This window comes from Petaurus breviceps, unplaced genomic scaffold (assembly GCF_028583685.1).
Source record: "Petaurus breviceps papuanus isolate PSGF00001 unplaced genomic scaffold, PetGlider_PUasm1.0 207, whole genome shotgun sequence".
NCBI classification, from domain to species: Eukaryota; Metazoa; Chordata; class Mammalia; order Diprotodontia; family Petauridae; genus Petaurus; species Petaurus breviceps.
This window is the reverse complement of record NW_027185850.1, coordinates 12,217,404-12,288,585: the sequence shown is the minus strand read 5'-3', so window position 1 is coordinate 12,288,585 and position 71,182 is coordinate 12,217,404. Positions and strand designations below refer to the sequence as shown.

At 45.0% G+C, this 71,182-nt stretch overlaps 1 protein-coding gene across 1 annotated transcript; it reads left to right on the top strand.

Moving 5' to 3' along the window:
• The first annotated feature begins 18,193 nt into the window (after window positions 1–18,193).
• On the top strand, window positions 18,194–67,641 carry LOC138164904 (dolichyl pyrophosphate Man9GlcNAc2 alpha-1,3-glucosyltransferase-like). Its single transcript, XM_069092854.1, has 15 exons — window positions 18,194–18,296; window positions 18,943–19,108; window positions 34,073–34,157; window positions 38,640–38,729; window positions 40,241–40,329; window positions 49,398–49,480; window positions 50,047–50,111; window positions 53,359–53,544; window positions 57,230–57,365; window positions 59,116–59,201; window positions 60,110–60,194; window positions 61,873–61,943; window positions 63,947–64,015; window positions 64,144–64,342; window positions 66,336–67,641. Exons 2-15 carry the CDS (start codon window positions 19,027–19,029, stop codon window positions 66,531–66,533), a joined length of 1,524 nt encoding a protein of 507 aa, XP_068948955.1. The 5' UTR covers window positions 18,194–18,296; window positions 18,943–19,026; the 3' UTR covers window positions 66,534–67,641.
• The last annotated feature ends 3,541 nt before the right edge of the window (window positions 67,642–71,182 follow it).

Sequence of the window (71,182 nt, the reverse complement as noted above, 5' to 3'; positions counted from 1 at the left end):
AGACTTTTATTGACTTACATTTTACTAGTCCTAAAACATTTAGCATTATGTACTTAAAAGATACAGAGCATAGGTATTACATCCACAGAAAGTATTTTAGTCAGTGAATGTTCAATGTAGCAGGTAGAGATGAACTTAGCACGTCTCCTAGACTGAACTGGGAACAGACTCTTCAGCCATAAAATGCACTTAACAGTCTATTTAATAGTGGTGAGGTCCTTGAAAATGCAATATCCATGCTAATCTCGCCTTTTTCTAAATCACAGATGAAAAATAGGTCAGTAAGGTAGTGCCTTCCCTTTCTATTGAAAGTGCAACATTTAATCTAGTTAAACAACTATCAAAACTTTATTAATTCAATGTGAAGAATGAACTTTGAGTGAGTGGGGAACTTTATTAAGAACACAAACCTTTCCAAAATCCAAGCTGGACATCTTGAATCACACTACTCAGTAAAAGTTCTTGGGATTTCAGCCAAATGGAGAAAAAAGGCCAGAGTAAAGCAGTCCAGAAAGCAATTAAGTCCCACAATACAGAAGGGCTAAAGGAAATCAGCTTTGTACTGAAGGGATGAGGCACTGGGAACTAGAGCTCTACTTCAAGATGCCTTCAGGGAGCATTCAGGTGAGCATCGGGCAAGCCGGCCCTTCCCTGTTTTGTCTAGAACATCCTACTGAGAACAAAACCCCAAGAAGGGCTGAAGTCTCTTTCCAGGTCTTAGGGCATTTTGACCAAATCATAATAAAAAGGACCTACTTGAAAGAAATGTCGGCAGGCTTTCAAGTGAATAAATACAATTAAAGGAAAAAAATTGCTTTAGCATTTTCTCTTTCTCTTATTTTAAAAGAACTTAATGTTTCCTGATTCTGTCTTTCTTTTGAGTTGTTCCTAACTCGGGGTCTCTGAGGGTCTGTGAACTTGAATGGGATAAAATTCTATCTATATTTTTACTCTAACTGAAATTTGGCATTTTCTTCAGTAATTTAAAAACATGATTCTGAGAAGGCGTCCAGAGGCTTCACCAGACTGCCCAAGAGATCCAGGACACTAAAAAGGTTAAGTCCCTCTGGCATAATGTATAATTAGGTTAGCACAGGGGTGTTTTCTCTTGCCTCAAAGGAGACACTGTGGTATAGAGTAAAAAGGGGCCAGGTCTTGCTAGAAGTAGAGGACCCCAGTTCTTACTTTGCTCTGCCTCTCACTACCTGTGTGACCTTGAATCAAGCATTTACTCTTTCTAGACCTCAGTTTCCTTATCAATGAAGAAATCCATGATTTTAAAGAATAGAATGCCACGTGACAATTGATAAGCAAATACAACCTATTGGTTTTCTTTTTATTCAGTCCCTTTTCACCTGTGTCCAACTTCATTTGGGGTTTTCTTGGCAAAGATACTGGAGGGGTTTGTCATTTCCTTCTCTGGCTCATTTTACAGATGAGGAAACTGAAGCACACAGGGTTAAAATGACTTGCCCGGGTCACACAGCTACGAAGTGTCTGAAGCTAGATTTGAACTCAGGAGGAGGAGTCTTCCTGACTCCAGGCTTAGCACTCCATCCACTGTGCCACCCAGCTGCCCAATCTATTGGCCCTATGGCTAAAAAGATGTTTTGAACATTTCACTCATTTTCTATTCTTTATGTCCCCCTTCTCATTCTCAGCACTTTTGCTGGTTTCAGTAACTCATCCTTCTGATTATTTTGAAAAGACAGAATTAAAACAATGCTTCCCCACTCCCTCTCCCCTTCCCCCAAAAGGGAAGGATCTCTCCTTGAAGGAAATCAGCCACCTTCAGGCTATCACCTTGCTTACCTGCGCCTACTGCTAAAAATCTGACCTAGCAATGAGCACCTTCTTCACCCCACACTCTACTCTGATGTTCTTTTTTCATTTCATGAGATGTTTTTGCTGTAGCGAGATGTTTTGTATCATTGGGTATATATTAGTTTCGGATTTCTAATGGTTAACTCAATTAATATGTAAAAAAAAAGATTTGTGAGACTATACTTTATTCCCCTTCATTATCTGGTCTGCTCCTTCATAGTTAAAACTAAAAGAAAATCACATCTCTCCAGTTTGTGCCCCACTGCTTTCCTTAATCAAAGCCCTTTACAATGGGCTGGAAAAAAGAATTCTCACTCTAGGTAACATAATCAGGTATTCAAAGTGATTTCCTTGTGAGTAAGGATTCTGAAATCTACCTATGCGAATTCTGGGAAGTATAGTCCCAGATAGACAGGCTTGTTTCCTCCTTAGCATCTCATGAAGGGAGAGAAATTCTTGTGGGAGACTGTCTACAGATAGACTATAATAAAAATCTAATTGAATTAGATTGCAAGCTCCTTGTGGGTAGGGACTATCTTTTGCCATGTTTTATATTCCCAGAGCTTTTAATCTGGTGCTTTGTGCTTAATAAATGTTTGCTGATTGATTTAAATATATTAGGTTACAGAGCGGCTAGGTGGCGCAGTGAATAGAGCACCAGCCCTGAAGTCAGGAGGACCTGAGTTCAAATCCCTGACCTCAGATACAGACCCCAATTGCCCTGTAAAAAAAAAAAAAAGAAATATATCAGTTAGAAGGAGGAAGAGTCAGATAGAATCAGGAGCATGAAGGGCACTTTGAGTTTGAGCTTAGAGTACAGGGAGAAGCAGTAATCGTGGCTAGTGAGAGAAAAAGAAGGTTCTGCAGTCATGTGCTGTGAATTCAGAAACTGGAGTTTGGGCATTGCAGGCTTTGCTCCAGAGACCCAAACTTCCACTCCTTAGAAAACCAGCCCTATTGGGCTTGGGCAGAATGGCGGCAATGAAAGGACAGTCAGAGTGTAAGTCCCCTCGCTCCTTTCTTTCTTGAATCAAGCAGACACTTTTGAAACATTTTTTCTCTTTAGGTTGTTTTTAATGTATAATTTGACTCATAGAAAACTATGATTGATCATAACTGCTTTGTGGTTCGTGTCTATTAATTGTGCACAGGGAGATTACAATGGAAGAAGTCAGGGAATAGTTTGTATAGAAATAAAGAGGTATAGAGGACAGACTTTCTCTGTCTTACTGTGGAGGTGACTAGAAAAGAAATCCCCTCCCATCCTCTTCATCAGAGACTAGGCCAAATGAAAATTTGTTAATTTGTTGATTTTTGGTCAATAAACCAAATTTATTAAGTTCATGTGAAGTATGAACTCTGAATGAGTGGGGAACTTTATTAAGAACATAAATCTCTGATAGACACCTTGGAACTCCTGACTCAGTAAAACTTCTACTTGGGATTTTGGTCAAATGGAGTAAAAAGGGTCAGATCAAAGCAGTCCATAAAGCAATTAAGTCCCACAATATGAAAAGATTGGTTCCACAGGCGAGCCTTTTGGTTCTATCTGCCACACTTAAAATCTCTCCAATAGTACAGAGAAGACATAGCACATGATTAGAACCATTAACCTGGATTTAATGTTTTAGTCAGGGATTATTTCAGTGAAGCTTTCAGCCTTCAAAATGAAGGGCAGAGTATAAGCTTTGGAACAAGACAAAGACTCCTCTTTGGGAGAAGGAAGGTGTGGTCTGGGAAGAGTGGTCTCTAGGTAGAATCTGGGACAAGCCTGAAACATATCAAGGGAACTGGGGGGTGGGGGGTGGAGGGGAGGAGATCCCTAAACTGAAGTCCAAACCTTGCTAGATAGTGCCACCTGCTGGTTACTGTACAAAACAAGAGGGAAAGAACAGGTCTTTTATGTGGTTTTGTCCAGTGGTCTCTAAATCCGATTTTAGTCCTTAGCTATAAATAACATGGATCTTGAACACTCAGATGGGTTTGTGACATTAGTGACTCAGGAGTTCCCTCAAATAATACACATTACAACCTCTCCATTCCTGCAAGCCTTGTGTGACTCTTGTCCAGGAGGATGCTGAAGTTAGTTTGCCTGAGCGATTGTGAAATTTTCAGTGTGGACATTTACAACTCAGAAATCAGCAAACAAATTAAGGCTGCAGGGCTTGACTGATTGCTTTGTTGATTGTCTAGACTTAAGAAAGCAGTGGAAAAAATGTTAATGTAGTGAGGGTTATCCCCCTTATGTAGCCTGGGAGTGTCTGTGTGGCTCTGTGGGAGGCAGAATAAGTATCTCCAACTCCTTCCCTTCTCCCCGCCCCCCACCACGGAAGACTTTATGTCCTGCTGAAAGGGGAAGCTGGAGATTGGGGCCAGAAGCTTGAAGTTGATGGCTCTTCTAAACTCAAGGGAGAAAGGTGGGGGGATGTGCTAGAATTATATCTACTTGATCCCTTAAATATTTTTAGTCTGGGGGATGTGATTGTTCAAGTTCAAACTAAACTCTTGATTACTGTTCATTAATGGGAAAAGGAGGACTCCACGCTTTATATCTAAGGCTTGGCTCCCTTCCCATGAAATATCATTTTCACAATGAATACACATATAGCAGGGAGTCAAGAAACCTATTTATCCAAGTTAGTAGCAAAACAGAAATCAGAGGAAACATACATAGGAGAATGTATACCAGACAATACAGAGTGAAGGAGCTTTTCTGTTGGGAGTGAGATAATTTAGCTCAACAGAGAGAGTCCCAGATCTCTCACTCAATGGAAAGCTTCTAAGTGTCTCTAGAGTAGCAAGCTGGAGACAGCGACATGACAAAGACTGTTGACTCCTCTCATGTTGGCTTCTTCCCAGTCTTATTTTCCCTTTGGCAACCTGAAGAGAGGTTGGCATCATCCATCTTCCTTCTCAAAGCCAGAAGCAGAAGCACTCAAAGTGTAGACACTTGAAGGGTCTCCCAAGACAGAAAGGAGCTCTCATCAACTCCCTCTCCTGCAGATGCAGGGCAATGATCTCTACCAATGAAGAGAGAGTCCCTTACCGTGGACTTTGGGAGTTGGGTTACATTAATAATGCCGACTAAATTAAAAAGTGTTGGGTGCTTCCGAGAGTCAGTTATTAGATATTTACCAGAACATCCCTGCTCTTGACCATGTTTTCTCAAAAATTCACTCTAGGGAGACCACCCAGTATTCTGGAGGCTTCCTTACTTCTTCCCAACATGGGGATGGTAAAAGAGTGAAGCACTGTGGGTATTCACCTGGCATCTTGTCTTGTGCCTTGTCCATCTTTTCTTCCTGTTATATAATTCCCTGATAACATCCCAGTGATGAAAAGCATGTCATCAATATAGTTAATGGTAAATTACAATCTATATAATCCATAACCTAACAAAAGTCCATTTTTATAAAATTAAACAGCAAGGAAGGTAATTGCCTAGGACAGAAATTGTACATTGATATAACAATTCCATAAATATTATAGGGGCCTTTTATATGCCAGAAGACAAGCCACAGAGTATATCAGATGGTGTGGCAGCCTTTGAGGAAGGAATACAGTCGTTCAAGTCCTGATAATGATCCTTACTCTTTAGGTGACTATGGGAAAGCCACAGTCTTTCAGAAACTTTTTGGACTCTCTAAGAAAAATAACAAATGAGTTGCCAACCTGAATCAGAGGAGGGATTTTACACATCGGGAGATCCCCACAAAGGTCAAATCAAAACTGAAATGTATAAGGCCCAGAGAAAACTGATGCCTCACCTTCAGTTCTGATTTTTTACATACAACAGTGATATTAAATATGGAGCCTTTTTCTGGATGCTGTGTATGTATGCATGTGTGCACGTGTGTGTGTGTGTGTGTGTGTGTGTATGTGTGTTAAATGGAGTTTTGGTCAATTCCTTTGGGAAAAGATTTTGACCACAGAATTGCTCTCATTAGCAGGGTGCTTCCTTTATATTTAAACCAAATGCTCATTTTCAAAGACCATTTTCGACAAGTACAGTAATATTGCTAAGCCAAAGGATCTGCCTGGCACATAATGGAGTGTGACAATCCACTCGATTGTGAAAAACACAGGAGATAAAGTAGGGAAGGCAGCATGTGTGGGATCACATTGGCTTTAAGGCTCTTCAGGAGGAAAAACTGACCTGAGGATGCAAACTCTTTGTAAATTACACATGTTTAGAAAGGTCCCAAACATGCTGTATTTAGCCTACAGTAGAAATGACCTATTTAACTCAAAACTCAAAACCTTAACTGGGAGAACTATGGATCCATGGCACTCCCTGAAGGTTTTTAGGTCCATGAACCTATGAAGAGATTATATTGCCACATTAAAGTAGTCTTTTTTCCTCTCTAAAAATATAACCACCACTCTATATTTTAAATAACTGAAAAATATAACATTTAAGTCTTAGAATTTTACAGGGAACTTGATTCCTATATCTCACTCAATCTAATGGGTCTTATTAGCACAACTTTTTGCCTTGTTTATATCTTTCTGAAAATCATTAAAAAGAAATGTGAATTTCTTTTTATGAATATGAACCATATTGCAGACTGGGGATTGAATATAGATGTTGCTAAAATAATAGTATTGTAGCTTTTCATGGCAGGAACATGTAGTAGGTGGTTTATGGTCCACACCAATGCAATCATTTATGTATATAGGTATAGATAGCTAGACAGACAGACAGACAGATAGATAGGGACTAGACCTGTGATGTGGTTGGTATAGAGAACTCTTAGAAGAGGAAAGTCCTTCTACTGATGAAGATCAAGACTTTTTTTCTTACAATTTAAAGTCTTAGACAATTTCACAAAGAGGTTAAAGGTCTCTCAGACAGAATATGGAGGAAGTGTGATTTGAAACTAGGTCTTTCTGGTTTCACATTCTGTCTCTCACTGAATTGTTTTAAAATTTACATTTGGATAAGCAAATATTCTTAGAAGAGACAGCAACATATAATATTAAAAACACTTAACATATCCCATGTAAGATTATTATTCTAGGATCTCAAAATGCTGCATAAACAAACTTGGATTAATTGTATTTGATTTAATCAAAACTAAAGAAAAATTAAAATACCCTGGTACGTTCCTATAACACTATGGATGGTAGAGAGAAATCAGTATAAGGTGGATTTAACTTGTCTCTCATGGGGTGGGAGGTAGTTATTGTAGTTGCAAAAGGGACTTCTAATATCCATAAGGCAAGATCAGAGACCCCAAGCATAGTCATAGAGAGAAACTCCAGGGAACAAAGGAATGATTTTATTGCAAGAGAGAGAATAAGCTTTAATTCAGGACCCCTTGCTTCAAGTCTTCTGATCTGAATGCCTAGATCACTTCTTAAGCTCTTAGCAAAAAGATTGCATGTTTAATATTTAGTGAAATGAACTAAGTTCAGTTAACTTTTTTTTTTCGCTTTTTTGGAGGGCAGTTGGGGTTAAGTAACTTGCCCAAGGTCACACGGCTAGTTTTGTTGTGTGTGTGTGTGTTGCGTCTGAGGCTGGATCTGAACTCAGTTCCTCCTGACTCCAGGGCCAGCGCTCTACTAACTGCACCACCTTGCCGCCCCTCAGCTAACTTTTGAAAATGAGTTTGAAGACAGGTCCTTCACTTACTAGCTGTGAACCTGGACATGTCCAACCCTCTCTGTTAGTTTTATCTTTTGCATATGAAGATGATTTTAGACCTAGTTACTCTACCTTCCTTAAAGGCTGCTGTGGGGAACCAAGGTTATTATCGCTCTACTTCATGGGCTCTTAACCAGAAATCCTCAAAGAGCTCTGTGGATGGGTTTCTTTGGGTCTATGAGTTTGGATGGCAATAATTACATTTTTATTTTCTCTAACATCTAACCAAAATTGAGCATTTTTCAGTTATCTAAAATATGATTCCAAGAAGGTTTCACCAGGTTTTCACCTATCACATACAAAAAGGTTAAGAATTTTCAGTTTCATAACTTTTATCACTTAGATTCTCCTGGACTGTAAGCTCTTTGAGGACAGGAATGTGTCTTATACTATTCCCATCGTTCTTTCCTCCTCTATACCTCTGCCTAGCTCTGAGTACAGTACATTGCCTGGCTTAGGAGCTCAAAAAATAAATGGTTGAGTGACAGGAGAATGTAACACCAACTTCCAACGAATGCATGCAGAAACATGCTCTGAGCCACCTCTGAATGTGCCACCATGGATTAAAGCAGTCCTAAGCTTCTGAGCCTGGATTCTCCTGATGTTCAGTTACAGGACTCATTCTGTTCTGAGAGTGGGTAGAAGGCAGTGGCATGCTGATAAATGTTTAACAACTGGCTCTCTGAGGAAAAGTGTTCTCCAGGACACAAATTTGGCTTTGAATCTGCATCAGTAACATTATCTCCATTCCTTTCTTAAATCCAGACAGTGGACAAAACAATCAATTGAGCCCCGATTTGTAATATTTGCCAATTTCAGAGGTGTAAATGCTCCCACTAAAAAAACTAGCAATTGGCTTGGTTTGAGTTAGCTTCAGCATACCCCTGAGGCTCTGAGAGACAGGGGTTCCTGGCTCACTACTGACCCCCTTCCACCATCTGTTTATTCTTGTCCTTCATGGGGCCTTTGCTATCTCACTCCACACAGATGTATACGTTCCCCTCATCCTAGCATCACTATCCCGTTCTCTAATGCGCTCTTAATATGTCTCCAGAGGTAGCACTTCTGGAAGCTGGAAGGCACCCCAGAGGTCAATCAGTCTTAAGCACCCCCTCCCCATTTTATTGATATTTTTGATAGAGTGGAAAGAACATCAGCTTGGGAGTAAGGAGTGAGTAGCTTTGCCACTGTCTGGTATGATCTCAGGTAATTTATGTTTTCTCTCTTGGTGATCTTACCAGCTCCCATTGGCTCAACTGGCATCTCTATCTAGATGACTCCAGCCCAGTCTCCCTCACGAGCTTTAGTCACATAGCAGCATCTGCTTCTTGGACATCTCCACCTCGATATCCCATAGGCAGCCCAAGCTTAGCATGCTGGAAAGAGAATCTGTTGTCCTTTCTGCCAAACCTTCCCCTCTTCCAAGCTTTCTTCTTTCTCTGGATGGCATCATAATCCTTCCAGTCACCCACATTTACAATCTCCATGCTTTCTTCTTCTCCATATCTCACAGCCAATCAGTTGCCAGGTCTTGACGATTCTACTTCCATAACATGACTCTGATCCACATTGCCTTTTCTCTATTCACACGGCTGCCAGACAAATGCAGGCACTCTCATCATCTCTCACTTGGGCTATTTATTGTAATAGCCCACTCCACTGGTCTCCCTGCATCCAGCTTCTCCTGTCTCCAATCCATCTCCTCTGAGCTGTCAAACTGGTATTTCTCAAGCATAGTCTGACTCTGTCTCCTCCCTGCACAAGGAGATACAGTGACTCTTCTTGCCTCAAGAATAAAACACACACACACTCTGCTTGTCTTTCAAAGCCCTTCAGTGAGGAGCAGGATTTCAAAGGGTTTGGTCAGAAATAATAATAACAACAACTAGAATTTGTAGGGTATTAAGTTTTGCAAAGCATTTACAAACATTATCTTTTTTTATTCTGAAAACAATCCTACAAGGTAGGTGCAATTATTATCTCCTTTTTACAGATCAGGAAACTTAGGTAGACTGAGGGTAAGTGACTTGCCAAGGCCACACAGCAGATAAGTGTCTGAGTCAGGATCCAAGGCTTCCTGAGTGCGCCAGGAGCTCCCTGGTTCTATGAAAGTGGAAAGGAGAGACTTGGGGTCAAGGCTCCTGTGTGGTGACCACTAAAAGAAAAAGGGCACAATTTCCCCTTCATTAGAAGGCTCTCATAATTTGATACCTTTCTTTAACTTACAAAATCCAATATTAACAGAATCTCCAAAGCCCAACATTTGAAAAAAAAAATGACAAACACAATCAGTTCATAATGATTCTACAACATAATTCTGATTTGTTAGTGAAGGTCATTAAGAGATTAGTGGCCATGTGCTTATATAATTTGAAAGAAGTATCAAGTATAAACTGCTGATCTAGAAGTCTGTATTCAAGTAGAAATTTAGTGACTATTAATTCCATATCATGTGCTAGCTTGGATGTGGGAGAACAGAAGCAGAACATGTGGAACATGGCAGATGTCTAAGCAAACCTATGAGAAGACATCCTAATGGATATTTTCAGGCACTTAAGGATAAAACAATCTTTGGGGGAAAGATTTGCATATATGAAACAATCAGGAAACAGTCAGTCCCATAATATCAGCTATTGGTAACATGTAGCATGTGAGAAGTAAGGACAACCGGGGAGAAATGAATGAATATGAAAATTTGTGGCAGCTAAAGTCATCAGGCAAAGTTTTACAGAGGTCTTTATAGACAGCCTGACTTGGAGTCAGGAAGACCTGAGTTCAAATCTGGTACTACAAATTCACTAGCTGTGTGACCCTGGGCAAGTCACTTAACCCATTTGCCTCAGTCTCCTCATCTGTAAAATGGGGGTACCTACCTCTCAGGGTTGTTATGAGGGTCAAATGAGACCATAATTCTAAAGTGCTTAGCACAGTGTCTAGCACATAAAAGGCTCTTAGTAAATGCTGATTCCCTTCCTTCCTATAGAGGACATGGGCCTTGGGAGTTGGGTAGGAATTGGATAGGCATTTTCTGATTTATGAAAGACACCAAGAGTGGGAAGGAATAGGATGAGCATAGGCTTGGAGGTGGACTTGTAGGTAAGGTATTCATAGAGCAGATAGGAAGGAGATCAACTTATTTGGAACTGAATGTTATAGGTGGGGAGTGTGGAATGATTTTATCTTAGATAAGATGCTAGGAACCATTAAAAGTCAGTCTGAAGTCAGGATTTTATCTTATAGCCATTTGTGGACCATTTGTAGACAGGGGCATGAAATGATTTGGCATAATGCATAAAAAAACAAAGTTCTGGGACCTAGGATTTACATGTTCATATCCTGATTCCTTCTCTGCATAATTTACCAAGTCATCTCGTTCCTGTAGGCCTTGGTTCAAGTTCCAATAATTTAGAAGAAGGAATTATGAAATGACATTTCAGGAAAGATAATCTGCCAGGAACATGGACAATGGCTTAGAATCAGAGAAATCACTTGGATGAAATTGTATTACTTCCTTCCATATGAAAGAATGCTCCAAATAAGAGAAATCAAAGTCAAAATTACTGTGAAGTTTCAGTTCCCATCCAGAGAATTGGCAAAACAATGGAAGAGTCGATCAATGTTGGAGGGGCTGTGGAACAGTTGGCACACTAGTTTAGTTGGTGGCTCTGTGAATGAATACGGCCATTCTGGAAGTTGTTCAAATAAAGTGACCAAAGCATACTTTTGTCCCAGAGATTCCACACTTAGGCATTTATACTGGACTATGCTGCAGTCAGCTCAAGCCAGTTCTGCAGAAGTGATTATAAAATGATCGATGTGAATATCGACACTTCAGAAATCAAGACACCCCACAGATGAGGGCATTATTTGTTTTGTTGATTATCTAGGCTTAAGAAAATGATGGAGAAAATGTTTGAAAGGAACTTAATGTTCTTAAAACTTAAAAGAATGTTATGTGCCCAATTTTAGTTGCTGTAGTTGTTGTTCAGAGACTAATTAATTAATTAAGCATTCATCAGCACTTTTCTTGTTCAGTCATTTTCACTCTAGTCCAATTCTCTGTGATTCATCTGGGGTTTTCTTGGCAAAGATACCGGAGTGGTTTGCCATTTCCTTCTCTAACATTCGCCAGCATACCTCAGCATATATCCCAAGAGGGTTATTAACAAAAAGAAAGGTTCTATATACACCAAAATATTGATAGCAACATTTTATAGGGCAGCAAGGACTAGAAACAAAGTAGATGCCCATGAGGAAGGACTAAACAATGTGTGGTACGTGAATGTGACTGTAATATAAGAAACAAATATAAAGAGTCCAGAGACACAGGGGAAAATTTACATGAAGTGATTCAAAGGGAAGTAAAAAGAGCCAGGAAAACAATATGGCACAATGATTACAACGTAAACGGAAAACATAAACACAAAACAACAGAAAATGAATGTTGCAAAATTATCAAGAACAAGCATGTCCCCTAAGACAAAAACATCTCCGTCCACTTCTTGTTAGCAGAGGTGTGTGCCTGCTGGTGGGAGAGGTGGAGTGTTGAGGGGGCCACAAGTATTAAACATTGCATATAATGTCAGCATTTCTTAAATGTATTGATCAGTTTTGCTCATGTTTTCCTCTTTTTCTTTTAAAAATTATTTGTTATAAGGGGTGATTCTTTGTAAAGGGAACAGGAAAGGATACTGGAGGAAAAAATAAGCAATTAAAAAAAATCAATACAAATCTATTTTAGATAAAATAAGTGTAACAACCTTGACCCATTAGGGTTTGGTGGTTCCCTGAAGAACAGCTCTGTGACCTTGTGTGCATGAAGGGGGGAAATGACTCCTGATTGGCTGAGATACTGCTGAGTCTATGGCTTTCCCTATGGTGTTTGGGGGAGGGTGATTTGGGGGGAAGCATAGTCGACATCGTGAGAGCAGATTTCAAGAGAGACAGGACAAGAGAGAGGGTATGAACTTCCAAATGTCTCATGGGAATCTTCAGAGCCACAGGCATGTGGAGAAAGTAGGTCCCCTGATACATCCATTGATGTCCAATGATTTCACTCCAGAGATTGCTAGAGCAGTATAAGGGCAGACTTTTCTTTCTTTTTTTTTTTTTGGAGGAGGGAAGGTAGGGAAATTGGAGTTAAGTGAATTGCCCAAGGTCACATGGCTAGTAAGTATTAAGTGTCTAAGTCTGGATTTGAACTCAGATCTTCCTGACTCCAGGGCCAGTGCTCTATTCACTGTGCCACCTAACTGCCCCAGAGTAGGCTTTTTGAGACTGATGAGATCAATCTCTCTCTCTCCCTCTCCTTGCTTAAGCTGAGCTGGGTGGTACAGTGGATACAGTGACAGATTTGTAGTCGGGGAAGACTTATCTTCCTGAATTCAAATCTGACCTCATTTACTAGTTGTGTGACCCTGGGCAAGTCACAAACCTGTTTGCCTCAGTTTCCTCATCTGTAAAATGAGCTGAAGGAATGGCAAACCACTGCAGGATCTCTGCCAAGAAAACCCCAAGTGGGGTCATGAAGAGTCAGACACAGCTGTACAACAACTCTATCTTCCACCCTAAACTATATAACTTCCCTAGTTTCTGTTTTCTGCTTATTTGTATAAATATATTTGCTCATTATCTTCAATTGTCTTTGGTCAAACAAGCGTTTATTCGGTGGGAGGGAGCTAAGTTTGCTGACAGCAAAATATTACCCTCCCCTTTAAAGTGACTAGGAAAGTCAGTTTTTATTTTGAACCCCTAAAATAGTATCATATTCTATATTTTACAAGTATCTAACATGTAATGTATATGTATATATTGTATGTATGTAGTATACGTGCAGATTACAAATATTTCATGTTATATATACATGTATGTGATATATACACACATATAACATACACATACATCAATGTGTACATGCACATGTACAGACATATGTGATTCTATCTCGTTGCCTCTTTTGAAGATGTTGTTGCTTGTGCTTCATTCTCAGAGAGGACCTTGACTCAGGAAGGCGATGCCATGACATGCAAGTGAACTGGATAAAAGCGAGGGAGGGCTGGGCAGTCACCAGCCTCACTTTCTCCTCCAGAGCCGTCTGGGTGACTGAGGGGAGGAACACCCAGCACAAGCCTCCTCCCATTCTACTCTAAAGTGGAAATAGTAGCCTCCTTTGGAGTCAGAGAATGGGGATGTTCTAGATCTTATCTGTCTAAATCTAGCCCTACACCATGGGCCACCTGGGGACCCCGAGGCATGCTAGAATCTAATGCAAAGCTATTCATGAATCTGGAAGCCCTCGTTAGCAGTCTTCTTACTTCCTCTCTTTACATTATTTCCAAATTAAAATCATAGAATGTCCAAGTGGGAAGGAGTCTGAGAAATTGCCTAAGTGCAATCCCTTGAGTATTTTCTTGGCAAACATTGTGCATAGGCCAGGGAGGGGATTCTGTGTTCTTCAATTCTCAGACAGAGAAGTGACAGCTTTGGCAGGTCCTGCCTACTGTAAAGGCTCCAAGGCCTGGACTGAGCATGTGTCTGCCCAAGGAGTAGCCTGGCAAAGCTTGCAGGGGTCTGTCATCAAAAGGCTGGCCACAGGATGATATTTTTTCTTTTAGGCTCAGCCTAAAAAAGTGACTACAAGAAAACCAAGTGACTACACTTGGCATTTATGAAGAGGATTCTTGCCTTGGGAAAATCACAGATCTTTTAAAGAAGTACAGATGGTTCTCTTCTGTAACTTCGCATTACGCAAATTCAACTTTATGTACAGAATTCTGAAAGAAATCCACATTCCAAAAAACCACCTATATTAACTTTGCTGTACAGTCTATGCTCTCTTTCCCCCCTGCCCAGGCTGCCCCCTAAAAAAAAACTAAATAAAATCCCCCTAAAACACCTGGTCCTCCCTCACCATGCCCTTGAAACCATGTGCCAGCCAGCCTCCTTCCTCTATGGGCATGGCCCACTTCCTGCCCCTCTCCCTTCCTTCCTTCCCTCCAGCTGCTGGCAAATTCTCATTACATAACTATAGACTTCACTCAGAGGTCTGCAGAATGGACCACTTCATAAAGTGAGAGGCATTTGCAGGAGTATTTATGAAGCCAGATCAGCCAGGGCACACACCATTTCTTTTCAGTTTTCATTCAGGACTTGAAATCTGTAAAATGGAGCCCAAGCTTCAAACATAGCATCAAATAGAATTTGAAACTGGAGACATTTCCCAGGCTCATTTAGCATGTTCACACCCCCTTGTTTTGTAAAATGTTCCCTAGTTTTGTCATTCTTCCCAAGGCCTGTTGACTTTCCCTTGGCAATGTCCATCCCCTTGGTCCTTCTCTCCTGGCTCTCATCACCAGTACCAAGGCCTTGATCAGCCCAAACCTAGATTAGGATGAAAAGCCAACCATGGCTCCCTACTGCTCCTGAGTGATGTCTAACACCCTTAGCCTGGCCTTCTCCAGTCTGGCCCAAAGTAGCCTTTTATCTTCCACCACTTCTCCATATGAAACCCACACCATTGCCAACTTGGTTAAATGCTCTTCCATATATAAAGCTTGTACTTTACTATTTAGTGTTTTTATAAAACCACATCCCATCTATGAATATTTGAACACCTAGGTGATACAGTGGGTAGAGCCCCAGATCTGGATTCAGGAAGACCTGAGTTCAAATCCAGCCTCAGATACTTCCTAGCTGTGTGGCCCTGGGCAAGTCACTTCACCCTGCCCCATTTTCCTTATCTGTAAAATAAACTGGAAAAGGAAATGGCAAACTTTGTGACCCCTCCCCCCCAAATGGGGTCACAAAGAAGAGCTGGACACAACTGAATGACCCCACAAGAACAAAAACAATCCTAGAGAGGAAAGGGAATTGTTCTAGGGTATTTGCTCAGGTGAGAGTGGTGAACCTAGAACATACCTAGAACCTACCCACTAGGTCACGGGTAGGGAACGTGGGCCTTGAGACCATATGGGGCCCTCTAGACCCTAGATCCCAGGTTCCCCACCCCTGCTCTAGGTTCTACTTACTGAACTTTCCATTCTATGCAGCCTGGCCTTGAAATTCACCACCTCACCCCTCAAAATGACCCTTTCCCCCCCTAGAGCCCCTCCCTCTGCCTGGAGGGTGGAGGGCTCCTCCCAAAACCTCCCTTTAAGGAGGCTACCCAGGCCAGCCATCTCTTAACTTCCCACAAAGCGGTGCTCCTCCTGACTTCTCCATCATGCCCCCAGGACCTCTCCCTCCCCCAAAGAAGGCTCCTACTTCTTGAAGGTTTTTCCTGTTCCTCAGCCCCTATAGAAAATGTAATCTATGCCACAGCTCACTTGGCACCTACAACGAGCTTATCACCTACATATGCCCTGTATTCCTATGAACCAGCATAGTGGTTTGCAAACAGCAGAATCATAGAATGTTACATTGAAATTTGACCTTTTCATTTTATAGATGAGGAAACTGAAATTCAGAAAAACTGATTTTGTCCACAGTTAGAGGGGCTAGCTTATAGGAGCATAGCTTTAGGGCTAAAAAGGATCTTGTTCACTTGTGTCAGACCCTTCGTGACCCCACTGGAGCTTTTCTTGGCAAAGATATTGGAATGATTTGCCCTATCCTTCTCCAACTCATTTTACAGATGAGGAAACTGAGGCAAACTGGGTTAAGTGACTTGCCTAGGTTCACACTGGTAGGAAATATCTGAGGCCAGATTTGAATTCAGGTCCTCTTGACTCCACTGAGCCACTTAGCTGTTCCAAGAAAGGCCCTTAGAGATCATCTATTCCAAGCTTCTCATGTCATGGAAGAGGAACTGAGGCCCAGAAAGGAAATAATTTGCTCCCACCAGACTATAAACTCCTTGACAGCAGGGACTGTGTTTATGTCTCTTTGTATCTCTAAGGCTTAGCACTGGGCTTTGATCAATGTTGATTGACTGACTGACTGACTTTCCCAAGGTTGCTATGATTCAAACCCAAGACCTCTGACTTCAAATCTATGGCTACTGGCTCTTTATTATAGTAAGTTCTGACAGTATTTGTTAGCATTGACCATGAAAGACAAGGGTCAGAGTTTTAGAGCTGGGAAGCACTTAGAAATCACCTTGTCTGATCCCATCATTTTACAGGCAGAAGGTGAGGGTGGCTTTTCTGAAGGCCACAGAGACAGTGAGTGGCAGAGGCAGGATCTGAACCTAGGTCTCTGGACTCCTGATTCAGTGTTCTTTTCAGTCTGCCACAGGAGGCTGACCTGGAAGGAGAAATGGAGTCTCCCAGCTAGGACTGTGGTGTCAAGGGGGTGGGTCAAGGAAAAGCTGGGAGATTTCTCTTGGCCACAGTCTCAGGGACCTTGGAGATCATGCTAGAAATTCAGCTCAAGTGCTATCACCCCTCCCCCCATGAAGCTTCATTAATTTTGTGTCCATCTTAAATGTATGAATGAATAAGATTATTAAGCACTTGTTAAGTTCAAAGCACCCTGCTAAGTGCTGGGTGAACAGAACTGAACCTTTTGTGTTCTCAGGGGCTCCCGGTCTAATGGTGAGATAAGGGAGAAGACATTGGAGGCACTTTATGGGAGGGAGGCCGCTTGGGAAGATCCCGAAGGCTTTATTTACGGAAAGGAACTTTGAACAAAGAACAGGGGTCTCTCTCTGAGTGGAATGAAGCTCCTCTGTGCCAGGCACTGCGCTCCAGAGAGGGATGGAAGGCAAGAGGGAAACGCCCCTGCTCTCAAGGAGCTCCCTGGCATTGGGGGGAAGGGGGGGAAGACAGCATCTCCCTTTCATAGCCACTCACCTACAGCATTGCCTACAGCTACCATCCATCATGGATATGGTATCTATGCATGTGCAGATACATACACATATAGCATATATGCACATGCATGCATCTGCATGTGTAAATAGACTAGAATATAAGCACCGCAGGAACAACTATCATCCATCCACCCATCGTCTATCAATCTCCATCTCTGTTATCTCCGTTATCTAGCCTTCTCCCTCCCTCTCCCCCTCCACTCTCTCCCCGTCCCCCCTATCTCTCTCTCTAATTGGTCAGTGCACAGACCTTTGGGCCTGGAGTCAAAAAGACTCAGGGCAAATGCGGCTTGCAGATTCTTCTTAGCTGTGTGATTCTGAGCAAGTCTCTGAACCCTTGCCTGCCTCAGTTTCCCCATCTGTAAAACTGGCATAGTGATAGCCTCGAGCCCCTAGAGTGTTTTGCGTTAAAAGGAGACGCCGTTCTAAGTCTGTGTATGATACAGTGTCTATAAGATGCTTGTAGATACAAAGTAACTTGGCTGCGCGCCTTAAGGCCGGGGACGCTTGGTGTCCTACCTGGTGTCCGCTGCAGCAGCACCTGCCCTCCAGAGGCGGACTGTTTCGCCCTGGGAGGGAACATGCACAGAGGCCACTCTCTGGGCATTGAATGCCGCGCCCAGGGGCGGGTTCCAGGCCGGCGGTCCGGCATCGGCTGCCCTCTGGGCCAGGGGAATTCCCGAATCGCCGCAGGAATGCTAAGCCGCTCCTCAGGCCCTGGCGGGACTCCCAGGAAAACCGAGCCGGGGGATTTCCACCTGCCCCTGGGCTCACCCCTTGGCCTCCTCTAGACTCCGCCCCTCACGTTTAGGTCCCGCCCCCGATGCAGGCCGCGCCCCGCGCTCGTTTTCTCTCCTCGCCCCCCTCCCGCTCCGAACTGACGTCCGGCGTGCTCGTTCCTGCGCGTGCGCGCTGGAGGCGGGGCCGAGTTCTCGGCCGGGCCCGCGCGCAAGCGCATTTGCGGAAGGCGGTGGCGGGCGAAAAGCCCCATGGCCGGCGGGGATTGTGAACAGGGTAAGAGTGCGAACTGGGCAGGAGGGAGGCCGCCTCGCCCCGTAGCGTCTAAGAAGGGGGAGAAGAGCGGGGGCAGCCGGCCCCTTCGTGTGTCCAGGGGCGGAGAGGATGCCGTGGCCTCCAGCCTGGCAGGGGCGGCAGAGGGCGGTGCCGCCCAGAGCGCATGCGCGGTGTGTTTCTTCCCACCTCCACGCCTCTGCCGCGAGCGCCCTCCGGACCTTCTATCCCCAGCAGCCCCCCTTCCCTCCCCCCCCCCCCCCCCCGTGCCACCTTCCAGATTAAGTGTCTTGTTCACGCGTGACCCGGTCACGCCTTCCACTCCTTAAACACTTATTCAGAGCCTACTGTGGCTAGAGGCCGCCCAGGAAGGGTCAGGAGCAGGATTTGAACCCCGGTCTTCCCCCCTCCATCCTTGTGAGTGGCAGCAGGGAGCTGCGCCGCTGGGGGCAGTCCTCGAGCGTTGGGGGGGGTGTGGTGGGCGATGTACAAAGGGCCTTGTGCTTCTCAGTCACGTTCAGGCGGCTGGGTTCAGAGCAGAAAGAGGTCTCCCGAGCCTCAGTTAGGTGACTTGGCCAAGGTCACCTGGACAGCCGCGGCTTCGCTGCCTCCCCCCCTTGCTCAAATCACTCCCTTTTCTCCCCCTCAGCCTTCTCCTCGCACTGATCGCAGGGCCGCGCTGGCCGCGTCCGCCTCGGGAGCCTCCTCCCGGACCGGCCCAGAAGTGACTGCCATGAGAGAGTGGCCCTCGGTGGCCATCGCGGCCCTCCTTGGGCTGGCCGTGCGCTGGGCCGTCTCTCTGAACCCGTACTCAGGTAAGTGACGGTGACGCTTAGCAGTGCTCTGTGCGGTTCAGAGAAGCCGGCGAGAAAGCAACAAAGTAACTTTGCCTTTGCTGTGGATACAGTGTTGCTGGAGCCTTGCTTGATTCTGCTCAATTGAGTGCCTGCAGAGGGATGCCCGGGGAGCTGGGGGACGAGGACACTTCACTGCTCGGGACTCTGTTGCCTCGTCTGTAAAATGGGAGGGTGGAGGAGAGGCTCCCGTGCTCCCATCCAGCTTGTGAAATAGCAGGAGCCAAGCAGCCCATGGAGGGCAGAGGGTAGAATCGGTTATTGGCAGCATGGACCTCAGGTGTAGCCGGACCTTAGAACTGGAGGCAGGGGGCGCCCAGAGGCTCCCTGGTCAAGCCTGTCCCTTCAAGGTAGTCTCTGCTACCTGTGTGTGCCTTTGCTGTCTGCAGTGATGGAGAGACTGCCACCTCTCAAGGCAACCTGCATCCCCCCTGGGTGCACACCCTGCTCCCTGCTTCTCGCCCCTCTCAAGGCACAGACTGAGCGGTGCCCCTTCTTTGGAACACTTGTGTCCCCCAGCCTTGGGCTCTGCAGCCAGGCCTCATTGGGCCTGAGTGGGAGCCTGTGGCCAGCCTGGCTGCCCTCACCATGAAAGCCCACTCTGGAGCTGAGCAAGAGACCCTATGACTTCCCTGCTTAGGCTCTGAACGTCCCACTCAGCTAAAGACATCTTTCTTCTTTTCCTTCCCCATCCGTCTGCCCCTCTCTGGTGTCTCATCCTTTGTATATGGTTTCCACTTAAACTTCTTTTACCAAATGCAGGTATTCATGTAGTCCAGAACTTAAAATGAGCTTAGTGCCTGGAACCTAACGGCCACTTGATCTGTTATGAGAAAGGAAGAAAGATGAACAAAGCAGAGGACGTTGCACATGGCAGCCTCTGAACTGCCATTGAATGGTTTGCTGACCCTAAAGGCAGAGATTTATCACGTGGAAGTTTGCTGAGCTGATGGCTTCACACAAAGTGTTGTTCATTGGAATGCCAGAGACACTCATGGCAGTTCACCAGCTAGAGGGCAGTGAGGTGGTACTGCCTGGAGTCTGGAGGAGCTGAGTTCAAATCCAGCCTCAGATACTTCCTAGCTGTGTGTTCCTGGGCAAGTCACTTAGTCCTGTTTGCCTCAGTTTCCACATCTGTAAAATGAGCTGGAGAAAGACGTGGCAAACTGCACAGGTGTCTGTGCTGAGAAAACCCTAAGCAGGGTCACAAAGCATCGGACGTGACTGAAAGTGCTGCACAACAGCCACATTCATAGGCTGTGTTGAATGTGTCTTTTGCTAGATTTCACTGTGGCCCACAGAATGAGGAGGAGGGAGCTGGCTGGCTGTGAGGGAGGCGCACTGCGGAGCTTTCCCCGTGTTCTGCATGTGTTGCTTTCATAGGACGGATCCTTTCTCTCTGATCATTCATGTTCTCGTGGCGGTTCCTTAGTTACCTCGGGATGCAGGGCTTTCTCTGATCTTTTGCCCATCCCTGCCCCATAAGGAAACGGCTGCTGTTCATCTTTGCTCTTGGAGAACTATCACAGCGAGCTGCGCATTTTAATCGGTCCGCGTAGTGGCATCTCACTGTATGGGGCCCTGCGGCACATTCTGATTCTTGCTTCCCAGACGGAATCACTGAGAACCCAGAGCAATGAGGCAGTGGTCTGGTGCTCCATAGTGGCCTTCACCATCATCATCTGGCGCCTTTTTAACTTCAGAATCTCTGGGAAGTGGGGGCGTCTGCTCCTCTTGGTCCTTGCTCTTATTTCATGTGTCTTTTTCATTATATTGGCATGAACCTGCGTGTTTGGCCCCCAAACAGCCATTATTTCATGCTACCAGTTTGCTTATGAGCAGTTAGAAGATCTGTGATCTTTTTGTTGTGGGTGCTTATGACATCTAGAGTGGGAAGATGACTCTTCTCCCTCTATGAATTAAAACACACTTTTTTTCCCGTAGTTTCGATTTTTATTTATTTTTTCAAGCCAGACTATCTTCTCACATGCAGCCAGTAACAGCGATAGCAAGAAAAGAAACGAAATTCACATTCCTTCCTTCATCTTTCCTAAGCAAACAAGTAAAGCACACTTTTTTTAAGTTACTATATATAACGTATTTCCTCAATGCATACTTTGGTTTATCCTTTGTCATGTTTTCAAGTGATGATTAGGAAGTGCTGAGTATGATGCACAAAAAAGAAAACCTTTTATTTACATTGTTTGTTTGTTTGTTTTGATTTTTGGAGGGCAGTTGGGGCTAAGTGACTTGCCCAAGGTCACACGGCTAGTTTTTGTTAAGTGTCCGAGGATGGATTTGAACTCAGGTCCTCCTGACTCCAGGGCCAGTGCTCTATTCACTGCACCACCTAGCCGCCTCATTGTCTCATTTTTTACATTTTTTCTCATAATTTACTCTCTCTCCATTTCTGATGTCAATAAACCATTTGCACACTTAACCTTATATTTTCCGTGAATTTTTCCAGTTACTGCCCATTGTCTGATCATTTGTTTTGACCCTCAGCACAAATAGCCAGCAGACAAAAGTTCTGAAAGGAGCAGCCGGACGGTTCCCCAAATCTGTTAGGGTCATGGAGCCTCATGGCAGGGTCACAAGCCCCACCCAGGGCTTGTTGGTCATTGGCACCATTACTGCTGCCTTTGGAGCTGACCCCGTAGGTGCATATTGAAAAGATGGTATAACCTCTGCTGGTTGTTTTAGTTCCTGTGAGAAGAAAGGTACATAATGACTGCTGCTCAGTGTTCACTACTGAAAAAGTGTTAGGAAGGAAGGAAAGACGCATAGATTAAGCCACTGCTGTATACTAAGCACTTTATACACTTTATCTCATTTCATCCATACAAAACTTTGTGAGGTGTAATTATCCTTGTTTCACAGATGAGTAAACTGAGGCTAACAGGTCAAGTGACTTGGCCAGGGTCACACAGCTAGTAAGTGTCTGAGACTGGATTTGAACAGGTCTTCTGGACTCCAGGCCTTGTGCTCTGTCTACTGCACCTTTAAAACAGTATTAAAGGTACTATTAATTTCCCTCCATTTACATGTACTTTGTTGTATTCCTACTCTCCCTAAAAATGTTAAGACAGATTTTTTCGTAGACAGTATAAAGGTTTTCCATTTTAAGGCATAATCATATGTAGTATATATAACCAAAGGAAGTATTTGCCTCTGAAGTTTCAGCATAATTCTACATAATATAATAATTAAAATATAAAACTAATATTGAAGTTGTTTTCTTAGGAAAAAGACCAACCACAAAGTGAAGCCGTCTAAATAGACAATACTATATTTTCTTTGTCTAATTCTGAATTGAGTGTCAATGAATTTGTGGAATTCCTCAGAGTGGTGGGAATCCTTTTTGCCCTTCCCAAGTGAAGCTCCCTTAGGCACACTTGGCTTGTCCTTCTGGGTTGGTTTAAGGGCACTTTAGCAGTTTAAAAAAACTTAAGTACTAATTTCATAGCCAGTGTCAGCTGAATTTATTGAACTAGGTCAGGCTCTGGATAGAAACTTGTTTCTCAACCCTAAGGAGAGTCATTATCCATTCTTCTGTTTGGTAGGGAATGGTGATAAATTCCTCCACATCGGCCACAAGTCTAGGGCAATTTGGGAAAATCTGGATACTTGGATTTTTCGGTGTAGGAAATTGTGTGAGATCCATTTTGACCTTAGGTCCTCAGCAAGCTAAGAACTATGGAAAACGGGTATGTCCTTTTTAAATGGCAGAAAGATTATAGAGAAATCGGGCTAATAGTGGGTAGTTGTATTTATTGTACGATGTCCACTATAAAATCATCGCCTGTCAGCTATTTGAGGGATAACGTAATTTGTGAATCATCTGTCTTCTGCTTCTCCTTCATATTCCGTTTGGTTTTGAAAATACGTTTCCAGTGTATGAGTCCATAGCACTGTATTTGTGAGTGATGGGAAATGCAAAGCTTGAGGAACTTTTTATTTTGTTTGGGTGACAAAACTCATGTGAAATCTCTCAGAGAGAATAGAAAAGAACCTAGGGGCCAACGTGTGTGTTAAAGACAGACAACGCTGTGAGTGGTGAGAAGAGGGGAGAAGTTAGTGTTGGTCACAGTCACCAGGGGTGGTGGAATCAGGCTGGTGTATTTTAGGGAGACCATAGAGAGACCAGAAACAATGGTGCATTTCCCACTTACTTGACAAGGAGGGCTTGACTCAAAACTCTTACCTCCAGTGAGTACGTGACCCATTTCCCCTTCCTTTGGGGGAAGCCTGAGCTCAGGAGATGAAGCTGCTTTTTTAGCTTCTCCCTCCCTTGGAGCCCTCCAGAACAATCTCTCAGAAATAAAAGTTCCCATTTTTAGGGAGAAAGCAACAGCTTTGGTCTTTTGTCTCCACCACAGCCCTGGAAACAGGTTCCTGGTAGGAGCTGAGCCATTGGGTGCTGTTCACATCCCTCTCATCACCCGGGTCCGTTGTGTCCTGCCACTTCTGTTCCAGACCAGAACACCAGAGTCCATGCATGGGAGGAACTACGCCACTTGGCCCTGTACTCCAGGGGACCAGGCCTCCTCCTTTTCTTTGCACCCCTTGCTCTGAGAATTGTAGACAAATAAAGGATCAGGCTGCCATCTTCCCTGTGACTTTCCAGACCAGAACATCCTTCTGGAGTAGCTACCCCTCCCCCACTATGTCTTGTTTTCTCCATTGGAATGGAAGCTCCTTGAGGGCAGGAACTGTTTCCTTTTTGTACTTGTGTACCTGGTGCTTAGCATAAGCTTGGCATATTTTGTTGTTGAGTCATTATTCAATTGTGTTTGACTCTCTGTGATGCCATTTTGGAGTTTTCTTGGCAAAGATACTGGAGTGATTGGCCATTTCCTTCTCCAGCACATTTGACAGAAGAGGAAACTGAGGCAAACAGGGTTAAGTGACTTATTTAGGGTCATATAGCTACTAAGTGTCTGAAGCCAGATTTGAACTCAGGAAGATGAGTCTTCCTGACCCCAGGCCTTTGCTCTGTTCTGTGGCACCATCCAGCTGCCCAGGCTTGGCACATAGTAAATGCTTAATGCTTGAAAGAAGAAGCCTTTAGTAAGGGCTGTGTGCCAGCCATTGTGCTGCCCTTGAGCTACCCTTATGGAGGAGATGGCACCTCTCGGAGGGAGTGGCAGCCAAGGGCGATGGTGAACTGAGGTCCGGGCAGTAGCTTGACATGCTCTTTCTAGAAGCAGTGGCACTGGTGACGTGATTACTATAGTCAGGACAAGATGGGGAGAGGCAGACTACAGGGTGGCCCCAGTGGACAGTTGGGTGACTGGACGGGACATGAAGAGGAAACATGGTCTGGTATATGGGGCCTGCTCATGTATATAGTGGGCTCACTGTGAGCATTTGCATTCCAAGTCACCAGTCAGCTGGGCTGGTTCCAAATCCCCAAGAACCAGGGACATTGATTCTGGAGGTATAGGGTGCTCCAGGTCCAGCTGGCCCTGTGGGGCCAATGGGGGGCTTCCATAGGGACTCAGGATGTCAGGCATTAGTCAAGAAGGACCTCTTGAGCTGAAGATGGACTTCCTGACCTGCTAATGAGGACTTGGTGGCAAAAGTGGCCAGAGAGGAGGGTGTCGGGAGCAGCAGGGTTGGCCCACCAAGTGCGGCAGTTCACGGCCCCAGTTTTCTCTCCCACTGTGAGGCTGTGGCTGTTGATGTGAGTACCACATCCGCATGGCCGCCGGATGCCTGTTTGCTGCTCACGTGGCCAGGAACACTGAGTTAGCACCCAGACCTCACTCTGCTTCTACTCAGCAACCGCAATTTTTGAAGCGCTTGCTACCTACCAGCATGACGTCCTGGGCAAGAAACAAGACCTCGAGGGGAGGGAAGGATTGAGATGAGTGTAGGGGCTTGAATAAAGTGAGCCACATTGGAGGATTCAGCAGCAGATCAGGAAGATGGTTTGGATTTCTGGAGCATGAATTAAAATATGGGATGGTGTACTTGTGGCCAGGGACAGAGCATCCGTAAAGACGAGGAAGAGCGGATTTTTCTGAGAGTCGGGCAAATCTAATAAGATTTTGAATTAAAATGGAAAAACGAGGGTGAAATCTTACCTCTATATGTCACCAAGCTCATGTAAGATTTTGTAAGAAAAAAAGAGAGCTGTACTTTAGGCAGTAAGGCCTTGGAAACCCCCAGAAGATCATAGGAGACAAATATGAGAAGGGCCTCAGACATCTATAAACAGCCACATAAAGTATGCATAACAAGCAAGTTGAACTAGAGACCCTAGTGCAAGGAGGCCTGCCTGACCTCACTGGGCTTCTCTAAAGCCTAGGCTGTGACTGTGGCTCTGAAGAACATGGCCCAGATTCCCAAGGAGCAGAGTTCGTAGAGAGGGGAGAGTGCAGGAGTATGTATCATCAGCCTCACCCCGCAGCTGAAATGGCTTTTTCCAGTTACCCCTTCTATGTTAATTGCCCCATAAGTGAGGGGATCCCCTCTCAGTGGGATCCTGCTTCCTGTCCTCCTTCAGCACTTAATGCAGCCTGCAGCCTTGGGGCTCATGAGGGCAAGCGTGAGGGGATGGTGGGAAAAATGGAAGGGAATGTTTGTAGGCAGCTGGCAGGACTCGACTACATAGAGAAAGAATGAAGAGGAGAGGAGAGGAAGTAATTGTAGGGGCAGTCTGCTGGAAGAGAGGGAGGAGATGGGGTCAAGGGCATAAGAGGAAGTGGATTACAAAGTAAAACAGTTATATCGAATTACCGTTGTCAAGATATATTTTAAAATATTTTTTCAATTTCATGTAAAAACAATTTTAATATTTGTTTTTTCAAATTTTGAGTATACAGACTCCAGTTTTTTCTCTGGAGGGGGATAGCATTTTTCATCATGGGTCCTTCAGAATTGTCTTAGATCCCTATATTGCTGAGAATAGCCAAGTTGTTCGCAGTTGATCATCATATCGTATTGCTGTTGTTGTGTACGGTGTTCTCCTGGTTCTGCTCATTTCACTTTGCATCAGTTCATGTAAGTCTTTCCAGGTTTTTCTGAAAGCATCCTGCTTCCCATTTTTTACAGCAGAATAGTATTACATCACAGTTGTGTACCACAGCTTGTCCAGCCATTCCTCAGGTGATGGGCATTTCCTCAACTTGCACTTATTTGCCACCACAAGAAGAGCCTCTATAAATATTTTTGTACATATAGGTCCCTTTTCTTTTTCCTTTTTAAAAATCTTTTTGGGATACAGACCTAGCAGTGGTATTGCTGAATCAAAGAGTATGTATAGTTTTATAGCCCTTTCAGATTGTTCTCCAGAATGATTGGAACAATTCAAAACCTACCGACAGTGCTTTAGTGTCCCAATTTTCCCACATCCTCTCTAACATTTGTCATTTTCCTTTTCTGTCATATTAACCAATCTGATAGATGTGAGATACTACCTCAGAGTTGTTCTAATTTGCATTTCTTTTAATGGTGATATAGAGCATCTTTTCATATGACTATAGATAGTCTTGATTTTTATCTGAAAACTATCCATATCCTTTGACCATTTATTAGGTGGAGAATGACTTTATTCTTATAAATTTGACTCAGTTCTCTATATATTTGAGAAATGAGGTAAGTTACTGTAAAAAATTTTTCAGTTATGATTACTATCTGTGTATTTCCTTCCATCCTGTTTTCCCCCACTTATTCTTTGCTCTCCTTTTACCCTGTTCCTCCTCAAAAGAGTTCTCTTCAGTGAATTTTTGTACATCTTTTTCCATTTGGTAAATTCTTTTTTTTTTTAAGTGTTCTTCTGTTGAGTCGATTTTTGTGTCTCTTTTACCACTTATTTTTAAGGTCTTATTTTCTTCAGTTATTTTTTTGCGCCAAACTGTTGACTCTTTTTTCATGATTTTCTTGAATCACTCTCATTTCTTTCCCCAGTTTTACTTCCACCTCTCTTACTTAATTTTTAAAATCCTTTTTGAGCTCTTCCGGGAATTCTCTTGGGACCTTTGACCAATTCACATTTTTCTTTGAATATAGCTCTTTTGATTTTGGAGTCTTTCCTGTCACCACAGTAACTTTTTATGGTCACGTTCTTTTTATTTGCTCATTTTTCCAGCCTGTTTCTTGACTTTTAACTCCTTATTAAAGTTGGACTCTGCTTCCAGGATGGAGGGGATAACTTTCCCAAGCCTCAGGTTTCTAAATGCTGCTGTTTTCAGAGCTAGTTTTGGGGTTTGTAGGTTTTCAGTTCTTACAAAATGGTATGATCTAAGGAGAAGTATGGTCACTGTTCTCCTGCCTGTGCTCTAGTCTGCGAGTGACCACAAACACTCTTCCTCCCTAGAACTATGACCAAGGTCCCTGCTCCCCTTCTGTTGCATGTTCTAGTGTATGAATGCTCCTTCTTGCCCTGGGACTGTGATCAGAACCAGAGATGAGCAATGCAACAGAGTCCTTTTTCCAGTGCCTGCAAAGGGTCCCCTGTAAATTCCTTCTGACCAGTTATCCGACCCACTTACATTTGTGATCTGAAAGTTCAGAAAGCCTCCCAGATTCAATTGGTCTCAAAGCTTTGCAGCTAATTTGCTGGGGCATGGCCTGTACTGGGCTGTGTTCTGCTCTCACAGTGAGGCAGACCTTCCCTGTTGACCTTCTAAGTTGTCTTAAGATGGAAAATTTCTTTCACCCCCTCTTTTTGTTGGTTCTTCCCCTCCAGAATTCATTTGGGGCATTATTTTAAAGTTCATTTACCCTAGATTAAGAACCTCTGATCTAGAAGAAGAAATTTCTTAGACTTTTGAGTAGATCATTTCTGAAGAATTTATAGAGGACATGAAAACGTATTGTACCATTTGAGAGTGGTGGTCATCACCTATGGGGGTAGTATTCATATAGGTGAGATCTTAGAGCCATGAAAATACCAAGGCAATTGTCTTGGTGGTCCCAAAAATAATTCTTTATTGTTCACACATTTTTAAAATTAAAAACTTAATAATTATCAACAAAAAACAATCATAAAAGGTGAAAAATGTTATCTAAAAAATCCTGTCTTTAATGGGGCAGAGTCAAAAGATTTAACAAGCATCAAACAAGATACTTTTGCTCTTCATCTTTGGGACTTGCTAGAAATTCTGCTCCCTTTGGCTCTGTTTTCCTTCTGTTAGGAAAAGTTGTTTTCTGGTTTAGGGGAGAGAGGTTCCTTAGACTAGTGTTTATTGATAATCTACCAGCTTTTAGTCATTGGCTGGATGTTCTGAGATAAAACATCCAAATGATAACATAGATCAACAACATCACTGGCAGTTTGTAAGATCAGTTTACCAAAACAGATGAATGCTCCTGAATCAGCCATCATATCTGCCAAGGTACCATCTCTTATGTTAAGGGTTGAGAATTCTGTCTGTCAGAAATCATTAAAACTTAAAAAGCAAATTAGTAAATTTAAATGAGCAATTTCTAACTAGAAAAGTTGAAAAGTGAATGTTTTTTCATGGGGAAAAGACTTTCTTTAGCTTTCTCCTGGGATTAAATTTACCTTTTCCTTTGGTGAGATGTGAAGAATTTCGTGAGCTGTGTTCTAAGAGTGAAACTTTCTTAGATTACTAAAGAAGTGAATATCTCTTTCAAGGATTTGAAAGGAACCAAAGTTCGGAATTTCCTAATTATGATGTATATGTAACTTATGCCTAAACATAAATTTTTTTCAATCTGATATTAATATACAAGTCTATATGCAAAACTATAAAAATTTAATTTCTGTCCCACATCCTATATTTACACAGCTGATTTTTTAAAAACCCTTGTGCAGGATTCTATGTTTCTCCTTTTGAGATTTTATCTACTTAGATTTGGCCCATTGTTTTAGCTTGTTAAGATCTTTTTGGATGATGACTCCATCATTCAGAGCTATGCTTCTCTCTGCTCTATGTTATCTAGAAATTTGGCCTGCCGAACATCTGGGTCTTTTGTCCAAGTCATTGAGTTGATTGTAGGCAGTAGTGCCAAAGGCATAGTCCGTGGTTACTTCTCTCCAAGGTGTCATCAATATATTAATGACAGCTTTTTGATATGATCTTTCAGCCCACATCTTTCCATCTTGTCTACAAGACTAGCATGAGAATGGGGGATGTTATTGTACCATACATAATACATGGTGAAAGAAAAGATTTCAGAAAATCCTGGGTGGTATGAACTGATGCTAAAGGGAAGTCAGCAGAATTAAGGCATCAGTTTAGTCAAAGACAACAGCATCATAAAGAAAAACAACTTTGAAAACCTTAAGAGCTCTAGTCGGTGCAGTGACCGACCATGTCTCTAAGGATCGGAGATGAAGCATGGAGCCCACCTCCTGATCAAGAGGGGGCGGCCTTGAGGAGCGGAAAGAGAACGACAGCTTTGGATATGGCCACTGTGTGCCTTTGCTTGACAATGCTTATGTATTCACTTTCCCCCTTTCTTTCTCTTGGTTTTTAATGGCAGGAGGAGGTATTAATAGTCAATAGTGAAGCCAAGAAAAAAGACCATTGAAACAATCTTTAATAAGCACAGAAAAAGTCCCAGCAAGCGGGGCAGTTATGAAAGTAAAGTGAAGACTTTATTACATTTGTTTTTAAAAGTAAGTGGTATGAAATGAAGCTCCACATTTTCATTTACAATTCTCTTTTTAGACATGTTGTTTTTGGTGTTTAAGATCAGAATGAAATATAAATATTTTTTAAAAGGATGGCATTAGAGATTTTGTCTAATACCTCACTGAAATCCAGATATGCTAAATTTGCAATATTTCTTTGAACTACTTGTTAAAAAAAAAAGGACACGGTAGTTTTTGCTGTCCAGCTTGTTTTTTAATCAACAAAAATTCTTTTCCTTCCTCCCCTCAGTTGAAAACAAAAGAAAAATAAACTCCCTGCTATAACATTGGATAGTCAGGCAAAACAAATTTCTGCATTGGCCATGTGAAAGGGACAAAATTCACACACATACATGTGTTTGTGTTTTGACATGCATAAAACAAAATACTACACAGATGTGCATATACATGTTTGTGTAGGTATATAAGTATATGTATAAACCCACAGTATGCAGTATGCATACATATGTATATGTATATACATTTGTGTTCATGTGTTATTTGTGTAATGTGTGTGTGTGTCCATACACATACACATAGTATTGAGCCTGGAGTCAGGAATACCTGAGTTCAAATCTAGCCCTAGAGACATGCTAGCTATGTAACCTGGAAAATCATTTAACCTCTTTTGCTTCAGTTTTTTCTGCTGTAAAATGGGAATAATAATAATAGCAGCTGCCTCCCAGGATTGTTGTGAAGCACTTAGCACAGGACTTGGCGAGGAGCAGAACAGTATGAATGTCAGCAATTATCAGTGTCGTTCCTTCTCGTTGTGTTGTGGAGTCATTGGCCTCTCTTTGTCCATTCTGATTTTCAGGTAGTTTGTGTCTTTGGCAAGATTTAGTACTTCTTGAACCAAGCTGTTAATTTCTTTTCTAGTTATTTCTTCTATATCATTTCAGTTTTTTCCCTTTAGTGCTTTCATTTCATTCACACACACACACACACACACAAAACTGTTCAAAACCAAACACTCTTGCTTTATCTTTTCCAGGAATTCTAGTTGAATTTGTGCCCAACTTTGATTTTTATTGATGTTTTGCTTGTAGACATTTTGGACTCATTGTCTTCTTGGTTTGTGTCTCGATCATCCCTGTAACCATAATAGTAGGTAGGATTCTTTTTTGTTTTCTCATTCTTCCAGCCTACATCCTCACTTGATACTGGGTTTAGGACCAGGCTCTGTATGCTTCTGAAAGGAAGGTCAGGGCTGGTCCTATTGCTGCTTTCTTGGGATATCAAGTTACTACAGTTCTGAGGGACAGCACAGACTGGGGACCTGCAAGCTATCAGTGTTCCCAGAGTGGTCTGATACAGGGAAGAGTCTGATTCCCCTCACCCTAGTCTGAGCTCTGCAAGTGAGTGACCTGGATTTAGGTCTAAGCAGCAGGAGACTGTCAGCCAGATGGGAAGCTCTAGTAAGGTGCAGTCACCTTTACATCAAGCTGGGTGACCTCATGGTTAGACACCAGTTCCTAGGAACATAATGGTTGTGAGTGGGCCCGAGTGAGTGGTGTGAGGTGGCAGCAGAGCCCTAGGAGTGTCGGGGCTGTTCCATTCAGCCCTGTGGCTTGACATTTCTCTCTCTGTTTTGTATTACCATGTAGAGCAACTGGTTTATTTTAGCTTCAGGGAGATCAGGAGAAGACTAAGCATAAAGTTGCTTCCTGGTGACTGAGACGAAGTGAATTATAAATGTGTGTTTGGTGTATGTTGGAGATGTTACGAAGGTAAAGTTGATAGGACTTAGCAACAGATAGGGGGGATGAGAGATAGTGGAAAACCGAGGCTGACACCTAGTTCGTAAGCCCGGGGGACTGGGCGGGCAGTTTGGGAGGGGGGATCATTTAGGAAAAAGAGAACGACTTCGGTTTTGGACATGGTGAGTGTAAGATCTCTACTGGCCATCCGTGTCAAAATGTCTGAAAGGCATTTGGAGGTCCACAGAGAAATTAGGGCTGGATCTAAAGATTTGGGAATCATTAGCATGGGGATGATCATTGAATTGATGGGAAATGATGAGATCACCAAGTGAAATTATGTAGAGGGGAAGAGAAGAGTCCTGTTCCGACAGCCACAGTTATTGGAAGTGACCTTGATGGCGATACAGCGGAGGAGACAGGGACAGGCTGGTCAGAGAAGTGGGAGGAGAACCAGGAGAGAGAGAGAGAAGAGTGGACAACAGTGCCAGAGGCCAGGGAGAACGAGGAGGGGGAAAGGCCATTGGATCTGGCAGTTTGGAGATCTTTGGTAGCTTAGGAGAAAGCAGCTTAAACTCTTGAAAGGATGAGGTCAGAAGCCAGATAATGGAGAGCTTAGAGGTTGAGAGAAGGAGTGGAGGCAACTGTTGCAATTTCACTAGAGAGTAAAACTGCTACTATGTGGAAGCTTAGCATGGTACCTGGCACATAGTAGGTGCTTTTTGGATATGGCCTGAGTGGTTTGTGGTGCCCCAGAAGGATGCCTCTCAGGGCAGGGACTCTGTAGATCCCCCTCCCCCCCCCGCCTGTGTGCCTGAGGTTTGGAAACCACTTCTTAGCATTAATTGTCTTCAGTGGCAAAAGCTACATTTTCTACACGGTGTTTCCCACTGGTGCTACAGTAGAGAAATCAGAGTAGGTTGAAATGGTGATTAGAGCTGGCATAAGAAGGTCCTGTATGTTCCTTCTAAGTCAGAGGAATGATGAGGACGATAGAGGTTTTATCGAGATCCAGAAAAAGCAACATCTTTCATATTAGATAATTAATTTTGTAGAAATGAAGTCATAACCCTCAGGGTGTCATGAAAACAAGCGCTCTCCACTTCGGATTTGTTCTCTTTGGGTCCAGACGGAAGAACTCAAATAGTGGGTTGCAGTGACAAAGAGACATTCAGGATTGTGCTCTCCCCAGATGGCATGGGCTCCCCCAAGAGGCCTGAGCCCCCACAACTAGAGGCCTCCAAGCCCAGGCTCTGTGATCATCAAGGCAGGTTGGTGGCTTAGATAGCCCCGAGGACACTTCCAGCTCAGAAATCCTGGGAGTCTCGAGTTTTAGGAGAAAGAGGCAAATGAGAAGAAATGAATCTGTTAGTGTTTTGTTTGGAGAGGGGAGAGGCAAGGCAATTGGGGCTAAGTCTCTTGCCTAAGGTCACACAACCTAGTAAATGTGTCAGGTGTCTGAGGCCAGATTTGAACTCAGGTCCTCCTGACTCCAGGGCCTGTCTCTATTCACTGCGCCTGGCTGCCCCTGTTAGTTTTTTTTTTTTTTTAAGCAGTTGGGGTAGTAACTTGCTCAAGCTTACATAGGCAGTTATTTCTGGGTGTGGTGCTAAGTATCTGAGCCCGGATTTGATCCAAGGTCATCCCGACACTAGGGCTGGTGCTTTTACTCACTGAGCCACCTGGCTGCCCCTAAGCAATTGGGGTTAAGTAACTTGCTCAAGGTTACACGGCCAGGTGTTTCTGGGTGGGTGCTAAGTGTCTGAGCCCGGATTCGATCCCCAGGTCATCCTAACACTGGAGCCGGTGCTCTTACTGTGCTACCTGGCTGCCCCCCCTGTTAATTTTTTAATGAAGAAAGGGGAAAAGGGTGGTAGAGGGCCCTAAGGTAGGTATCTGTGGGCAGTTTCCCCTTTCAAAGTTTGTGTTCTAGTTTATAAACTCTTGGTAAAAGATGTCATCAAAGAAATATATGAGTAAAGAAGATGATGGGTGAATCCCATGGTGAGAATGAGGTCTAACAGGATGGCAGCCTGTGTGCCCCGTCATGGGAGGCTCAGTGGGCAGAGCACTGGGCCTGGAGGCACGAGGACCTGAGTTCATATTTGGTCTCAGGTACTTGCTACTTATGTGACCCTCTTTGACTCAGTTTCTTTAACTGTAAAATGGGGGTGATAATAGTACATACCCCAGCAGAGTTGCTGTGAGGCTCAGATGGGATGCTGTTTGCAGAGTGCTCAGTGTGGTGCCTGGCACACAGTAGGAGTTCAGTAAATGCTTGTTCCTTCCTTTTTTCCTTCAAGAGAAATGAAAGAAGGCCCCTAATGCGTGTTGGGTGAAATGGTGGTCTTGGATCTGGGGGCTGACATGGGCAGGAGCCCTCGGGGTCTGCAGGCATGGCTGACCTCCCTGCACATTGATGGTCACAGATCCAGCTCATGTTTGAGGCGAGGAATCGCCTGTGAGCCTTCTCCGCACAGGGCCTGAGCGTGGGAGAGGAGCTAGAAAAAGCAGGCTCCTTAAGGCAGCTGATTAAAGACAAGGCCGTGCACATAAAACTGAATTACTGAGATGCTAAAATGCCATTTCCCTGCTTTCTCTCCCTTTTCTCTCCAGGTGCTGGAAAGCCCCCCATGTTTGGAGATTATGAAGCCCAGAGACACTGGCAAGAAATTACTTTTAATTTACCAGTCAAGCAGTGGTATGGATGATTTACCTTAATCCTACTGTTTATATTCTTTAAACTTGTAAGCATTTTAAAAATGTGAAACTATAATCAAATAAATGAAAAATCTCTGCACCATTGGAAAAGCTTGTCTTCCATGCACCTGAATGGTGAACGGTGCTGCCTTGGTCCTGCTTTCTACACCATTGTTCCATTTGTGTTGCTGGTCATGGGGGCTTCTCATGAGGGAAGCGCATCCCAGTGATGGGGAAAGCTCCTCGGGCATGTTTGAATGCACAGAGAAGGAGCCTCGAAATAAGAAGAGACTGCAGATTAGAACTGAGCGGAGGTGATTGATAGGACCATCTGCTCAGGAATCCGGGTGGGGTTGGTATCAAGGGCACATGAAGAGGGATGGGCTTGGCAAGGACGAGGGCCACCTCCTCATCAGAGCTTGGAGGGTCAGGGAGGAAATTGCCGCTGATGCTGTTGAGGGGGTTGGAGGCGAGGTCCTCAGCCAAGCAGGTGGGGGAAGGGTGCTGGGGGAGACTTGAGGAGAGAAGAGAAGGTTTGGAACAGCTGCCATGGTGAGTGACTGGGATAGCAAATTGGTTAGGGCAGAGGAAAGGGCCTGTTTGGTGCAGCGAGGGCCAAGGGGAGAGGAGAGGAGAGAACATAAATTTGGGGGAGACCCATTTAGCACAGCTGTGAGACTTGGCCTGCTTGGGTCAGCTGCCGAGTAGGCCCAGAGGGAATGGACAGCAGGAGGAAATCCCGGGTTAAAGCACAGGGCTCAGGAGCCTAGGATGGTGTGGAGATGAACCAGTGACTAAGTGGTGGAGACTAGCCAGGGAGGAGGGCTTGGTAATGGCGTGAGGAATTATGGAGGGGTGGTGTCAAGGATGAGGATGAGGTGTCGGTTTAGGGACAGGAAGGCATGGGAAGTCAGTGTAGGCTGTCATGGTCTGGTAGAGGAGCCTTACCTTGTCGTTCCTTGGAGCCATGGGATCTGAGTTTGAATCCTGGCTCTCCTACTTCCCAGTGTGATTTAACTGGGCTTTGGTTTCATTCTCTGTAAAATGAAGGATGGTGGGGTTGGAATAGATGACCTTTGATGGCCTTCCCACTTCCCAGTAGGTGATTCCAAGAGCCAAACTGTACTGCTTTCTGTTTTCTGTTTTTATCCTTCCCATCTCTCTCCCTGAGCTAACTGTCCTGCCATCCCCATGACTAGATTGGTTCCATTGCCCTCAGTTTCTGACCATCAAAGGCCCTATCTTCTAAGCCCAGCTCGGCCGCCATTTTGCTTGTCCCTGGTGCTTTTCCCTGGGAGTTTTTCTACTTGCACCTAGCTCTTTGCCTAAAGCTCTCCTTTGTACCCAAGTGTCCCAGCTATTGGCATCTCTCTCTTCTTTGTCAGACCCTCAGCTTCTGGAGACCAAGGGCTGTGTGATATCTCTGCCAGCTCTCTTGGGCCATAGCTCACATGAGAAGAGGAGACCAGGCTTATTCCTTGCTCCTCCCAGATTTTACAGAGCATTGGGTATGCCCTTTGATGTGATAGAGGCATATGGAGAGCCAGGGAACCAGTCTGAATCCTGGCCCTGGTGGCCTGGGGCACATCACTGCCCCTTGCCAGGCCTTGGTTATCTCATCTGTTGGAGGAAGAGTATGCCAGCCTCATTGCTTCCAGTGGACAGGTGGTCCAAGAGCCCAGAATGGCCCCTTAGAGCAGCAACCCTGCTATGTGCCTGGCCTTCCCAGCCCTACTCTGGGGCTGCAAGCCCTCCCTATACCACCAGTCCTCATTGCTGACCAGTGACCACAGATGGGGCAGGCCAACAGCAAAGCACTCAGGACACGAAGGTAGTACATGCCAGGCAGGGCAGACGACCTCTGTCACTTTCAGCATCGTCTCCCCTCAGACCCAGGGAGAGACAGTTCAAGTCACAGTGCCCATGACCCCAGATACGATGGCCCCCCCCAGACCACAGGCCCTGTTGGCAGCTGCTGCAGTCATCATCAAGGAAGAAAGGGGAACAACATCATCCCCACGATCAGCTGCCAGGTGTGGGCAGGGAAGGCCAAGCACCACGGGCAGAACGGCCCCCTCTCAGGCCGCTGGTCTTGTGCCCAGCCCAGTGCCCCACAGCCACAGAAATAGCCCTGATGCCTCTAAAGGTGCCTGCCCAGATCCCCACTAGCCATATTTCATCCCCCCAGAGCCCTTGGCACCAGTAAGAGGTTCAGCAGTGCAGAGAGAAGGGATTCTCTCAGTGGGAAGGATGCTGTAGAAAATGCAGCGGCATCCACCTTCCTGCCATGGGTCTTTCCATCTGCCTGGCAGCTGAACCCTCCAGGGCTAGAGTGCGCTTCCTGAGGCCAGGGACAGGCTCGCCTTCTGCTTGTCTTCCTGGAGCTCATCCCAGTGCTTGGCTGTAGGAAACCCGTAGCTTTTCATCCATCCATTCTCCATCCCACTCTGCTTCAGGGCTGTGAGCCTGGGGAGCTTTGCCCAAGCTCTGGTCTCTGTTGCTGTTTAAACTGGAGCCGTTTTTTTCACTTGATAATTAGCAGCTAAAGTGGTTGTAGTAGAGGTAAGTAGTAGAGGAAATCTTACCAGGGATTGGCAGGATATTAAAGTCCATTTAAAAGAGTAAATAGCAGCAGCACGAACAGTTTTGAATGAGCTCAGGAACAGAGATGCAGCTTAAAGAAATGTGATTTATTATCAGTTGTTCATAAGATTCTTCAGGCAGCACACGAATTAAAAAATATCATTTATGGTACTAAATGTCAAGCATTTTCTGCATTGGAGTGGATGGCCTGGACGGGCCAAGAACATGGCTCCTGGCAGTTATGAAAGACTGGCTGGTTTGTTTCAGAGTTGTACTTAGAGTCTTATTTTTGTAACTTGTTTTCCTGAAATAAAGTCCTTCTTTTATCTAGTGGAGATGGCTTTAGTTTAAGTGCTCAAAATTAACCTTAAGAAATCCCTTCCCCTTTATTTTTGGTATTTGGATGGGGTTTATACCTTACATTTCTGAATATCAAGTTTTGCAAATAACCATAATGTTTGTGCAGTGGCGATTATACGTTTGATAGGGAACAAAAGAGAAAACTTTCTAGTCCACTAAGCTTTAGATGCTCGAATTTTCTTTCTTTTTGTCATAGAACGTACTTACAATGTACTGAAGCTGTCTGGTGTCACTCATACTTTTACCCTTGCAGCCAAAGTGTACACAGAGTTTTCTTGCATAGGCAGGATGGTTCAATGGCTAGAGTGCAGGCTCTGGAGTCAGAGGACCTGGGTTCCAATCCTGCCCTGAGCATCTGCTGTATGTGTGACTTAACTCTCTCTGGACTCGAGTTTCCTCATGTGCAGAACTCTTGAGAATAAGGGATCTGTTCATTATCCACAAGTATTTCTGAAGTCTCTGTTGGGTGTATTGTGTTAGGCTCTGGTGGGATAGAAGATTTAAATAAATAGTTCTTTTCCCTTGGGGAAGTTTATGATCTAGCGCGGTTAACACAGCAGTATGGTGCAGAATGACAGGCGAAGTTAATGACACTGATGACAAGAATAGCACTTCTGGAGTGGCTTGCAGATGCTTTTCAAATATCTTGTGATCCTTGTGACACCCTGAGCGACAGGTGTTATTATTGTCCCCATTTTACAGATGAGGAAACTGAGGCCGAGAGAACCCGGGACCCACAGCCAGTTCATATCGAAGACCAGCTTTAAATTTAAATGCAGGTCCTCTGGCTTCAGTTGAAACACTAGCCATTGCCTCACCCAGTACGTTTTACTGTGGAGGGCACCACCTCCTCCCAGTCCCCCAGGTTCCCACCCTAGGGCTCCTCCTGGGCTCCTCACCATCTGTCACCCCCACATCCAAGCTGTTTATTTCCCCCCAGCAGCCTCTCTTCAGGACTCCCCTTCTCTCCTCTGACGCAGCCCCCACCCTGCTGCAGACCCTCCTCGCCTCACTTCTGGACTTTGGCAGTAGCTGCTGGGGGGTCTCCCTGCCTCCAGTCCATGCTTGATTCAGACCCTAAAGTGCTTTTCCTAAAGCTCAGGTCTGATCCTGTCACACCTTCCTCAATAAACTCCTGTAGCTCCCCATTGCCTCAGGGATCAGATAACAAATCCTCAGGATGGCATTCAAAGTTCTTTATAACCTACCCCTTCCTACTGCTTCAGTCTTCCAACCACGTATTCTTGGACCCCAGGACGCTGTCTTCTGTGTCCCACTTGTGGGAGTCCTCCCTAGCTACCCATACTGTCGTACCCCCCACTGTGACTCTGACGAAGGCCCGTTGCTGCCGTGTGTTTGAGATGCATTTTACACAGCTTTGGGTCGTCTAGAATGCTGAGTGACAAACTCATTCTGTGTTGCGTAGTGTCATTTAGCAGTTTGCTTTATTTGAAATGAGATAAAATGAGATGAGAGATTGATTCTTTGTAGGTTCCTTTTCACGAACATTGGCTCATGAAGGTGTTCTCTTGTTTTCCAGGTACTTCAATAGCAGTGACAACGATCTGCACTACTGGGGTCTAGACTATCCCCCTCTCACAGCCTACCACAGCCTTCTGTGTGCCTACGTGTAAGTCAGGCGCCCTGAGCACCACGAGAACGTCCCCGGCATTCGTGTCGGCAGAGCCCTTCTCAGGTGTTCTTGTCCCCATGTCATGGATGAGGAGACTGAGGCAGACAGCAGTTACGTGGCTGGCCCAGGGTTCCGAGCTGGTCAGTGTCCTGACTCCAGGCCCCCCACTGTGCACCATGGTGCCCCCTAGCGCCCGTGTGCTTCTGTACCACCATTTTGTTGTAGAGAGCACTGGGGCGCCTCCCCGTCTGGGGAGAGGTAGCTGTGCTTTTTGTTCCTCGGTGTGTATTGGAGGGCGGGAGGTCAGAGTGATCAGACCATCGCTCCTGTTTAATGAGAGTAGAGCTGTTGGGAGGAAGTTGGGGTTGCGAGCCCACAATCTATCGCTCCTCACAACACAGAAATGTCTGTTTTAACTCATCGTGTTCTCTCGGACTGCTGGTAGTGTAAGCAGTGGGTGGAGAGGTTGGCTTTCTCCACGTCAGAGTAACTGGAAGACAGATATTCAGACAACAGTGACTCCTATGTTCGGATGGAGGCCAGAGTTCTGATAGCGTCTTACCTTTCACTTAGACTCATTTACAATTTAAAATGGAGTTCGTCAGAGACTTCAGAGTTTGGGTCTGAACAAAGACAGCTTTGTTTTAGAATGTGGTGTCTCTGGAGGGTGGCCAGGTGGCATGGGGAGTAGAGCACCAGCCCTGGAGTCAGGGGGACCTGAGTTCAAATCTGGTCTCAGACACTTAACACTTACTAGCCTTGTGACCTTGAACAAGTCACTTAACCCCCATGGCCCTGCCTTCCCCCCTCCAAAAAGCAAAAAAAAAAAAAAAAAGAATGGCGCTGTTGGGTACGTTGGGAAGAGCATCCAAAGCATCCAGTGGGCGTCCACGCCGAGCGTGTGCTCATCTTTCTGCTTTGGCAGTTTCCCGCTTTTGGAAAGATGAGTTTGGTTTACTGTGCTGCGCAGAGGGGTTCCCAGCCTGTGTTCTGTCTTCGCGCCTTTTCTCCATTCCCTCAGCCACAGTCTCAGGCAGGTCCTCATTCACCGTCATGTGCACTCTAGTGTTGGCTTCCCCACTATGCACCGAGCCGCAGAGCGGTCACACCCACCCACGGGCTCCTGGCCTAGAAGGCGCACATCCTCCCAGCCCTCGGCTCCCCTGGGTGTCTCTGCAGACTCATCTCCTACCACCCCCTTCACATATACTAGACAAGAAATGTCTGTGGCATTGGGCCCTCGGGCCGCACTGGCTCCCCAGGTGGCTGGTAAGTCTTAAAATACGGCCTTTGGTGCCCCCTATCCGCTGCCCTCCTCCTGCCTGCTTTGCAGGCCCTTGGGCCACCCCGCTTTGTAGCCCAATTGATTTCATGGTCATTATCGTTTGAAGGTCTTCAGTGACTACGTGGCTTCTCATCACGAGCTCAGATGCCCTTAGTGTGAAAGGTGATAGAGGAGAAGAAGGTAGCGCACACTTTGGCTGAAGCACACATGCTTTCTTTTATAGGGCAGAGCTTATCAATCCCGACTGGATCGCGCTGCACACATCCCGGGGCCACGAGAGTGATCAGCATAAGCTATTCATGCGTTCCACAGGTAGGAGAAGCACCGTGTGGCCCCTCCTATGTGCCAGGCACTTAGTCCTTAGGGTTAGGTTGTCCTGTTACCCCCAGTTTACCGTCGAGGAAACTGAGGCAAACAGTGAAGTGACTTGACCAGGGTCACACAGCTAGTCAGTGCCTGAGGCTGGATTTGGACTCACTCCAGCCTGAGCACTGTATTCCTTGTACTACCTAGGTGCTACTATATGCCTTATATATCTTATTTGTCTCATTTTGGAAACATTAACAAAGGTAAATTATTTTCTCACATGTTAGTTTGGTTTTTTTAAGTTACAGTGGAGTCACATCTTATGCAGGAGCTATATTCTAGTCAGTGGAGAAGGAGAAAATCCTGTGTCATCCAGATTACCTTTGAATATTGCTTCGCTGGCCTCCACAGTGCAGTGCAGTATCTTTAAGCCACACCTGCAGCTGAAAAAGGAGGTTAGTGTTTCTTTAAAACAGGGATTCTTGACCTTTTTGTGTCCTGGACCCCTTTGGCAGGCTGGCCAAGCCCCTTCTCAGAGGGATGCATTCAGTGCATTAAATAAAAATAATATATAGGATTGTAAAGAGAACCAGTCATATTTAAATGGTTATTAAAATATTTTTTAAAAGGAGTTTATGGACCCTGGGTTAAGAACCCTCCTAAAAGCAAGTATCTGTCAGAGAGCAGGGGCATCTCATGTGGCTGTGGGGGAAGTCACTGATGGAAATTTTATTTCTAACTCTCTCCTTCGAGGCTTTTGACCAGGAGAGAGACAGGAGTCAGGGTAGAGGAAGACAAGCAGGTTAGGACAGAAGAGTAGGGCAGTCTGTACTCTCAGAGGGACATCACCTGGGTGCTTCCATGGCCCCAGCACTTCCCTCTTCCTGCTTTGCTGGGTGATCAGGGAGTGCCCAGCAGGGAGAGTCTGGCTCAGCAGAGAGGCCAGCGCAGGCCATGGCTTCCTGTGGTTCTGCCTGCCTGAGGAGAGTCACTAGACTCCAGGTGGCAGTGCTTCAAGGAGCCCCCCCAGGCCATCGAGAAGCTTATGGTATGCAGGGCACCAGGCACTGGGTGAGGCCAAGACCTGCTCATACCTCCTAGGTTGAGCCCTGTAACACCTGCATGACTTACATAATTCTCATTCTTGTAAGTTAAATACAGCGGAGGTAGTGCCACTGAATACACCTGTCTGGTGACACCATATTTATTTGTCCTTAACCAATCCTGAATTCATCTTAAATATGATTAGATGGAATAGAAAGGAAAATGAGAGCAAGAGCTAGAGAAGGAACTGTTCTGTGCCAGTCAGCATTTCAGAATGAAGGAAGGTTATGTAGACAGAGTTCTACAGCCTGCCAGGAGAATGCTTCTTATTCTCATTCCAAATGATTTGTATTCCACCAAGCATAACTCTGTTATTTATTTTTTAAAATTAATTAATTCTAAAAATAATTATATTTTCTTTATTTTAAAATTTTTAAAAATTTTGAGTTCTTAACTCTCTCCTTGCCTCCAGACCTTCTCCCACCCATTGAGAAGGCAAGCGATATGATGTTAGTTACACATGTGAAATTATACTAAACATATTTTCATATAAGCTGTGTTGCAAAAAAAAGAAAAGCAAGAAATTTTAGTAAAAAAAAATGCCTTGATCTACAGAGTTCGTCAGTACTCGTCATGGCTGCTTTGGAATTGCCTTGGATCACTGTCTTGATCAGAGTAGCTGAGTCTTACACAATCGATCGTCATTATGACATTGCTGTCACTGTGGACGATGTTCTTTCTGGTTCTGCTCACTTCTTTTCACATCAGCTCATAGAAGTCTTTTCAGATTTTTCTGAGAACATCCCGCTCGTCATTTCTGGAAGCACAATAGCCTTCCGTCACAATCATGGGCCACGACTTATTCATTCATTCCCCATCTGAGGGGCATCCCCTCGATGTCCAGTTCTTAGCCACCATTAAAAGAGCTGCCATTAGTGTTTTGTACATTATAGGTCCTTTTCCTCCTTGTTCTTTACCTCATGGAGACATAGACTTAGCAGTGGTGTTGCTGGGTCCAAGAATAGGCAGTTTGATAGCCCTTGGGCAGACTTCCAGATTATTTTCCAGAATCCAGCCTTATTTTTTCAGCTTCATCACTTCTCTTTCTCTACTCAACAGGCTAATCAGAGAACTCTTCTCTGCTTCACGTGATGCTCCATCACCCCTCTCTCAGTCTGAGATGTTGGTCTCTACCTAGTTTCTGTCAGACTGCTTTTCCAGTTTTCCAGCAGTTTTGGTCAAATACTGAGTTCTTGCCTCCAAATCTTGGATCTTTGAGTTCATCAGACACTAGGTTTTAATGGTCATTTACTATTGTATATTGTACATCTCATTTACTCCACTGGTAACCACTCTGTTTCTTAGCCAGGACCAGATTATTTTGATGATTACTAGGTCTTTGTAATATAGATTGAAATCTGATACTGCTCGGCTGCTTTCCTTAGCATTTTTTTCATTTATTCTCTTGATATTCTTGACCTTTTGTTTTTCTAGATGAATTTTGTTACTATTTTTCTAGTTCTATGAAGTAACTGTTAGTTTGATTGATTTAGCACTGAATGAGTAATTCAGGTAGAATTTTCATTTTTATTATATTGGCTTGGTCTGCCCATAAGCAAGTAACATTTTCTCCAGTTCTCCAGTGTTTAGTGTGTTTTTATTTTGTCTGAAAAGTGTTTTATAATTTCTTTATGTAGTTTCTTGGTTTGTCTTGACAGGTAGACTTCCAAGTACTTTATATTGTCCGCAGTTATTTTAAATGGAATTTCTCTTTCTTTCTCTTGCTGCTGGACTTTGTTGGTCATATATAGAAAAACTGATGATTTAAAGGTTTATTTTATATCCTGCAACTTTTCTAATGTTCATTGTTTCAACTAGTTTTTTATTTGGTTTTCTAGGGTTCTTCAAGTATACCATCATATCATCTGCAAAGACTGATAATTTTGTTTCCTCATTGCCTATTCTTACTCTTTCTGTTCATTTTTCTTCTCTTACTGCTTTTGCTATCATTTCTAGCATAGCATTGAATCACAGTGGTGATAATGGGCATTCTCGCTCCATTCCTGATCTTACTGGGAAGACTTCTAGTTTATCTCCATTACAGATGATGCTTGCTTTTGGTTTTAGATAGATACTGTTTATCATTTTAGGAAAAGCTTCGTTTATTACTCTGCTTTCTAGTGTTTTTAATATAAAATGAAATGACTGCTGTTTTCTATCGAAAGCTTTTTCTGCATCTGTTGATATAATCATTTGATTTTTGTTGTTTTTGTTATTGATATGGTCAGTTATGCTTATAGTTTTACTGATATTGAACCAATCCTGCATTCCTAGTGTCAGTCGCACCCAATCATAGTTTATGATCCTTGTGATACATTACTGTAATCTCCTTGCTAGTATTTTATTTAAAATTTTTGCTCTAATATTCATTAAGGAAATTTGTCAATAGTTTTATTTCACTGATTTTGTTCTCCCTGATTTAGATATCAAGACCATATTTGTGTCATAGAAGGAATTTGGTAGACTCCATTATTATTATTATTATTATCATTATTATTATTATTATTATTATTATTTTGCAGGGGAAAGGCAGAGCAATTGGGGTTAAATTACTTGCCCAAGGTCACACAGCTAGTAAGTGTTAAGTGTCTGAGGCCAGATTTGAACTCAGGTCCTCCTGACTCCAGGGCCAGTGCTCTATTTACTGCACCACCTAGCTGCCCCTCCTTTATTATTTTTTCATATAGCTTATTTCATGTTGAAATTAATTGTTTCTTAAACATTTGGTAGAATTCACTTTTCAATCCATCTGGTCCTGGGGATTTTTCTTAGCTCATTTATAGCTTGTTCAATTTCTTTTTCCAAGATAGGGTTATTTAAGTATTCTGCTTTCTCTTCTGTTAACATGAACAATTTATATTTTTTAAAAATATTCATCCATTTCACTTAGGCTGTCAACTTTATTGGCATGTAATTGGGCAAAATTGCTCCTACTAATTGTTTTAGTTTTATCTTCATTGGTGGTGCATTTCCCTTTTTTATTTTTGATACTGGTAATTTGGGTTTTTTTTTTTAAATCAAATTAACCAATTGTTTATCTACTTTATTGGTTTTTCTATTAAACCATCTCCTACTTTTATTTATTAGTTCAGTGGATTTTTTTACTTTCAGTTTTATTCATCTCTCCTTTGATTTTCAGGATTTCTATTTTGGTGTTTAACTGAGGTTTTTTAATTTGTTGTTTTTCTAGTTTTTTAAAACTACATCCCCAAATCAATTATCTGCTCTTTCTTTTACTGATGTAAACATGCAGAGAAATAAATTTTCCCCTGAGTAGTACTATAGCTGCATCCCATGTATTTGGGTATGTTGTCTCATTGTTGTCATTATCTTTAATGAAATTATTGATTGTTTCTGTTCTTTGACCCACTAATTCTTTAGGATTATATTATTTCGTTTCCAGTTAGTTTTTAAACATATGCTTCAAACCCCTTTATTGAATGTAATTTTCATTACATTATGGTCCAAAAAAAGTATATCTAATATTTCTACTTTTTTTGCATTTGTTTACGAGGTTTTTTTTTTTAAGCTTTAATATATGGCCAGTTTTGTGAAGATGCCATATGTAGCTGAGAAAAAGATAAACTCGTTTTTATTCCAATTCAGTTTCTGTTCTTCTTAAAATGTTTCCTATTTTATGCTTAGATTTATCCAGTTCTGAGTGGGGAAAGTTGGGGTCCCCCACTTGTATAGTTTTGCTATATTCTTTTGTAAATCATTTAACTTTTCCGTTAAGAATTAGTATGCTTTGCCATTTGGTACATATGTATAGCATTGACCTTACTTCATTTTGTATTGTGCCTCTTTTAGCAAGATGTAGTTTCCCTGCTTATCTCTTTTGATTAGGTCTGGTTTTTTTTCTTTGTCTGAGATCATGATTCCTACCTTCCTCTTACTTAACTCAGTAAAGCATAATAGATTCTGCTCCCACACCTTATTTTAACTGTTTCTTTCTGTTTCAAGTGTGATTCTTTTAAACAACATGTTGTTGGATTCTTGTTTCTGATCCATTCTATTTTATGGGTGAGTTCATTCCATGCACATTCACAATTATAGTTACAAACCGTGTATTTCCCTCCATCCTTTTTATCTCTCTCTCTCTCTCTCTCTCTCTCGCTCTTGCTCTCTCTCTCTCTCTCTCTCTCTCTCTCTCTCTCTCTCTCTCTCTCTCTCTCTCTCTCTCTTGCTCTCGCTCTCTCTCTCTCTCGCTCTCTTTTGACCTTCTTCCTCCTCAGAAGTCTTTTTTGCTTTTGACTACTGCCTTCTTTAATCCCCCCCTCCTCTTACCATCACTCTTACCCCTTCTCCTCTTCCTTCCCTGAGTACCTATGTGTATTCTTCCCTCTTTGAACAAATTCAGATAGGAGTGAGATTCAAGCATTGCCCACTCATTTTCCCCTCTGCCATACAAGCTCTTCCTTGTATGTCCCTTTTATATGAGATAATTTTCCCCATTCTTCCTCTTCCTCCCCCCTTCTCCCAGTGCATCCCTCTTTCTTACTTGTTCATTAAAAACATTTTTTTTCAAGGCCATTCCCAACATAACTGAATCACAGCCATGCCCTCTGTCTATTATAGACTCTTCTAACTGCCCTAATTATGATAAGTTCTTAGAAATTACATGTATCATCTTCCCATATAGGAATGTAAACAGATGTACCCTTGTGATTTGCCTTTCAAGTTTACCTATATATGATTCTTTTGAGCCTTGTATTTGAAGTCAAAATTCAGAAGTCCTCTATTTCATTAACTCTCCCTTTCCCCTCTCCTCTCCCCACCCCTGAAGGATTATACTCAGTTTAACTGGGTAGGCTATTCTTAAGTTTTCTTCCTCCTTTATTGTAGTAGCTGCTAAATCTTGTGTTATTCTGACTGTGGCTCCATGGTATTTGAATGGTTTCTTTCTGGCTGCTTGAAGTATGTTATTCCTTGGTGTGAGAGCTCTGAAATTTAGTTATGATACTCTTGGGAGTTTTCACTTTGGGATCTCTTTCAGGAGATGGTCAGTGAATTCTTTCAGTTTCTGATTTTAACCTCTGGTTATAAGCTGTCAGGGTGATGTCTAGTATCTGTCTTTGATCATGGCTTTCAAGTTGTCTAATCCTTCTTTTTTTTGCCTTTTTTTGGAGGGCAATTGGATTTAAGTAACTTACCCAAGGTCACATGGCTAGTAAGTGTTAAATGTCTGAGGCCGGATCCAAACTCAGGTCCTCCTGACTCCAGGGCCAGCACTGTACTCACTGTGCCACCTGGCTGCCCCACACGGCTAGTTTTTTCGTGTGGGTATTAAGTGTCTGAGGCCCGAACCGAACTCGGGTCCTTCTGACTCCAGGGCCGGTGCTTTGCTCACTGTGCCACATAGCCACCCCCTTGTCCAATTATTCTTAAATTATCTCTTCTTAATCTGTTTTCCAAGTCAGTTGTTTTCCTGATGAGATGTTTCATAATTTTTCTTTGCATTCTTTTGACTTTGTCTTATTGTTTCTTTTTTCTTTTTTGGAAGGCAATTGGGGTTAAGTGACTTGCCCAAGGTCACACGGCTAGTTTTTGTGTTAAGTGTCTGAGGCCAGATTTGAACTCAGGACCTCCTGACTCCAGGGCTGGTGCTCTATTCACTGTGCCACCTAGCCACCCCTTTATTGTTTCTTGAAGTCTCAGAGTCATTAGCTTTTATTTACTCAATTCTAATTTTAAAAGAATTATTCTCTTTCATGTTTTGTACCTTTTTTCACATTTGACCAAGTGTGCTTTATGTTATTTTTTTTTCAGTATTTTTTTGTGTCTCTTTTACCAAGGTGTTAATTATTGTTTCATGATTTTTCTTCCCTTGCTCTAGCTTCTTTTCCTAATTTTTCATTTGCCACTCTTATTTGATTTTTAAAATTATTTTTTGACTTTTTCCTTAACTCTTCTAGGAATTCTTGTTGGTCTTATTTCCAATTTGCATTTTTCTTTGAGGCTTTGTACATAGCTATTTTCTTTTTTTTTTTTTCTTTTTGGGGGGCAGTTGGGGTTAAGCAGCTTGCCCAAGGTCACACGGCTAGTAAGTGTTAGGTGTCTGAGGCCGGATTTGACCTCAGGTCCTCCGTACTTCAGGGCTGGCGCTCCATTCACTGCACCACCCAGCCGCCCCGCACATAGCTATTTTCAAGGAATTGTCTTCTGGGTTTGTGTCTTGATCTTCCCTGTCACCATAGTAGCTTTTTATGATCAGACTCTCTTTTTTGTTTCTTTGTTTGTTCATTTTTTTTAACCTGTTTCTTGAGTTTGTATTTTGTCAAACTTGATCTCTCCTCACCTTGGGGTGGTGGGGGTATGACAGGGAGGCATTGTGCTACTTGAGGGTTTTCACAGCCAGTTCTGGGGAGAGGCATGGTCACTGCCTCTGTGCTGTAGCACTGTGACCTGGGGCTGCCCGCACAAGGCCTCGTGGTCTCTCCTTCTGACCACTTGTCTGCCCCGGGCCGTCTGTGGGCTGAGCATTTCTCAAGCTGCTGCGCCTTGTGCTGATTGCCTGGTGTGCCAGCTTGGGACACTGACCTGTCCTGCCAACCCCCAGAGTTGTCTTGGGCTGGAAGAATGTCTCCCCCCTGCTGGCTCTGCTGCTTCCCACTTTGATTTGGGTGTTGCCTGGAAGCTGTTGGGCAGGGATTATTGGGAGGGCTCTGCCGTCTTGGCTCTTCCTGTTATTCATGCACTTCAAACCCATAAAGTGCGCCATTCACACTGTCCTTTTCTGCAGGCATTTAATGTTGATTCTTTACTGTCCTTGTGTGGCAAATAAAGGTCTGCTTCCTCTTCACTCTGGAAGGGTGTGTGCTACAAACACACCTGCATAATGGTGTGTTTGCTCATTTTCTGACCTGAAATGAAAGGTGAGGCCTCGCTCTCATGCAGCAGCCAGCGCTTGTGCCGTGCAGCGGTGTGTGCCTAGCTCTGTGCGTGCTGTCTCCCCTGTGATGGTCCCAATAGCCCCGACGGGGAACTGCCCTTACACCTTTTGACCAGTAAAGGAGCCTTCTGAGGCCCAGGGTCCCACAGCTATTGCAGGCCTAAGGGGAGATCCAAATGTGGCTCTTCCTCACCCCAAGTTTACGGATCTCTTCAGACTGCCCTGCGGCTTTTCTCTTTGCACGAGCTATCCAAAAAGCTTAAGGACCCCCCCCCCCCACCCCACCGCAGGGGGTCTTTGGTGCCATCCTCACCAGCAGAAAGCCTGGAGCACCATACTTTTTGTTACCTTCTGATATTGTAGCACTGGGTGAGTCAGGTGGGTCCAGGAAGTGAGCCCCAGGTCACACCCTCCATAGTCTGTATCTCTCCCATCTTGCTTTGGTCGCCATGGTTTTGGTGGAGGTTCTGATGCTTTTGTAAATTCATCTCATGGTTATTATGTGACTGCCATGTTCCCCATGGAGTTTGTGATGCGACGTTGGGTCTCATACCTTGTAGGCAGGAAGAGGGGTGGCTCCTGGTGCCATCAAGCAGGGTTGGTGTGGCCCAGTGGGTCTCTGCTTCCTCAGCCTTTCTGCCTCAGACTCTCTCTACCTTTGATGGATTTATTTGTTCTTGATGTGGGATACTGTTAGACGTTGTATATTTTCACATGGTCTTATGTCCCATTTCATACAGTTTGCCTTGTTGGCATTCATCTGTCATGCCAGAAGCAGCCAATTAAGTTAGAAGACAAGGAAGTTATTTTTTCCTCTATGGTCTCTGTGGTGGTTTTTAAGGAGGACTTTGGAGGATGTCTGTGCATCCGTCTGGTTCATTCTTTGTGATCACTCAGGACAATGAGGCAAAAGGCGGCAGTGGAGGAGAAAGGTGCCTGTCAGCAGTGGCCAAGACCCCACTGGCACGTTCCTGAGTGGAAGCGGGGGTAGGGGGCCAGGTAGCAGGATGAAGGGAGTGAGGTTTTGGGCTGCAGACCCCAGAGCTTGTTCATGAACTGTTCACCTTTTGTCTTTCAGTCTTTGTCGCCGATCTGATGATTTACATCCCTGCAGTTGTCTTGTACTGTTGTTATTTAAAAGAAACTTCACCCAAAAAGAAGGCAAGTATCCAACTCATTTCCTTCATGTTTATCTTTTTGTGGAATTACTTTCCTTATTAGCTGAGAAATGGAGGCAGCTGAAGAACAAAGTCATTCACGCCACAGGGATTTAGATAAAACTGTTGGAGGACAAGTTATTTTCTATAAAAGTGTTCAGTTAAAAAACCTTCACTTACTTTATAGCTGTTATGTTCCTGCCCTTCAGTGACAGTAGCAAAATGAGCTGAATTTTGGAGGCTGGGCCTCTGTCATATTTATTACATAGAGAGCAGGCCATGCCTGAGGCTGGGCCCTGGGGCGCAGGCCCAGTGCAGAGATTTGGAAAGGGGCTGCGGAGAAGTGTTCTAGGGCAGCTAGGCCCGAGGATGGCCCTGACAACCTCCCCAGCCTTCTCGGCCCCTGTGCTGGCGGCTGCTCCTCCAGAGCTCGGACCCTGCCATTGGAGGACAGCCCTCTTAATCCAGGTTTAGGCAGAAAAGAGACTTGGGGTGGCTCGGGGGGAGAGATGGCTGCCACTGCACGGGACCGCAGTGGCTCATTTCTCTGTGTGCTGTTCTTCTCTCCAGATCGCTAGCACCTTCTGCATTTTGCTGTACCCAGGTCTTCTTCTGATTGACCATGGACACTTTCAGTATCCTTTACAAACTTAGAAGTGAAATCTTTGCTTTGCATATTCTGAGCTTTAGACTTCAAGTAGTGTAGTACTTTTGATGTTGTATGAATTTCTATTTTGATAAGTTTTAATAGTGTTTGATGGTATTCTTTGCTTAAAGAAATTTGTCATATTCACCAAGCATGGAGTATTCTCCAGAAGTCTTGCTATTCTGAGGTTTAGGGTGTGTTTTCATACCTATCTGGCCTGGAAGGAAAGTAGTGGCAGGCTCTTAGCTCCCTCTAAGAAGCCAAAGAAGGGTGTGGTGCCCATACTTGTGACTACGTGGAATCCTCTTGTTTGGACTTTTCAAGCACTGCCAACAGGGTGTGCCTGTGTCCTTTGTAGGACTCTGTGACCTGCAGAATGAGGCAGATGTCTTCACTGTCTCCTTTCCCCCTTGGAAGTGCTGAAGGAAAGCCCACAGACAACTTGACTAAAATCTCTTTCAACCTGTGAGGAGGTATTTGTCACTGTGCTAATAACCGGACCCTCAAACAAAAGACAGCAGAAAGTCTATTTCTAAGGCACGTGCGTGGCTTCTGATGTATCTAGAGTTACTGTCCCCATCTGTCCCAAAGAAAGAACCATAATGCACAGCAATTTGATTGCTGAATTAACAGCTTTTCCTTTTGAAGCCAGTTTGTTTTAGTAGTAATGAAATTAATATGCGTATCTGTCCAAGGACACGCAAAAGATCCTCATTCTGTTGTTGGGCTTCTGCTCTCTCTGTTGCGCCTGCCTTCAGCCTGGCAGGCTTCTGCAGTCACTAGCTGCTGTCTAGTAGTCTTAGCACCTGAAGCAAGCATTTATTAAGAACGCTGAATTGGGGGACAACAGGCAGTGCTGTGATGGAGGCATTCGCTGCTCAGTGCCATAGACAGAGGGGGAGATCCCAGGACCAGGGGGCAGGGAGCGGTTTATAGAGAGCCAGGGCCGGAGCAGGGCTTGGAGTGATGACTAGGTGGTGCAGGTCTGAGGTGCTGAGGGGGAAGATGGGAAAGGGAAGAGGGACAGGGTGTTTCAGGCATTGGGAACACATACAAAAAGTAGCTGAGCCAGAAGTGGAGTAGCTGGAGGGAGCTGTGGTGAGCTGTGAATGTGCAGGGCTTTAGCTTGTGGAAGGCCTTCAGCGCTGCCAGGCAAAGGAGGTGAGAGGGAGCCACGGAAGGGTCCGTAGGAGTAGAAAACATGACCAAGTCTGTGCTTAAGGAAGGTGAGACCCATGGTGACTGCGGGGGTGGAGTAGAAGCGGGGTGTGTAAGGGAGATGGTGAGCCAGCTGGAGGGCCAGGGACAGAGAGAAGGCTGCAGGCCATGGGAGGCAGTGAGAGGAGGGGCAGGATCCAGAACGCGGGGAATTCGGCAGGTGATGGAATGAAGGTGGATGTGGTACTTGTGGGACCGTCGGCTGCCCTCTCCCTCTGGCTTCTCTCTGCTTATTCTCTGTGCCCTGCTGCTGTGCGTGGGGTGCTCCCCCCACACTTGCCGGCCGGAGGTGGGAGTGCAGATACAAGCCTCCTCTCTTTCCAGATTTTCATTCCTCTTCGCTCCAGCTCAGTCCCCTACCGCCCTTGTGGAGCCCCCGTTTCTTGGCTAACACACTATCACTGACTCATAGCAAACCAAGGAGGCTTTGGAGGGAGCATGGGAGGGGCATGGGAAAGCCTCCCCCATTGATGGTCTGAAGAGCCTGGCTGCGTCTAATCTGAATCCATTCTCCGTCCTGCATCCCTTGGGGGCTGTCCTAAAGCTCCTCTTTTCTCCTGAAGCCTGCCGAGGTCCCCCCTCATCTGAGCTAAGGATCAGTGAGAAAATATGTGTAAAGGGCCTGGCACATAGTAGATGGTTCATACAAGCCTGCTCCTTCCCTCCCACCCTTCATTTCCACACGCTTTTACTTGATCTCCTCTCCCGTGTCTTCCCAGAGAAGCCTTCTGCATCCTGTGCCCCTGTCAGAGCTCTGCCAGCTACAAAGATGTGGTCTCTTGTGTCAGCCGGCCCTCATGGCTACACGGCAGTACTTTGGTCTGTCAGCGCACTGAATGCGGGATAATGCATGAAGTGCTGTGCCACATGGTGGGAGACAGTCCATATATGGGAGTGCTGGCCAGGGCGGGGTGCTTTGGTTATGGACTCGGGGTGATGGACACATAAGGGAATAGGCTGACACATTTTTTTCTAGGGAAAATGGCAGAGTGCATTTGATTCCAGAGCTCTGGGGGTAGAAGGCTTGGTCAGGGTGATTGGGGAGGCTGGCAAGAAGACGGACAGAGACTGCTGAGGATGGAAGGTATTATGGGGGCTTTTTGAAATGGGAGCCCAAGAGAATCAGCTTCCCTTTAGGCCCGTGGGCCCCCAGGCTGGAGTTCTTGAGAGGAAAAGTCCCCTCCTTTCAGGCTTGGCCTCTGGTCTGGGCAGCAGGGCCTGGCAAAGGTGGCGAAGGTGGTGGCAGGGGGAGCTCCAGACCTGAACCGTGGAGTCGGCCTCGTCCTGCTGCCCTCATTGTACAGAGAATACAAGTTTGTGCCAGAAAAGTGCCGTGAAAACACCACGCAATGCTTTATCACAGCACTTTTGTAGCTCTTAGTGGAATGTACACATCGGTCTGTCCTGGTGGGTGGGCTCATGGGAGAAATCTTTGTCCTGGGCCCTTGAAGGCTGCCTATTTGGGAGCACGATTTTAGTGTATTTAACATTCATTGACACAATTGCCTTGTTGCTGTTATCTGAGTCAGTTTACCTTGTAGATGTTTTAATCCTGAACAAACCACGTGCTGTAGCACTGAGGTTTATAGATTATGCTACTTAAGATTTTATTCTTAAGTGATGACCATTATCACTTTAATGATTACTTTCTGTTTAGGAAGAATTCTCTTTTAAAGAATGTTTTCATTTTTTGCTTTATTTTTGGGGGGAGGGCAATTGGGGTTAAGTGACTTGCCCAAAGTCACACGGCTAGGGTTTTTTTTTTTCTTCTGCTTTTTGGAAGGCAGTTGGGGTTAAGTGACTTGCCCAAAGTCACACGGTTAATAAGTGTGTCAAGTGTCTGAGGTCAGATTTGAACTCGGGTCCTCCTGACTCCAGGGCCAGTGCTCTATTCACTGTGCCACCTAGCTGCCCTGAATGTTTTCATTTTCTTAGAGTATCTTCCTGCGTTCAAGAATTGTGTAGTCCTAGACCTGCTTTTTGGCTGCATGTGGATCTTTTCCTTGATGCAAAAACATATATAACTGTGTGAGTCTCGGCTTGACTTTGTGGGGCGTTCTTGGCCTGTCTTGTGACTGGGACGTCCTGGGCTCATTGGCATTTTGCCTGGCCATAAATTACAAACAGATGGAACTTTACCATTCTTTGCCGTTCTTTTGCTTTTTGCTAGGCAAATGTCTGAAGAAGGACCTGAAAGGAAGGGGGTGAGTATGTTTTAAGGGCTGGCATCCAGATGGCGCCTCAGGAATGCACTTGGTTTGCTGTCCTCCAGGTGGACGTCCTCACAGTATCCTGGCTGCCCAGCTCTGATTTCCTTCCCTTAGTCAATGGCCATCTTTAAATGGAGTGCCCAGATCATCCTGGCAATGTATCCAGTTTGCATTTCCATAGCTTGGTCATTGAGTCCTTCCTTGAATTCAGGAAATATTTCTTGATCTCCATAAAGGAAGGGGAAATCTGAGTGCATCGACCCTGTCATCCCTGGGTTCAGTACAAAGTACTCTTAGCCCTCCTCCCCACCTAGGCAGTCTTCTTACAGCCCCCCAGCCCTGAGGCTGTCCCTTGTTCCTAGATGCTCTCCTTCCTCCTCCCTTCTTCCTGGCTTCCCCAGCTTTCTTCAGGCCCCAGCTAAAGCCCCACCTTTGCAAGAAGTCTTTTCCAGTCCTGCTTAATTAGTTAGTTACTCTAGTGCCTTCCCACTGGTCATCTCCCGTTTGCCCTGCCTGTAGCTTGTTTGTACGCCATTGTTGAGACCATGTGCTCCTCGAGGGTGGGACTATCTTTTGTATCCCCAGGGCTTGGCAAATCAGTGTTTATTGACTGACCCACTGAGCCCCTGTTGCACATACAGGGCACTTGGCTGATTGGCCCACTACATTCTCCAGTGTTGGGAGTCATGGTGAGCTAATACAGAGTTTAGGATCATGTTTAAAATAGACTCACAGAGGCCTCACACTGGAGGACAGCTCAGGCCCCAGCCAGCCTGATGCTCTGCAGCAGTCATGTCCTTTGACAGTGCCCCCGACGCCCGTTGTCCCATCTCTCCTTGACTGATTCTGTCAGCAGGGAGGTCGTGTGCTCATAAGGCAGCTCCTTTCTTTCTTAGCCCTGATTGCTGGTCCTTCCATATAGAGAGCTCAGATCTGACACCACATGCGTGCTCTCCACCCTCGCTCCACACAATGTTTATTTCTCTTTTCCTGTGACAACCTTTCTGCTATTTCCAGATCTCTTCTATATTTACTTAGACCTGTGTTATTTCTGCCGACCTTAAGTGTCCCTTTAGTTCTTCGCCCTGTAGCTTGATTCTGAGAATTCTCCCCATTCTGGTTCCCCTGTGAAATGTGGCTCCACTCTCTTCCTTCTGCTAGAATGCCTCCCTCGCCTTCCCATGCGCGATCACCTGGCATCTTAGATTAACTTACACTCCACCAAGAGTTATGTGCGTCCTTGATGGAGTTTGTAAAGCTGCAGCCTTGTGCTCCATGTGAGTAGTTGGGACACAAGCCTGAACTGAGGCGTGCTCTTGTCCCATTCCTGTAGTGCTCTCAAATGTCTTGTCCTCCCATAACAATTAACATCACCAGCCTGGCTCGTGCCCCCAGGTCTGCCTGAGCAGACGTTAGCTTCCTGTGGGTGCTGGCCATCTGTGGATTCACCTCCACGTTTTTCTTTCTTGGCCATAAATGCTGTTGGACCAAGTGATGGAATGACCAGGTGACTGCCCATTGCTGTAACTCTTCCTCCATCTCTGATTTTTCCTTTCTCTTCTCTAGTCCAGCCCACGTAACTAGTCACCAAGTCTTAGAGCATTTTGCCATACTGTCTACACCCCAAGGTGGAACAACAGCCTTGATGGTTTCTCTTCAGCTACCAGGTTCATTATCCAGTTGTTAGACTTTGTTCATTCAGATGACTTTGGTCCAGTTCTTGCTCATGTACAAATCATTCTAGCTTTTAACCAGCTAAATCCCAGGGCCACCGTAACAGAGGATTTAAAAGAGACAGGGGAAAACAGTTTTCTAGAAATAGAGAATAGGTTTGTAAACCAAGGTAGGGACAATGAAAAGAGGGAATTTGAATGAATCAGAATGATGGGTGGGGCAGCTGGAACCAAGCCATGGAAATGGGGAGTGAGGGGAGGGGAATAAGCATGTATTGTGGACCTATGTGCCACATACTGTGCAAAGCCCTTTACAGATATGGTCTCGTTTGGTAGTGGAAGGGGATGAAATGAAAGGTAGAGGAGAGATTAGATTGAGGACTGGGGGTGGGGAAGGGGGAACTGTAGGAGTCCCTGTCAAATGGCCTTAATCTTAGTAAAATTGGGGATTAAACGTTCTGCAGTTCAGTTGGGAGCTTGGAGCACTTGTAAAGGGGAACAAGATAGGGCAACAAAAGAACAATCTCTGGGCAGCCTTGAGGCCTACGAGTGCAGTTTATCTCAGGTTTATGGTGATTGGAGTTAGCGTTATCTCATGATATCAGGGAAGCTCAGCAGCCGGCAGACAGGAGAGGAGAAGTAGAATCATCTCATCATCTGACAGTGCCCACTGTCCTTACCTTGGACTAGTGTGATGTCCCAGGTGACAGGGTCGTCTTATCTCTTATTGTGGAGGCTTTCTTTTTATCTGCCCAGTCCTTTTTAGAATGAAGCTCAAAGGGATAGTTTTCCATATTACTTCCTCTCCCTGTTGAGAGAAAATATTGTCCAAAAAGCAAAGCTTTGCTGCTCTGACTGCAGTTTCGAAGATGAATGGCAGCTGTAGAAAGAAGCGAGTCCCTGTCTCCACTCTAGCTTGCCGGTTTTGTGAGCCATACTGGGAAAGCATCGGTCTTGTCCTCCATCTGCCTGGGTTGTCCATGGCATAGTCCTGTGACACGCTTCCTTCTTGCTTCTTTCATCAGCACTGGGTACCCCCACTGTGCAGCTTTTCATCTGTAACCCCCACCTTTCTGTGAAGTGTTTCCTTTAAACAAGGTATGCCCTTTCACTGCCCCATTTCCATCATGAATCCCATCTGTGAAATGCCATGTTTACCTCTATACTCAAATGAAAGTGAGTGTGAAATGGGAGGACGCATCTCCTCTGTCAGCCTGAGTGCTTGTCCCTGACCTTCCCGGGCATTTTCTTTGGCCAATCATGGAACAGTTCATTCACTGTTGTTTGTCTTTGTCTTACCTATTTTGCTTCCATGTTCTTTAGTTTTATAGTTAGACCTGGGCCTAGTTCTTCCCCATAGGTTTCCAAGCCACTCTTAGAAGAGAACACCCTGAATTTTGATGCTTTGTTTTATGGATGTATCGTTTGAGGGTGAGAGGCAGTGAGCGTGGTTTAGTGGATTGAGAGCTGGTCTCAAAGCCAGTAAGATCCAGGTTTGGTTCCCTCCTTTGACCCCTGCTGGCTGTGGGGCCCTGAGCTCAGGGCTTTAGCAAGCTCTCCAAGACAGTCAGTTGCAGGGAGGTGCTAACCTGTGTTGGTTGAGGGTATTTCCTCTGCTGGGAGGTCCCTATACCAATTAAGGTTCAGGTCCAATCTCTATGCCCTGTTATTTGAATCTGTTTGATAAATTGTTTTTAAATTGGTCATGCTATTATTTCTTCCTGCTGCAATTAGAGTAAATGTTAACCAGGGATGGACATGCCCTTTGTCTTTGGGCTTGAAGAGATTGCTTTTTCATCAGATGGGATTTTTTTGCATTGGATTTAGACAGGGGTTACCTCCCCCAGAACCCATCTCCCCTCCATCCCTCCCTTGGCCAGTTTCCCTGCAGTAATGCAGCATTCCTCTGCCCCACTGACATTTTATCCTGGGCCTTGGGGAGTGAGCAGGGGAGGAACTTCTAGACTCAGCCACTGTTCTCCACCCTGCTTGTCTTTCTGCCCCAGGCTGTTGCTGCTCCTAAAACTTGTCACCACAGTGGTCGCTGCCTTTGCCGTCTGCTGGCTGCCCTTTATTACACAAGTGGAACAGACCATGCAAGTGCTAAGAAGACTCTTCCCAGTTGGCCGGGGACTCTTTGAGGCATGTTTACTGACTTTCCTCCCAGCCCTTCCCTTGAGAAGCGTCCCCTGTGACCTTTAGGGGTTTCATGTGGAAGACACACAAGGGGTGGTAACTCGAGCTGGGCCCCTCCTGCCCTCCCTCTTTTGCCAGTTACTTTAATCCAGGATTTAACCCTGAGCTCAGCTGGCATCTTCTAGGACAGTATATGAGAAGCTAATATTGATGCCATCATCAGATCCATATTTCAGGCCTACATTTTTCCACTGAAATGCATTCCATAGTAAATGACGGTGTCAGAAGACGCAGCTATAAAGTTAACAACTCCTCAGCAGAGAGCTTGGCATTCTTTTTCTTCAGTCTAAGGAAATCACTTGGAAAACCTTAGAAACAATCAGTGGACAGTTTTATTGGCACTAATTTTTACTGAAAACTTTGAACTTTAATTCTTCTTTGATGTAATTTTTAAATAGTTATAAGTTAAATTCAGTAATTAGGTTGTACCAAAAAAAAAATTTCCCCAACATAAAGGGTTTTAACTAAAGTGAAATCCAGCACATTCAGAGTCAGTCCCTTAACAGGTACTAGTCAGAAGCTTGAGATGTCATGTCCTTTCAAGCACTGACCTGAAAATCAGTCACCTTTTGTTGCAGAAAAAAGAAGTTTAAAAGAAATGCCATTTAAAGACTGAAGTTGTATGTTTAGAATTTTTAGAAAAATAAAAATAACTTTATCATATTTAAAAATAATTTTTACATGTATCTAACCAGTATTTTTAAGGAATCAAGAAGGTGGGAGTTTGTATGTTATTTTTACCTGTAATTGACTCAAATATGTTTTATGTTGAGCAGGAAATTATTTCCTTGGGCATTCATTTAAGTAAATCAGATGAACTGTATGAGCAAAGGCCAGTAAATGGAGGATTGTGGGCCTCTCCCACGTTCTCTGACTCAGCTTCCAATTCTAGAAATGGGAACAAATGCTGATGGTTAGAACATTTCTTGCCGGCATCTTAAGTGTTTGTCGGCGGGTGCTGCCAGGCTCCCCCATTCCCTTCTAATCCTCGGTCAGCAGGAAGACCATCTCCTGTGTGGCTGTGAGGGATGGTGGGGCATGGCCTGCTTGTTGGGCAGTCGCTTTCTTGATGTCAGGCCTTCACAGCTGTGATTGAAGCAGCTGTGGAGAGGCTGGGTTTCAGGAGCAGGAGAGCTGGGTTACAGATTTAATTTTGAAAGTGATCCTAGCACAACTGCTAATGGCTTTAAACTTCTTGATTTATTAGTGGTTAACTCTCTCGTTGCTGGCAGTGGGGTTAGTTATTTTCAGTAAATTCAGGTGTATAATAACAGAATGTTGGGAAGAATAGCTCTCTCAGAACATTTCCAAAGAAAATGATTTCAAGTATTTTATTTTAAAATTGGGGGTAATATCGACTGCCTGGGGAGGCAGGCAGTGCAAGGAATTCTCGGCTATTTTAGGCACATTCTTTCCTAAACTTTCATTACAAACTGTACCTCATAAATCTGGACAAAGTTGCCCCCTTTCCCTTACCTTAGGATAGAAAATGTGAAAAGATGGGCCTTATTTATTTTTTCTTTTATTTCTTAAAATAATATTTTATTTTTTCCCAGTTACATGTTAAGACAATTTTTAGCATTTACTTTACAAGATTTTTGAGTTCCAGATATTTTCCCCTCCCTCTTGGCTTTATTCATTTCTAAAAATTTTTCTTAAATATAACAAAATCTAAAATGAGTGATTCTCTTTTAAGGACAAAGTAGCCAATTTTTGGTGCAGCCTCAATGTTCTTCTGAAGATCAAGGACCTTCTCTCACCTCACACCCAGCTGATGCTCAGGTAGGAGCTCTTGCAGCAATATGCAGTGTTCATAAGCAGCTTGGGGTCTTGGGGGAAGGGCATGCTCTCTAGATAACCGAAGGCCTGACTGTGCTGTGTGTCAGCCATTTGGAGCAGAGCATTTCTGAAATGGACTGTTGCCTTAAAAAGAAAGAACATGATTTAGCCCCTTGGCAGCGTCTTGGGCTCGTAGTGAGTGTACGGCCTGGTGCTCAGCCCCAGGAGGTCAGGCCCCACGGAACGGCCCAGGTCTGAGCAGACGTCCTTTGTTCCCTTTCCTCGCTGCCCGCCAGCGTCTCTTACTGCCTTTGGTAGTGCTCACGGTGACGGTGCCCTGCTGTGGGATGGGAGGGTGGGGTGATCTCATCATGAAAACAACAGCAACAGCAAACAGCCGCCCTTTGGATGGCGCCTCCTCTGTGTGCGGCACCATGCTGAGCCCCTTGTGATTACTATCTCACGAGCTCACTCAGCGGGGACTGTTACTGCTTTCATTTCTTAGCTGTAGTTAAGAGAACTGAAGCCGGCAGAGATGAAGTGACTTGTCCAGGGTCTCACATCTAGGAAGTGTCTGACACCAAATTTGAACTCGGGCCTTCCTGATTCCAGGCACAGCGTTCTTTTCCCTTGTGCTAGTAGCTGCCTGCCTCCATTACAGTTTTGTTGTTGCTTTTATGTCCATAATTTTAAATTTCTCAAGTTGAAAAATAGAATGTTTATAATGAAAATTGTGTAGTGGGTTTTTGGGCGCTGTGCTCAGCATTGGGGACACCAGCAGTGAGGTGGGTGCAGGCGGGGCCAGGGGTCAGAGCTCAGATACAACGTATGTACAGAACAAAGCCTGGGGGGCGCAGGCGCCATCGTGGAGAACGGAGGATCCGCTCACACACACCCCTAAACTCTTCCAGTTTTGTGCTGACATTCCTGAGCCTGCTTCCTGCGTGTGTGAAGCTGACCCTGCAGCCCCGGCTGAGGGGCTTCCGGTACACTCTGGTGAGCATTGCCCTCCCTCAGCAAGGGGGTCACTCTCTTTGTCACGTTCTCAGGGCCGCCGGTGGGCTTGTGGGGCTGGAGGTGTCCTTGGGCCTGGGGCCTGCTCGCAGGTCCTGCTTTGTCTGGAGTAGCTTTTCTCCTTGAGGAGAAAGAGAATGTCTTTTATGGAAACAGTGTGGCCTAGTGGAGCTAGGAGGGAACTGCAGTATAGGAGCTGCTGAACCCCAATTCAGGCCCCACTGCCATCCCCTGCCCCCATCCCCTCCTGCCCCCCTGTGCCCCCATCTCCTGCCTCCATACCCTCCTGCCCCCCTATCCCCTGCACCCCCATTCCCTGTGCCCCCATCCCCAGCCTCCCCTTCCTCTTCCTGCAGTCCCCTGCCCCCCTCTGTAGCTTTCCCATTCTGTTCTCCTGGGATCACACTCTCCTTGGTACTTTGGAGGGGCTGCCTGTTCTCCTGGAGACTGGACCTTCAGAGGGCGTGGGTCTCACAGGCGGAGGCTTTAGGAAGAGCAGGAGGTTCTGAGGCTCTACGGATTCACGTAACAGTCTGTTCCAGTGCAGTGAGTGGACGTCATGCAGTGAATGTGATCACGAGTGTGAGGATTCTGGCTTGAAGAGAGGGCTCTGGGCAGAGATGTGGCAGGACCTTGGCCCATCGTTTTTAGTTGTCCAGCTCTCCGTGATCCCATTGGGAGCTTTCTTGGCAGAGACGCTGGAGGGGTTTGCCATTTCCTTCTCCATATGAGGAAACTGAGGCAAGCAGGGTGCCGTGACTCACCCACAGGCTGGCCCTCCATCCATCTGCTGGGCCACTGCACTGCCCAGTGAGGCTCTTAGAAGCACTTAGCTTTGCCCTCCTGTTTTCAGTCCTGAGACCGTGTTGTGAGCCCCTGTGCGCCCCCTGCTGAGCTCTCCAAAGCCCTCTTCCCTTGTCCCCATCCTCTCCCTCACTCCAGCAGCCCTTCTCCTTATGCCCTTCTCATTCCAGCCTCATGCTTATCTTCACTATGATTGACGTATAGGAGTGATTTCCTTTACTCTAATGTTGCTGTTTCCAGAGTGAATCTTAGTGTTTTTATGGCCAACTTATTTCACAGCTTAAAAATTCTCATTATTTATTATTTTTAAGTGGAATTTTATTCATTAGTTTGAGTACATGTGATCCAATAAGTTTTTTAAATTTACTGTCTCTATGGGGGACTCTTATTACAGGTAATTTTTGAGAATAAAAATTTATACGCTGAAAATGATTTCTTCAAAATCTGTTTTCTTAAACTTGAAAAACAGAATTATGAATTTAATCATTTTTCTTCAACTTACAGCACATTTTTAGAGTTAAGATAGATGTGAGGAATTACAGCGTAATGGTGATGTTCATACCCAGCCATACTCTTTATTTTGAAATCTCTACATTGTAAGTGGAAGATCAAAGTACAGATCCAAGAGCTCAGAGGTTTTGCTTCTTATTAAATGAGTACATTATAAGTAGTTATGTGTAGCTTTTTAATAATAATGTTGCTTCTAAGTATTTAGTGCAGATGCTAGAACTGGTCTAAATGAATTTTATTCCGATGGCATTATGCACGTCTTACAAAGGAATCATTCTGAAATTACTATGTACATTTTGTATGTATTGATTTAATGTCCCACTTTCCTTTTTTTCCTCCTGTAAAGGTTAGCTGTGCTTTGTCATTCTTCCTATTCTCCTTCCAAGTACATGAAAAATCCATCCTTTTGGTCTCATTGTAAGTAAAATCTTGCTACATGTGATAAATCTGTGCTCTATAGATAGAAATGTATCCTGTAATTTGCACACTAGCATGCATTATAAATAAGTAAATAAAACACAGAGATGCCCGTGAGCCCCACAATAGTCACCCGGGGCTTGATAAATGTTTGTAGAGTGGAATGAGGCTAGGTAATCTCTTAAATGGCTCGTTGGGTTCTAGATTCAGAGCCAGAAGAAACCTCAGCCGCCCATGTCTGCCTCCATTTCGATCTCTCCCTTCCCCATATTTCTCTCTCTTCTGGCCACTGAATCTCCAGCCGACTTCAGAAGAAGCCACATTGTTGTCAGGAGCACGTCCAGTCTGCTGGTGACCGCCCAGGGCACATCACATGAGCCCTGTTTTCACTTGAAATGACAGTCCTGTGAACCAGTCTGAGGATTTCTAGAACAGGAAAGCCACAACTGCTGAAATCCAGTTGATTGAGAGAGGGTGAAAGAAAAGGCTTGTTTACTCGTGGATAATGTGAACGTCTGAGTTAAAAATCCAGCAGCTTTTCTTTTTCTCTTCCTCCCATTCTCATGTATTTTTAGGTGGGGGGAAGGTACTGGCTCGCAGGAGAGCATTGACACCTTGGTAATCAGCAAACTTACAAGTCAGCGCATGGCTTATTGTAGTATTGCTTGTGTAGACGCAAGAAAGTGATGGAGAAAACGTGACCAATGCAGGTGTGTTGTGCACGGCAGCCAGTGGGCTCTAAAACACTAGACATGGAGTGGCTAGGTGGCACAGTGAAGAGAGCACCGGCCTTGGAGTCAGGAGGACCTGAGTTCAGATCAGCCACAGATACTTGACACACTAGCTGTGTGACCTTTGGGCAAGTCACTTAGCTCCAACTGCCTTGCCTTCCCCCCTCAAAAAACCTATTAAAAAAGAGAAAGAAAAAAACACTCAGCACCCCCCCCCCACTCTACCCGGGATCCCCCTCCCCACCCAGTAGCTCTTCAGGCCTGGCTGTGGGGCTGCCTACCTTGCTCAGATCGAGAAGCATCACTGCCACATAACAAGAAAGTTCTTGTGAGACACGCCCTTGCAGGTGGCCCTGGGTGAGGTCCCATCCACAGCGAAGCTAGGAGCTTGTCATCTTTGACAGGGGAATGGAACAAGCACACACTCATCTGGAGGAAAAGTATGGAGCTGGCCAGTCCTGGCATCATCCAGGGGAAGCCTTGTGCCCTCGGGGGGCATGAATCCTCACTCTCCTCCAGTGAGTGCTGATGAGGTCACTGAGCACACGTCAGGCACAAGCCTCTCGTGGGCATCATTCTGTTAGCTCATCCTTTGGATTCAGTCTGCAGTGTGGCCTGGCCCCTTATTTCCTCATCCCTCCTCCTCTTGTCCTCTGTACAAGCCCTTGACCTCTGTTGCTGTTCTCACCCATTGGTTTTCTCTTCTTTGGGAAGCTGGGTGGTGCTGACTGGGGAGACCCGTTAGGATGAGCAGATTGCAGATCATGCGCCTCCCCATTCCCTCTGAGCTTTCATTCTTCTGTTGCTTAGAGAGGCCACTCAGTCCATCAGGAAGAGACTGAGATGGTCTAGGCCACTTTATCTCTCTGGGCCTCAGTTTGCTCATCTGTAGAATGGGAAGGTTGGGCCAGACAAGTCCTAAATCCCTCCCAGCTGTAACATTCTGTGGGAATCTGTGAGGTTGGTTTGCTGTAGACTTCCTAGGCTCCACTGTTTCCAAGAGAGAGAAAAGATGACATCCGGACAGTGGGGGGTGCAATGCAGAGCTGCCTCCACTCCAGGAAGGAACCTAGGCAGTTTCTGTGGAGCTGGAATCTCCCTTATTCTGGATTGTTAAGAAAAGGACCAGGGGTGCATCAGCTCCATACAAAAGGTTCTGCCTTCACCCAGTAAGAAGGCAGGTGCAGTATCTACTTCCTGGCTGAAAAGCAGGAGTCACAGTTACACTTCTTTGTGTTCTGTATATTAAGATGCTTTTCTTTCTCCTTTTAGACCAGTCTGCTTAATTCTAAATGAAGTTCCATTCATGTCAGTCTGGTTCTTACTTGTATCGACGTTCAGGTGAGTCAGACAGGCCTTCGTACACAGTCTTTCATTGTCAGCCACTCGACCTTTCTTGCTTCCTTGCTTCCCTCGAGGCTTGCCCATCGAGTTTCACGTGGCTGTGTATGGCTCGTTTTCCTCCCCAGCATGCTTCCTCTTCTTCTGAAGGACCAGCTCGTGCTGGCCTCCCTCGGGACCACCTTGGGCTTTTCCGTGGCCTGTGCAGCTTCCTTTTCGATATTTGAAAACGTTTCTGAAGAAGAGCTGCAGTTAAAGTCATTTTCCATGTATGTTCAGAGGCACATCCCCGGCTTCAAGGTTCCTGCTAAAATGCTGAAAGCTTGGGTAAGTCACCTCATCGTCAAGGAACTGCCCTGTATCGCCCATCTCTGTAGAGGCAGCAGTGCTTTCCTGATCAGGACTAGGCATTCAGTGACCCAGAGTGCAGCCTTGCCCAAGGATAATCCGAGGCTTGTGCTTCCTGCTGACCAGCACGGCTCTGCACCTGTCCTAAGGGCCCCTGGGGCCCACTGTTAGGCCCACGTGAGGCTCTTTGGCCGTAAGTACAGAAATGCTACATCAATAAGCCTTTTGCTAGATGATTTTTTTTTTTTTTTGCTTTTTGGAGGGGCAGTTGGGGTTAAGTGACTTACCCAAGGTCACATGGCTAGTAAGTGTTATGTGTCTGAGGCCAGATTTGAACTCAGGTCCTCCTGACTCCAGGGCCAGTGCTCTATTCACCTAGCTGTCCCAGCTAGATGCTTTTTAAAATATTTCCTTATTGGGGGCAGCTAGGTGGTGCAGTGAATACAGCACCGGCCCTGGAGTCAGGAGGACCTGAGTTCAAATCCAGCCTCAGACCCTTAACACTTATTAGCCATGTGACCTTGGGCAAGTGACTTAACCCCAATTGCCCTGCCTTAAAAAAAATTCCTCATCACGGACTATGGTTAAAAATAAGGGCATTATTTGCATAATATAAAAAATGCTGGCATCACATAAGGTGCCTAACCAAAACAGTCAAGACTGTGCCTGTATAGTTTTTGCTCCAGAAAGTTTAAGAGAATATTTCTTCTAAACCAGAATTAATTCTTATTTCCTTTTATTTTCCCTGAAAGGTCAGTTCATTTGACAGGAATCTCTAGAGTACCTACTGTTTACTAAGTGTCATTCTGGTGTGGGGGAGGGAGCATACAAAGAGGAATCAGAGGACCTCCCTCAGCTAATTTACAGTCTAGTAAGGGAGATGAAAAAATGGGCCCACGCGAAGAGCCATGATGACAACACCCATTTAAATCACACTATTAAGTTCTGCGAAAGTCTCTCCTTACCACGATCTTGGAAAGGAGGTGGTGCAAATTCTGTTATCCCCACTGTACAATAAACCTGCCCTTGGCCAGGGGCAAAGCCAGACCTCATGACTCCATTCCAGAGAACTTTCAACTGCCCCCTGGTGCTCTCCTAGTAAATGAGAAAGGTGACTTGGGGCTAAGGTGATCATGGACACCTTAACTTAAAGGACAGGTGCCTAAGCAGCGTGGTTTGTTAAAATGCCCTTAACACACTCAGAAGGCAGAGCGTCCAACGAAGTAGGGTTTCTTGGGGGGTGGCCCTTGCTGAACATTGTCATGCCTACCTGATCTGATGTTTGTTGCTGAGGGGTCGAAGCCCAGTAGATAGAGGAGAGATGGGTATTCTGGTCTTCGACGTGACACTTCTCAGTGTAGACGTCCCACAAGTAGAAACTGGCATATGATCCTGAGGCACTGACCTGGTCCCCCCAGAAGAAGCTCTTCTGTCCAAGGAAGGCAGCACAGTCTCCCTGGGGTGTGCCCCAACACCCCATTTATGGCATGAAGCTTTCATTTTGGCTTCTCCATGCTCTGTAGACTGTCACCATGAAGGGTCCCGCCCTTCAGGAATTGGGTTTTCCTCCCCTTGGCATCTTCCCCTCTAGGGAGTCTCTTCCTCTTCCTGTTCCTTCATCTTTGCTGTCTCTCGTTCTTTCTCTCAGTGGTCATGTGCAGTGAGCTCTAAGCTGTTTCCTGCAGGACCAGTACATGCTGAGTGTTCATATATAGATTTGTTGAACTGAATTGATAATGAGCATTGGTGACATGAGCTGGCATCTAGTTATGTCACTGTCAGCTTGGCTATGTCAGTCACTTAGAAGTCACTGGGGTGCGTGGACGTGTGAAGGAGGGGACACCAGCTGTGAGATCTGGATCAGATCCGCCTTTTGTTCCAAGGGGACTGGTGGGAAAAATGCATGTGGCAATGTTACTGCAGCCTCTGTAACGCCGGGGCCCTCTGCTCAAACCTCTGCTTCTCCTTACAGTTCCTAGTCTCCATGACGATGATGAGCCTTCTGACCGTCACAAGCATTGCTGTGGAGCCGCCACCCACGCTGCCCGACCTCTTTCCTGTGCTTGTGTGTCTTGTTTCCTGTTTGCATTTTCTCTTTTTCTTGATCTACTTTAACATTATAATTCTCTGGGATCACGGAAATGGAAGAAACCAGAAGAAAATCAACTAATTGTCCTCAAGAAGAAGCAGCAGAGCCAGATAATTTTTAAAATGTGACTGTTGGTGAAATTTCAGGTTAACTTGTGCTGTCCAAAAGCAAAATTCTGTAGAGGATTATGTGTCTTAGAGCAGAGAGGCTGGGGAACACCAGAGGCAGCATGGCAGGAGGGGGAGGGCTGAAATCGGGAAGCTGGCTCCGCCATAGATGGCGGCCGGGTGAGCCAGGACATCACAGGTCTGGAGCTCTCCCCCCAGTGAAGTCCTGAGCTCAGACCCCCAAGGCCCCCAGATAGGGACCAAAGAACAACTGGCCTTCTTCCTTCCAGCTGTGCCTTAGCCGTGGCAAGAGAGGGTTTCATAAATAGTCATCGTGAGAAAGGCGCATGTGTGCTTCCTGATGGTTCCTTAAGGATGTTTCCTAGTTGTGTTTTGGGGTTGGCTGCACACATCCTGGAGTTTGATGGGATGAGATGGCCTTCTCTTTATCAAGAAGGCACTGAAATCCAGGTGAAGACCTGCTTTAGGAGTTGTGATGATCCCCAAAGAGCGTATGTGGACTTTCCCACAGATTTAGTTGGGTTCGTCAAGCCTGAGTGGTTTTTAAACAGTCTTGGAAATCCAGCATTGGGTGATTTTAAAAAAATTAGGCGATATAAAAATGTTTGAAATTCGACGGTTTCTAAGTCCATCCATTCATTTGGACATTTGTGGCATGGGCATGCATTTGTTTTTACAAAGCTGAAAGACTTACCTACCTAGAGGGCTGATTTGCTTTGTGCATCTAGAAGTTAATTCTTCCCAATTTAAATCCAGGCTCCACAGTTCTTGTCCCTTCTACATGGGGTTCTGCAGTCTACTTCAGTGGTTATCCCCAGTGTTTCGTGCCTCATGCGACACAGTGAATTCTGCCAAGGCCACTCCAGTAATAACTAGGCCTCAGTATCGCACTTCATGTTAACATGACCCCCTAATAAGGCAGAATGAGGCTCCCCTTGCCAAAGCCCATTCCTACCAAGGAATCTCAGTATAAAGGTTGTATCTTCTCCATGTCTTAACCTCTGCCATAGTATTTCTGTTGTACCTTGTGATAAAAAATAAAGCAAATCATGTCATTGGTAGTACTTTTAAAGAGTGAATTCTTAGTGCGCTAGAAATGAAAATGTGTTAGTAAAGAGCTTACAGGTCACCCCTGATGGCATTTTCAACGGCGGCTCTGGAGAGTGGCCAGCTGAGACCGCGTGACCAGCTTGTGGGTGTAAAGCCCCAGGGTGGGCAAGTCAGAAATCATGAAGTGTTTCTTTCTTAGAGCAAACGTGCACAAAGACTGAGGGCGAGTCAGCATCGACGAGCAGCCTTGAATCCTTGCCGCATCAGCAGGATCCCTACTCCCCATCCATGGCCACCATCCGTAATCACTGCCCGCATGTCAGCAGCGGGGCTGACTAGGAGAGCCTTACGGGGAGGGCGTTTAGCACTGTGTTTGTATTTAATGCATGAGAGAGATTGGAAAAAGATTCACCAGACAATGATACAAATTATGAGAAATTTCAAGGTTTATTTGTAGCTGTTTTATATACAAATTGGAATAGAAAATATTTAACAGCTTCATTATCACCTGAGTGATGATGAGTGAGTCAGAAGGCTTACCTCCCAGAGAGTTTTCTCCATGTCTGCCATGAATTCTTTAATATCTTCTGGCATAGTAAACATGAAGGTTTTTACCGGACAACTGAAAAATTGATGCAATGATTTGAATAATTCAAGTTGAAAGCAGCTTTCACTTAAATTAACCCTCTGGACTTCTCGGGTCAGAGTAGTTGAGGGCATTTTGGTTCTCCATGCATTATACTTTTTATGTGTTGACACAATGACCAAGCTCTTTTTTTTTTTCTTTTTGGAGGGGGGAAGGCAGGGCAGTTTGGGTTAAGTGACTTTCCCAAGGTCACACAGCTAGTAAGTGTTGAGTGTCTGAGGCCTGATTTGAACTCAGGTCCTCCTGACTCCGGGGCCAGTGCTTTATTCACTGTGCCACCTAGCGGCCCCAATGACCAAGCTCTTTGTCAGGTGCCATACTTGATATAAGGGAGATGCAAAGACAAGGCACCATCTAACCCACAAGCTTGATGACTAAAAATACTAAATTTCTCCTTTTAAGTAGTTCCTGTGGAATGGACATGAGGCATGTAGAAGATGGGATCACTGGTACAGGCCCACAGAACGGGTCACCAGGTCACAGTTCCTAAGGACTCACAAGTACAGGGGCTTCAGTGGACTGCAGAAGTGATGCTGTTTTCTTTCCTTGGTGTGAAGTACAATGGATGAACCTTTGCTCTGTAATTTAATGGTCCCTCTTTAGGGAGGGGCTGTTCATGAGAAGTGTCCTTATCCTTACCTCCAGTAAAGTTAGTTGTGTGCTCCCTACTCTTGTCCAGTAGAAGTTGTGGCCCTTTAAGGTGAGGGGGGGAAGCTTGGTGGCACATTCTGTCCAAATGACAAAGCATAACTGGAGGTGGGCTGCGAAGGCCCTGTGTGATGGGACAATGGCGGGAGGGAGCATGATGGCTTTGGATCTCAATCAGTCTCTTTTCTCTAAGAGTCATTTGGAGATCAGGACTGTGTGTTCCTTCCCCATATGAAAAGATGAGTTCGGTGGGCACATCTTTCTGCTTTTGTCCTTCATGTGGCCTCCAGCGGTGATAAAGCCCCCTGATCTCTGCTGGGCCAGACTGGGGAGTGGTGCAGGCCAGCTAGCCCACCCAGCTGTTAGAAGGAAAGCTTTGGATGGCCTAAGGTCAGACACACTGACCGACTGAAGAGCAGTGAGCGCCTGCTGACACAGCTTGAAGCAAGGTTATGTACCCCTTGGTTCCTGTTCAGTGCAAGCTGCTTCATATGCTGGGGATGGAGACCAAGGCCGTGCCAAGTGAATATATTAGGGCAGTCTTAAAATTTGGGAAACTTCCTGAAAGTAAGAGAAAAATCATCAGGTCCCTAGAGTGGGCACTTGAGGGTTATCGTGTCCTTGTCCCCTCAAGGAAGGCCCCAGCCTGGACCACCGCTTCATGAGCCTCATCTGCAGCTTGACTCACTCTGATTTTTCTACCTGCTCATCAGGAGTCTTGCCATTTCCCCTAGAATGTAAGCTCCCCAAGGCCCTCGAGGGACTACCTCATTTACTTGTATTTGTCCAGTGCCTGGCCCATAGCTCTAGTGGGTTAGTTGTCTGCCCTTTGTAGGAGATATTTTTTTATTTTTGTTTCATTAATTCACTTCAGATTTCTCTTTCTGGCAAATTTGTTGTGATCCTCACCCTTTAGGTGTTCTGTTTTAGGTATTTTCACATATTTCTCATACTGGCTTGGGTCTCTGACAGTGCTTAGTGAGGCTGGTGACCTTGCACAGCCCTCCCTCACCCACGTCAAAGTCATGTCATCATCTCCCTGATGTCCTGGTGCTTTTCGAGAATGAAGGACAAACACAGCAATAACAAATACAACTTGCTTTTACCAGACAGCTCCTGTGTCTAGAACACTGTTAGGCATCGGGGGAAGTCCTAGAATTCAGCAGATAGCCCCTACCCTAAAGGCACTTACAGTCTGGTACAGGTTAAGACACCAACTAAGATCATTGCAACACATGATCCTAGAGGATGATTGAGTGAGGCTGAGGAAATGCACAGTGGCAAATTTGAGAGCTGAGCGTCAGTTTTTTCATGGAAGTGTATTGGGCTTGGGCCGTCAAGGATTGGGGAATTTAACTGGCAGAGGGGCTGAGAGAATGCATTTCAGGCATCAGGCACAGCCCAGAGCAGAGGCATGAGAGTGAGATGTTCCCCTGAACCACAGTGGCCACTGTTGCAAAATGGTAAAAAAAAAAAAAAAAACTTCACGCAGCTAACGAATATCACATGTGCGTCACTGGAAATCACGGCACACTTTGTGTTTGTGGCCAGTCAAGCGAATGACCCTGGTGCTTCAGCTCAGGCCAAATCGCTGCCTCTAGTCAGGAAGAACTCGCTGTCCATTCCACTTGGGGAGCTACCATTATGAGGAAGTCTGTCCTTTTTTTGAAACTTTGCCCACTGCTCCCTTCCATCCCCTGCCTCCTGGGCCTCCAGCCCCTATTCCTATAACAGGCCTTCAGAAACTTGAACAAATCTGTGATGGCCCCCCCACCCCACCCCACCTTCCCCAGCCAAAACCACAGCTCTCTACCAGTCTTATGTGCCCCTTCTCTGGTCTCTTCAGTTAAAGTGTTTAAGAGTCCAGAATGGCAAACACTGTTATAGACAGAGTTGGACCAGGACAGAGTGGGAAGATCATTCCCTCCTTGTTCCTGGAAGCCACGTCTTGGTGCGGTCCAAGATTGCCTTGGTTTGTTTTGGGTTTTTTTGATGTTCACAGCACCTTGCTGATTCATACTGACCCCACAGTTCACTAAAAACTCAAGATCTTTAAATGTGTATCCATGTACATGCATTCTATGTATTATGTTATTTGTATTATTTCTAGTGAGATAACAGTAAATCACTTAGCACAGTGCCTGGCCCGTAGCAGGCACAAATGCTTATTCCCTTCCTCATATATACATTTATATGTACATATATACATACACATATATAAAGATTTAAGAAAAACCAAAAACTGGCACCTTGACAAT

What these genes read in the sequence shown, in the direction of transcription:
- LOC138164904 (XM_069092854.1), top strand. Translation starts at nt 19,027, where the DNA reads ATGAGAGAGTGGCCCTCGGTGGCCATCGCGGCCCTCCTTGGGCTGGCC. An exon ending in AATTTACCAGTCAAGCAGTG is followed by an intron (nt 34,158 to 38,639) that starts GTATGGATGATT and finishes CTTGTTTTCCAG; the next exon opens with GTACTTCAATAGCAGTGACA. An exon ending in CTAAAATGCTGAAAGCTTGG is followed by an intron (nt 64,343 to 66,335) that starts GTAAGTCACCTC and finishes TTCTCCTTACAG; the next exon opens with TTCCTAGTCTCCATGACGAT.